Below are 72,089 nucleotides of genomic sequence, written 5' to 3' on the forward strand. Positions count from 1 at the left end.
GTGAAAATACAGGCCCCCACTGAAACGTTTTGCAATAAGCTTCAGGTGAAAATGCATGCACACCTCCACATTGATAAAAAAACTTGCTTAGTGAGTCTACCGATAAGGTCCGCTGATTTCATCCAAGATATCTTGTAGCCCGAAAGCTTGAATTTATGAATTCATCCATTATCAGACCAATACTGAGGAGGAGCTGTTGCATGAAGATAAATTGTTTGTTTCGTTTGTTGTAGGTACGAGTTTGGCTCCGCCTTGTTCGTGGGGTGGGGTGCTGCCTCTCTCTCCATGCTGGGTGGGGGCTTCCTGTGTTGCCACTGCCATGGATCTGGCTCCAAGTCCCCCCCACGAAATCCCAAGTCCAGCCAGCCTGCAGCCTCGGGCTACGTGTAGAGGCCCTGCGGTGTTCGGGTTAAGGACGGGACCACTATAGCTTCCGGAAACGTAAAAGAACGGGCCGAATGCAAGAGCGGTTGCTTCGAAGGGTTGTAGTAGTTTGTGGCATTTTATAACAAACCTCTGTACAAATAAAACCATTTCGATGACTATGAAGTCATGGTGACATGTTCTGTTTGAATTGTGACTGAATAGATGTTAGTTTGTCCAGTGTATGAGTATGTGTGCGTTTTGTGCACATGTATGAACGTGTATGGATGTTTATCACAAAAAATAACAGCTAGAACAGACAATAACAATCACTTTATATTTTAAACCAAAGTATGACGTTAATATAGCAGAATGGGTTAGATGAAAGCATAAACTGTAAAGTTTACCTTTAAATATTAGTTTTCTTTCCTAGTCTTCATAGTGTTTTCATTTCACTGGCTTTTCTGATGTTCTAACAGCGCTTTGTATAGCTGTTGCTGCGTTGCCAACCTGTTCTTTAAGACTCATTTATCATTCACAGGAAAGCATCCTTTTAGTCGAGAGTATAAATTGTTTTTAAATGTGACATGTTAAAGTGCCAAGGTCCCGATTTGAATGGTTTGAATGAATATGTCGACATAAGTGTTTTATTTATAAAATTGTGTGTATAATTTGGGTTTATATACATGAGTGATATCAACCAAACGGTAATATAAACTGAAATTGAAATTGAACATTGCAGATTTTGGTTCATAAATGCTGCAGTTTCTAACTAGGGCAACAAGGTTTTAAACGTTTTCTGTGCTGTAGCCTGAAAAAGGTAAATTGTCACAAGCAGAAATTCTCGGGGAAGTTACTCTGACTTGTATGTTGTTACTTTTCTTAAACAAATAAACTGGAAAAACACTATAATTTCTCCAAAGATGAGCACTGGTGTTGAATCCTTCCATTTGTGCAAGTAATTTGAAATACGGCATCAGGCTTTGATTTTTTTTGATTATATAACTTTTGCTTCGTGTGAAAAATGCATCGGTGGTATTTTGTTTATATAGCGAGTTTAGACACTTGAATGTGTTTTTTTGTGTGAGTGTTTACTATTACTGGGTTTTATAACACTTTCTAAGATTGCTGTTTAAAAATCAGACCTCTGACATATATTTAAACATGTTTTTAGTGGAACGGCCAAGTGTTAAAAATAGTTGCTGTCATACGTTGTTTTTCACCGCTACCCAGCTGAAAAAAAAAAAATCTGTGAGATCATGGACCACAAACTCATCCTGTCTTCAGTGTTTTCGTTTATAAGGTTGCTCAACAATGTAGGCACTGTTATGAAGTTATTTTTAGTCATAGAAAAAGTTTCTAGGATGGCATACTGTGGGTTCTCAGCATTTTAACTGGCTAACAACAACCAGGTAGCTTGGTCGTAGTTGGCTGTAAGGTGTCATTAGTGCCACTGATTCCCCCCGTTGTTTGCTGGTGCCTGTCTGGATGGTGTAAGACTGGGTGGGATGGTCAACATGGTCATGTGACACAGAGGTGGGAGGAAGGAATAGAGACTTTTTTCATGGATGGATGTGGCCATGGGTTTAAGGAAGGTGGGGGGGGGGGGAGAGAGAACACAAGATAGTTGTTATAGGAGAAGTGCAGGGAAAACATAAGAATATATGAGATCTGCAGGGATGCAGAAGGGCTGTAACAGCGTATATGATCATCCATCACCCAGGAAGAAGACGGTCGTACGATGATTAGGGAGAAGAAGCAGGTCGTCTGAAAGCGATTTGCTTCTCACTTGGCTTCCACTTCCCCAGACTCATCTTCATAAAAGTTCCGGATAAAATAAAACACTTAAGTTTCTCGTCTGCTGTGCCGCAGAGGAAGGAAATACGATGGTTGTAAGAGTTTCCTTATTTGCACCGTATCATACAAGTGACACAATGAGGGCAGTAACCCCAACCATAAAGGACCTGGCTTTCCCTGTGTTTTCTACATGAGTTTGTGTAGCAAAAATAATGACGATAAAAATCATGAGAAGAAGAATTTTAAAAAATCATTTATTAAGAGCCAGTCAGCAGGGTTATGGGTTTAAGGAATTCTGAGTCATATAGTTTGTGATGTTTCCTAGGATGCAGCCAGTTAAATTCATGTATCATCTAACACGCATTATGGAATCTCAGGGCACTCTGTAAATCTACCAAGGCAGCAAGGTGAGGCCTGGCTTATCCCATATGCTTTGGCCCATTCAGTGCTCACAGGAAGCGATAAAGTACGCTACAATGATTATGTGGATAGGTGTGTGCATGGTTAGATCAGTCAGAAGAAAAGTGCTGTTGAGAGACAAATTTTTCTTTATCTTTGTTCATTTGGCCTTAGTGATGTCACAGGTCATTTAAAAACTGATTGAAAAATATGTGGCTGACTGTAGTGTGATTTTATCACCAAGTGAATTATGTCCGATTTTATGCTAGCCCACCCACACTATGATCTCTGACTGTGTTATTGCTATATGTGTTTGTTAAAATCTGTATGATAATTACTTCAGTGGATTTATCTTTGGAATGAAAACATTCTAACCGTTACAGTATCAGACAGGCAGTTTGGAGTTTGAGGTGACATGTACCTTCCTTTACTGACCATTAACTTCTCCCTATGATATTTATTGTGATAACAATACAAAGATGCCCGGCTTGCTCTCCTACAAGACATGCATTCTGTGTAGAGGTGACAGCAAAGCTTTGGGTCAGAGGTTTAGGCTCAGTCGTTTATCACACCGCTGCCGCAGTATTGGGGCCCTAAGGACTTGCTCAGTGGTCCAGTATTGATGAGATCATTCTGTCGACCATAATCAGCTGAAGGCCTGCAGTCATTTGTCTTTCACGATATTTGCGCCGTATGCATTTTTGGAGTAAAAAGACATTTGTGATTTATTTTCTTTCAGCTCATATAAAGCCCAGTAAAGCTGCTATTAGTTGAATTAAAATATCCCTCCATCCATTAACCCTGATCCGAGAGGTAAAAGGCAACATTGCTAACCACTGCACCACCCCAAAATACGGTGCTGTTTAGTATTTTAACTAAAATCTTAAACCAGAAGTAGTCAGTTTTCTGCAATAAATGAATTTCCCACTTGAGATTATTGTGATCGACAGTTCATGTCAGTGAACATGTCGTGAGATCATACAGTTAATACATTTTGGAAGGACAGGCATCTCAGTGTAATGAATAGCTGAGCAGCTTCTAGGGTGTAGACCTGCCCCAGCCTTGTGCCCAGGAAAATTATACCTCCACCATAAGCCCCGTAATCATGGTGGGAACAATAGCACAATGAATGGTGAGGCAAGCCTTGTGAAAGCAATCCCCCATGCTCCCATCTCGAATTTGTGAAGGATATTAGATGAGCAAAGGATGTTCTCTTTGCAATTCGAACCATCTCACACATAGACGTTTGTCAGCCAGCAGATTTATCGGAAGGCATTTCTGGCACATGTCATCTATTGTGGGGGGGGCGGGGGGGGGTCATGGGAGATCGTTTCAAAGAGTGATAGGGACTCCAGTCAAACTCATCAGACACTTGATCTGTGAGAGAAAAAAAGGAATGGAGAGAAGGTTCTAGAGTAGGGTTGGGCAACCATACCCGCAAAGGGCCGGAGTGTGTGCAGGTCTTTGGGATAAGCTTTAGGTCAGCTGTTCAAACCCAGGTGTGAGGGTTTGTCAATCAGTCCTCTAATTAGTAATCTAAGTAGGGAGTTTAAGGGAAAACCCGAACACACAGCAGCCCTTTCTGGGTAAGACTGCCCACCCCTGTTCTAGAGAGTGGTTGATGCCTGGCCCAATAGGGTAAGTGATCTCAGTTCAGTGAGAGGAGGTACCCAGGTGTTGACCTGACTTAGACTATAATGGGTTGTACCAATTCAGAGATTTGAATCTGAGAGACCTGCAAAGACTTGTATATTGGTATCGGTCAGACATGCCAGTGCATCATGATACCAAGACATTTTAAACAATGGCAGATTTCTCTTAATCGACACCGAATAGCCTACTGGAAAAAATCAGAAGTTCCAGAAAAAAATCGCTCATATTTGTTCGGAATTAAACAGGGTTTACAGGCAAGCTTTACAGTTAAAATGCTATTTTTATGCTGTTGTTTCACTTGACAAAGCAGTAGGAAACTAAGCGTACATTGTTTTAAAGATAACTGTAGAACCTACGCAAGATCCGGGTATAATGTAGTAGAGTTTAGGCGGACGTAGACTTAGAATGTTGCATACAGGTTTTGCATACTAAAGTGTTGTTTTATTGTGAAAAGATAAACGTTACAAATTTCGAGTGCTTACGGGGAGGAATTTAGCCTAATTTTCCTTGTTTCGAACAAGATATTTTACGCTCTGTTAGACCTGCGTTTCTTCCGTGCGTTTTAGAAATCAAGGATCCCTCTTCCCATATTGCTTCTAAGGAAACCTATTCCAACATTGTTAATGTGAAAATTACTGTTGATATAGTCTACTCTTTATTGTCCGATAAGGATGCTAGTAAAACTTAATCTTATCATCCCGCCTATTCATTTTCTGCCCAGGTGACTACAACTGACTCACGTCTAGTTTATTTTTTAAATGGAAAGACACAACAAAAACGACTGTTAATATGTGAAAATACATTTTTTAAAAACGTCTTGTTTAATTGTCTAATTCTTAAAAGTCGTCCCACTGCATGTAACAAGTTCGTGGTCAATTTCTAGCGTACTCTGTCTCCCTCTAGTGTCAAAAAAGATAATTACGCCATTTCAGTGACGATTTATTTTGGTACTGTGGTTTATTGTGTAATATGTGGATTTGCGCTCAGTTTAAATTCGCACTAAATCCAACAACACTCATATTTTCTCATTTGTTTTTGTTGATTTTTTTTTGTTAGCGTTGGTTACACTGATAAATTATAATTTATTCAACCTTTACTTATAAATTATCTATAGACTGGGTCTGTGAAAAATATATTTAGTGATTCGAAAGTTTAATTTAATATTCGTTAGGGTTAACTCCGTTGAGTTCCGATTTATTAAGGATAAACCTGATGAAAGTAAATTGCCTATATGGGAAAGCCTACGATTAGATTTTTCTGGAACTTTTCCAAGCTGGCATTTCTGTCACTTACGGTCGGTCTCGGCGATCAGCCTGTTTACTCTTGACTTGTAATGCTGTGATGTTTACGAACTGCTTCTGTCAAGTACAACTATCAGATAAGATGGATATTAGTTCATCTCCAAGTGCACTTTTCGTCCTAACATCAACGCTTTTTCAGTTGTTTTTGCTCTCGCCGGTTCTTCCTTTGCTGGAGCCATTTGACCGACTATACCAAGACGGGACTGATGCGTTTTACAGAAATGACTTTAAAAACGCGGTGCATTATATAGAGAAAGCTCTGCACAGTTACCGTGAACTGCGCCGAACTAAAATTCACTGCAGGCTGCTGTGCCTGGACCAACATCCCTTGGAAGCCGCGCTTTCGGACTTCCAGTTCTTCGGGTCGGCGATGCGAAGGGCGTCCTGCTTAAATAAGTGCATGCAAGAGAGAGTCGGTCCCCAGTCTGTGCACAAAGTCAGCGAAGAAGTAACACAAGAATTTCGCAGACGAACTCCGCACAAATTTCTGCAAATAGCATGCAATAAGGTAAGATATTCCCAGCGCAACGAAAGCAGAATCCATACAGATGTAAAAATTTCTCACACATTCATATGGTGTTCATGTAAGAATGCTAGCTCACCCCTAGAATATTTAAATGAATTTTAGTTAAAATTAGAAAACAACTAGGTTTACCCTGTTAAATTGATTAAGTTTTGCATACTTTATTTAATCAGAGAAATGTATCACTATCAACATTGCAGTAAAATATTCGTCGTAATCCCCGTTGCAATCAACAACTGAATCCCTTCGTAAACTATTGTGTAACGGTGGCCACAAGACCTTGTTTCTCCCAAACCAGCTTTATTCTGTGAAATATTGTTTGGAATGCTGAGCACTTGACTGGGAGTTTTTCTTTTTTTTCCAAATGTACAAAACAAGGGGAAACTGTGTATTTTTGGCTGTGGTCCGTGCAGCTCCTTGATCTCATTGTCTGTCAATTAATTACTTCCGTTTGATTTACAATCATTCTAAATTCTACTGGGAGTTCGTGCTGTTATAAACGTTTATAAACTTATTGTGTAATACTAAAATGCTTAATATTATAATAGATTAATCCCCGTGCTGAAATTCTCCTTTCACTTGCTCCACTTCCATCTTGCTCTGCTTGAGACACACAGTAGGTGAGAACAGGCTGGGGGGGGTTACAGTGAAGGGGCAGCCATGTTGTGACCCCCAGAGAGCTGGGGGTTAAGGGCCTTGCTAAAGCACCCACTGATTGTGACAGTTCTGCTGAGGTGGGACTCAAACCGGTGACCTTCTGATCGCAGAGGATATACCCACTGAGCTGCATGCTGCCTCTATTATCATACTTGTTATGTGCAGAATAACGTTTTTTTCCAAGAGAAATCCTTAATAGGCCCCTCAAGACCGCCTGCGATATTGGAGTCACCATACCCTCTCAAGCTTATACCAGTAAGGACAAAGGAATGACCCACTGGCAAGAGGTTAAAATAATTATTATTGCTCCTTAAAACAATGCCAGTCACTGCATTTCTCACAGTAATTTTATATATCTGCCTACTGCAGCAGTACACCTGCTCCTTCAAGCAGCAACCAATCAAATGGCAGTAGCCCAGTGCAGTGAATGTGAAAGTGAATGAAAGTTGCCCGTCTTTGATGTCCCAAGAACTTTTTTTCGATAACCTGATTACAAAATCTTACCGAAGGGTACCCACCCGACTGCGGAAACTGACGAGGTACATACCTCCCCCCTTACCACCCCCCCCCACCCGCCAGCAAAACGTACCGCTCAGCCACGCCCCCTATGCCAGCGCCTGCCCTTCGAAAACTTCATGCACATCACCGGCCAAGAGCTTCAGTCCACCAATTGCTGGAATGAGGAAAATATGACTTTGGCTGAGAGAGGGTGCAGGGCCACCAAAAACTGGCCAGTTTAGTTGAACTGGTGAATCCTTATTTCTACTGTGAGATACAGATGGTAGGGTTTGAGTTTGGCATAAATTGCATGAATCCATGGTCCAGACCGGCCTTGTATCAGCTGTTCCCGCTGTTGGTGGTGTGATGACATGGGTGGGGCCAGGGACGGATTATGGGTTGTGTGGGCCCCTGGGCAAAACGTTCACGAGGGCCCCCCCAGCACCACCACCACAACCACCATAATTCAAGGGCCCTTGGCAGCCAAACACCCTCCCTATAGGGTCAGGGACCCTTGTAGGCAGAGGATCAAAGAACGTAGGCCCTCTAAAATAGACAAATGAAAATACATTGTTGATAAGCGCTGCAAATTGTTTTGGGCTAGGGGCCCCACGGACCCCCTGCACCCCAAGGGCCCCTGGGCAGCGGACCCGCTGGCCCGGTCCGTAATTCGTCCCTGGGTGGGGCACACGTCAACCCCTTAATACCCCTCGTGTCAAAGAAGCTTCATGAATATGAGAATGAATTCTGTCTCCTCATTCACCAGATCAGAATCTAACAGAGAGACTTTGCAATGTGGTGGACTGGGAGATGCATGGCTTGGATGTAGTGCTGACAAATCTGCAGCAAGTTTGTAATGAAATCATATCAACATGGACCAGAATAAGTAAGGAATTTCTGCAACACTTGGATTACAAGTTGGGTCCTTAAAACAAGGAATATAGGGTGTTCTTCGAGAAAAAGGCTGGATACCTAGTAATATAAGGGAGTGTACTCAACAAAAGTTTTAGGCAGTCAAAGAAAATAGTTAAAGTAATTTATCTGGGTAGAAAGTTTATTTTTGCTCAGAAAACATGCAAATGAGTTACACAAAAAAAACAAGAATTTCTTCTGTTTTACAAAAAGTTACTGATATCTTGTTGGATGGCTAGAAGAATCTCACTTCAGTTCCCAAACCTCTCCTCAGGGCCCCTCAGCCATTCCTGTATTCATTAAATTTCTCCTCCAGCTAATTAAGAGAATTAGTTAAATAATTGTGAGGTGTTGATTAGCCAAAACGGATATGCTAGTGGTTGAGTCAAGAAATAGGTGGCTAGATTGATTGGTTGCTGCAAATTATTGGAACAACTTTTGGAATATCTGTCAATGAAGCCTGATGTAATGTGAGCGAGAACGCATGATATTTTAGAGAAGATTAGTAAATATGAGGCATAACTTTAAGTCAGTGGGTTGCTGAAGATTTGCAGAGAGATGGTGAGCTCCTGGAGGTAAATTGCATCATCCTACAAAAATGAAAACTTCCTGTTTCATCTTTCAGCCCCTGGGCTCATGTTCGCTAAGTTTTACACTCTTTCTCTGTTTGGGGTGTGTGTGTGTGTGTGTGTTTGTAACTGGCCTCCCTCCTTTGTATTCCGCCGACCACTTTCAGCGCCATGAAACCATTTATCCTTGTTTGACACTTCAGGGTCTGTCATTAATATGCTCTCCAAAATGGAGGCTGAAACTCTTTTGTGCAGATCTGCCGGGAACATCAGCATTATTTTTTTTCTGACTTTGGAAATGCATACCGGCCTGTGGGTATGCTTTTAGTAACAAAACTCCTAGAACTAAAGATCTGTGCTATTTCAGGAGTTTCTTTAAGTATTTCACAGGTTTAGGATGGAGAGAGGGAGGCGAGGGAGTCAGGCATGGGGGATTCTTCAGAAACCCTCTGATTTCTGCCAGTCAGTCATTTCAATACCACAGGCAAAGCATTTTCATTAAATTGGAAGGAAGTATTGCTTGTTGGTTTATGCAATTATATTCAACTATATTTCTCACATCAGCCCAATCATGTTGTCTCTGGCTGTGCTGCAGATACCCACCGAGGTACATTTCTTGGCTGTGGGCTGTAGACATAAGGTACACACTGAACGTGGATGGATGGATGGATGGATGCATGGGTGAATTGATAAAATGGTGCGATAAAGTCTATTGATAAAAAATAATAATAACTTCATTGTCACTCTCCTTTTCCTGATTTGGGTCAGTTTTTTGGTAAAATATGTGTGAACTGGTTGTTTATTGGAGACAATGGTATTTTAATCCTGACACATCTGAAGCACATTCACAGAATATCATAATCTGTCAACGTGGTTAAATACTATGCTATTAGAATGTTTCCATGGCAGAAAATGGGAGTAAATATTCCTTGGAGAAACATTCTTTGATAAATCGCTCTCTGATAGTGCAGTTGTTTCTAGAAATGAACGCCAGAGTGCTTAGGCACGAACTAGGTCTGCCTGTCGAGAAATGTAAGATCCAGCTGGTTGTTTCGAAAGAATGTCTGATTAACGTCGATCGCCTGTTCCTCGAAATGTCCGTACCTGCCGGGGTGTGTCCAGTTCCGCAATAAACACAACGGCCGGCAGCCAGAGATCTGTTGACTTTTGTGCGCCTTAAATTTCACTTCACTCCCGCTGGCAGGTCGCTGCTTGCCTTAATGTTTTTCCTTTCATTTTGACACGGTGAGCATTTATAAATATCTATTGTGGAGTGATGCAATCACAGTGCAACCTGCATGTTTATATTGCACATTCTTAGAAGAGGATGCTGCCTGAATACACGTTTTCTCAGGATTTATGGCGTTTATTCAAGAGCTTGGCACACCTGAGTAAAGGAACATCCTTTTGACGTTTTGATAGGAAAGAATAACAGGCAAACTAAGGGCACGTCTATGTAACACATCAAGTACATTGGTTTTAACTTGTATATTTAAGTTCTATCCTAAAACCGTAGGCGCTTTATAAACAGTATCCCTTCTTCCAAAGGTGGAGTAGCTCTATATTGAGGCCCTGGAAGACCCCTGAACTGCTCACATTCTCAGGGCAATCCTGTGGAGAAGCCTCTTTTTGACTGCTTGTACTCATGACAGTCATTACAAAGGTTGTGTGATACTGCTTATATTTATTTCAACCCAATACTAAGTAATGATTAAATTTGCTGGGTGGGGGTGCTGGCAGATTGATGGTGTCTAGGCCCTGAAATGAAAATCTTCGCCTCTCTCTCTCTCCCCTTATGGGTGATCCTGACTGCTAGTGCTGTAGTTCATATCCTGCTCCCTGTGACAAAATAAATGAAATTTATCACGCAAAAACAAAATTTGTATCTTTTGCGTCTGAATCAATTCTGAAAATGAAACATTCCGAATGAAAGAATCTATATTTTGGTATCCACACGTCCTTGGTCATTACCCATAACTCATGACTATCGCTGAGGGTTAAGGATAGAGAATGAACTATAAATGACTTTGTCTGATGACTTTGTCAACAGTTTTGTGTGGAACAGTCATGCTGTGTTTCTCTGTAAGCTGAGAGAGGAGAACAAGGCAGCCGCAGCAGAATCTTGTGTCCATTCAAACCTGGAACATGTGGAAGAAGTGCAGAACCCCAAGCAGGACCAGCACTTTGAAACTGGGAGCGAGGCTCAGTATCACCAGGTAAACAGAGATCACTTACAGCTGCTTGTTACTGCTTATTTGCTCCGATGTTTATTAAGCCTAATGCCACCTACAGAATTTATACATCAAATGTCAGTTGGCATGTTCTGTCATGTTATTCCCCCCACGCACCGCTTGCTGTGGAGAAAGGTTGTATGATCGAGTCATTACCCAGCTGCCTCAGTGTGGTCATATGGTTTGTAGTGGCTGGACCCAAGTTTTCTGGCATATGACGATATCTGAGAAGCCACACTTTCTGCAGGCTTTACAGCCACATCAGAATTAGCGAGCAATTCACACCTGAAACACAGGAGAACATTTTCAATCCAGACATCAGCTTCCCAAACTCGATTTACAAGGCGAGGTAAGGTGAAGATCAGCACGCTCTCGGACTTATTAGCATTTTCAGATCTTTTATCATAATGGCTCTCTCTCCCCTTCTGGAGCATGTCTTCCTGGTTGGAGTGGAGCACTACAGAAAGGGAGACCATGAGGAGGCCGTCAGACACTTTGAGCGCGCCCTGGTGGAGTACTACAAGGCGGACATGGAGTGCAGGGTGCTGTGTGAGGACCAGCAGAACTTCGGAGAGCAAACATCCTCCGCCTTCTGGAACAACGTCTACCAGCTCATCTCTGGTATGCTGATAAGCACCAAAAATGTCGCCTTTTATCTAAACCAGAAACCCCATCCAAGCCTCCTCTCCAGAATGCTCTAGTTTTCAGTTAATCTCACACTCATGCCTTGCAAATTGGGTCAACAATGGGGTCAACAAGTTCCCCTTGGGTGGAACCCTTGGTGTCCTTCATCAACAGTATTGTTGTGACTTCAGTGCATTGGTACTTCTGGATCATGGTGCGTTACATATTGGAGCCTTACATATGGATCTAATAAGCGCTACAAGACAACTATTCTCCACTGTGATTTAAGATTTGTCAATTTGATTTTTGAGGAAGTGAGCTTCTCTTGAGCATCCAGGAATCTGAGATGTCTGTATAACGGTCTGCATTTTATTATTTAGCCTGAAAACTTTTTTGAAATGCACTTATCTACCCTACAGGGTCATAAAACTATTTCTTAAATATTATCTTAAATAATTCTTGAACGTTTCTGCTTCAGTCTTCTTTGCCGATTGTGGATGAGAACATGCGTGAGCCATTCACTGCCTCGAGTATTAGATGGTATCTCTGAACTTTGCTCATTGCTTCACTGGCCGTGGCGTTACCCTTACACTAAAGTTCTGGAATCTTCATCCGTTTATTAACCTTATCTTGTCCTTGGCAGTTCATGATAACAGATATTAAGTGTCATATGTATACAGATTAATATTCATTCAGGTTTAGGCTGGTGGGGGAAAAGGCCCAAGAACAATGGAAAGGATACAAAAACTGATTATTTGTATGAAAAGCATCCAACTAGCTCATCTCCCCTGAGTACCCCAGCATTATAATAGGCAGACGGCTACATGCAGGTGTTCTTTTGCTGTGAGTGATGTGTTCATGTGTCCCTGTTCAGATTACTTTGTCCAGGTGCTGCACTGTAAACATGAATGTGTCCGAGAGTTGGCCACACGCCCGGGTCACCGCGTCCCCATGCAGAGCTACCTGCCGCTGCTCTACGACCACCTGCAGTTTTCTTACTTCAAAGGTAAATCACCCGGCCCACTCTGTAGTTTAATAAGATCAGGATAGACCAGGAGTCTATTTTTCCTGGGAGGGGGGGCAAATTCCTTCAGCCAGAGTACACTGGACAGAGAATGTTGACCTGGTGGGAGGATCCAGAATGATAAAATGTGCCATCCGTGAGGGGGGGTAATCGTTCCCATGGCCTGGATTGCTTCTCGGTCCGCTTGGAGTCTTATATATATGCAGTGGCTGGCCAACCAAATGCATAGGAGAGAAAACACATTAAATAATTAAAACGTATTGCAATAAACTCAACAGGACAGTAACAAAAAGTAAATCTACAGCTAACTCAATATTAACTAAACTGTCTAAAATTGAAAACATCCAAATAATCAATTTCTAAAACCCCACGACCCCCCGTACTCAAAAGTGTGGTACAGTCCAGTTTCCTATAATGTTGCTGAGTCAGCTTTACTCCATCTGTAGCCTTTACCCATGAGCAGAGGTGGATATTTCAGGTCCAGAAAGTAAAAATCCAGACCAGTCAACCAACCAGTTGAATACTCTGTCACTTTATACTCAGCTGGTTGGTTGAAGCGGAATCCTGGTCTGGACTTTTACTGTCTGGACCTGAAATATCCAGCTCTGTCCATGAGTAAGATTTAACAAAAAGGTAACCAAAAATAATAAACCATTTAATTAATACCATCGCAAAAAGAGTCTCAATGTATCTGCTTCATTTAGAAACGAATGCAAAATGTAATGCAAAGTGTAATAAAGTAAATACTAACTAACGTAACCTAATGTTTTAATTAATGGAATGTTGCAAATTAAGCATAACTGTTATGGATTGCGGGTCTCAGACCGGGAAAATGGGAACAGGACTCCAAAAATCAGGTGAATTCGGGATTTTAATCGGAGCGGAAACAAGCAGGACAATACAATAACAACACAACGTTAATGAGCGGACTGGGGAATACTCAAGCGCAGGCTGAAATACGCTGGACTAATCAACAACAACGAGAAACAGCTGGTAACACGGGGATTCCACATGAGGTTAACGAGGGGGCGTGGCACTCAGGAGGAGCAGCGCGATCGGGACGCGACAATAACTGAAGGAGATAATAGGTGACGGAATCACAAACTGGGTAAGGAAGGTGAGCATTGGTTTGATGGCTGTGTGTCTGGCAGGGTAGCCATCTCAGCCCTTCTGCACCTCCAGGAGCACAGTGCTGCGGTGGGTTGGCAGAATGACGGAGGCTTGTGAAGCAGTAAAAACACTGAGCTGATGGTTCTCACAGCGATGCGTGCCAAACGCCATCCTACAGGCCTTCCGTCCCAAGCACCGCACAATGAGCCACTTCAGAATGTTGCTCCCTTGTAAATAATAGCATGTGTTTTGTAGGGCGCTTTTATGGGAATATTTTCCATTGTTTGTAAAAGATGGTCGGGTGATGACATGTGAAAGCATGGCTCTGTGAATCTGGAGGGATGCATATCCAGCATTTGTAAATCACCTCTGAAAATGGCCTTTTTATACACTGTATTTAGCCTCGTAAATCTGCCAAATAGATATTCATGGGTAATTTTTTGTTTTATCAGGGACATGGAAACGTGTATATTTCCTGCACATATTTTATTTTGCCAAAACACGAGAGGGCATGAGATGTTTATCAGGTACGACATGAAAAGATTATTATTTCAAAGTCTCCATCAGTAATGTGGTATTGTGGAGTCGCGTTGTAGCAATTTAGGTTCTCTAAACCACATCATGGCACCATTAGCTATGAGTGGGAAGGAAGTAAATAAAGATTAATGCATGCAACTCAGTGATAATGCCAACTAACTACAGAGTAAACCTGACAGATCAGTGTTACTGTGTACCCTGTGTAAATGTGTCTGTGGATAGCATAGAAACACTAATCTGAACTAATGCTTTGAGAGAATGGTGCAAGCTTTTTAAATAATTAGTAAATGTGTTATTAGGAAACAGTGACCTTTATTAATAATATGACTGCACACATCCAGTATTATTGTATTTCCCAGAGCTCTTGGGAATCCTTGTGAGTCGCTGTGAACGGAATGTGCTTCATCAGCCGTCACCTCAATGTCGCTCTTCCTCCTCCTTTTCATTTTCAGTTGCTACAGCATTTAGGGTGATAATATCTATACACGCAGCAGAAACATTCCAGTCCCACCTTAATAGTTGTTCTATTGAGGTGACATGTTTCTCCGAAGTCTAGAGTTGGACAGCGTTCAAGGAGAAGAATATGGCGTGTGACCTTTTTTGTATAAGCCCACCCCACTATGGGGTTTGGGAATCATGCTGACCTGCATGGAATTAATTCATGAATCCATCATCTGACCATTCTGGTCAGAGTCACGGAGGGCCTGAAGTCTATCCAGAGCAGCATAAGGCCCAAGGCTGGGGTGTACGCTGGACGGGATGCAAGTGAATGAAATTCATCAATTCCAGATGGACACTGTCCGTTGATTTTGAGGGAACAACCCTAGTTTATTTGGAGCGTTGACAATAGGACCATATTCAAGTGACATTTTCTTGGAACTCGACACAACGGCAAATCAGCACCTATGGAGATCTCTGTCGGGTTGTAAATCGCAGCCCGCCTGGCTATCGAGTAAGACATGTGCTGACAGCAGCACACTCTGCCTCTTCCAGTGGGCAAGATCCAGGACGCCATGGCAAGCGCCCAGGCCTGTTTGCTGTTCCACAAGGGAGAGGGGCACATGGTGGAGAATGTGGCGTTCTACAGGAAGACACTGGGGCATGATTTCAAGCCGCGGAAGGTGAGAGATCAAACGGCGTATTAACAGCAGTTGTGCAAGGTGAAAATATCACCACTACTAAAAGGACCCTCCTTCCTTACTTGAGCGCTTGTTAAGGCTCTCCAGAATAATTCAGAGTGAGACTTTGAAAAATGATGTTTCTTTTAATCAGCAGAAAAGAAGCAAAGGCAACAGAATGTCCCTGTCACCACCCCAAAGTGGTGACACCAACAACAAAAGAAATATCACAGTTTATATACATTTTTTAAGCTTACTTAGAAGCATATCAATACTATGATTGGCTACTTCTCCAAAAAGCAATTCACCTATCAAAAAGCTCATTAACAATGATTGGTTAATACTTCAGGATGTATGCCAATTACAAATGGTTGCTAACTCAAGAGGCACATTACTTATACATAGTTACCTTGGTTACATAGTTGCCATGGTTACCCCCATAGTTACCCTATCCCATAATTATCACATGACCCCCCCCCATATACCTGTCTTATCTCAGCTCACTCTGCACTGTCTGACCTCCTCGTACTTCTTCCCACCCACTGTTCCACCTATTCCCCGGTAGCTAAATCCCGTTGCTGTGTAGTGAAAATTATTCATTTAGACGTAGTGCAAGATTTTATGTTTACTTAGAGAATATTTGCTATGATCACAAAGTAGTGTCTGTCTGTGTGAAAGGCAAGAGTCGCTTAGCAGCCGACCAGGAGGAAGGTCACATGATAAGTACAGAGCTGGTTCTGACCGGTTCTGTTTGGCTGCACACGGAGAAGACAGCAACTGTGAACCTTCATTCTTATCTCATGGAATGATAAACATGAAGCAGAAGTATAAAGAAGCTCTGCAAGAAAATAATTTTGGGCACTTGTGTATGTGGACGCAGTGTCCCGACTTGATGCATCAAATAACCTAATTTAACAACTTTTCTGCTTTCATACCCTGCCTTTGGCTGCTTGTCCACCACAGCTGGTACTGTTATCATATGCATGTCATATGTTCCTGCATGCAAGATCCCCTGCATCAGCACATTGCAGTACATGATCAATAGCATGGCTTCCTCCTTTTGAGGCAAACACCTTCAGATTAACTGTGGTCCCCTTTCTCGTAAGTGCTGTGCCTCTCTAAACCTCAGCCAGTTATTCTTGTCTCAGCAAACTCCGGACTGAACCACACGTTTCCTGTTTTTTTTCGGTTTTGCTGGTAATACCCAGCCACCTGTGACTGAACTCAGAGTAAGCGTAGAGACGCAAAACCCACTCCACCTTGGACCTTGCAGCAAAGCAGTACATGGGGGGGTTGGGGGTGCAGATTTGGTGATAAGTATGTAGCAGGTAACTGGGTCTTCATTTATGGCAGAGAGCCCACTGTCAGTTTTTCAGCAGAATCACATGGATGGATTTTCCCACCATACAAAAGGTGGTTCTGTTCTTTTGGTTTCATACAAATATGTATTAAACACCAGAGACTTAAAACTTCTGATTGGTCCCGCCTTCTCTAGTTGCTTGGACCCACCTCCTCTACAATCTGATTGGCTATCTCTCTGAACGAATCATTTTTTTTTTCATTCTGTCCTTAGAAGGTTTTTGTGTGAGTAAAACTCCCATGAACCCTTAGCTGTCTCCTGGAGCTTTGCCCCAGCACAGGCTTGAAGCTGCCCTGGGGAAGACAGTCCTGGCTCTGGGTTGGAGCAGTTAGCGGTTACCAGCCGCATCTTGTTAGCCTCCCTCGCATGTGTTTTCCAGGCTGACCGTAAGGAGCCTGTTGTTGCTGTCCGCTCATTTGGTGCTGAATGGCGACTGTTGGTGCGTGGCAGATTCGCAGCCGCTTGCCGTATCACAGTGGCTAGTAAAAGTATAAATCAGTGTCTTCCTGTCCATTCCTCCCAGCTCCCGGTAGATCAAAAACGTGGACTGTCCGTGAGTCCTCGAAGACCATGTTGGGAAACAGTGATTGGAGTATTAGTGAAGAGACTTTTTCATTATTGTTAGTTTCGCTCAGATTTGTATCAGACATATGTCAGACATATATCTGCCACAAGTCTCCTTGGTTATAGACCCAGGTTATTGTCCTTGCAAAAAATAATTATATATCTGACTGGGTTTGGAACCTATCCTATTCTGTAGGGACAAGCAGCATTCTAGTGAATACATATAAAATTATTCCAGAACTTGGAAGTAAAACACTTGGAACATGATGACCGTTTACCAGATGTGCACCTGGAAGTAATTTGGCTATTTCAGGAACAATGTCAAAATTCCTCAACAACTTGAACATCCGTAAGTTTGCTGATGCCCAGTGGAAAAAGCTTTCCTTGTGACTGGTAAGAGGAATAATGCGGCCTTGGATCACCATACTGTTCCACAGGAGGCAGAGTGGTACTTCAGGCGGCATGAGATGGAGCGAACGCTGTTCCTGGTGGAGAGTGAGACTCGGGGAGCCGAGATCAGACCAGAGGTGAGTGAAATCAGACCCCAGCCTTTTCTCCGCAGCTGCTGGCGTTGAACGTGGTCACCGCTCAACCAGGATTTCCATCTCCGGTGGCCGAAAAAGTGAACGCTAATAACCACAGAGGTGGCTTTACAGATATTCCAGATGCATGACCACGACAGAACATGCTCGTTTAGTGACGCACATTTTTACATGCATGTCGTCATAAGGCGTGTTACATGTTAAAGAATTAGTAGGTTAAAAAGAAACGACAAAGTCACAGGAAAGGTGGAAATTGCTTCCTGAGAAGAAAGTGCTCCTGCAAACAGTTCTTATGAAATCACAAATGCCAAAGTGCAGCTGCTAGTGACTGGGGGTGAGCAAAAGTGATCCAATTGTTACATGCAGGGTATTGACAGCAGACTATTGTAGACCAACTGTCTTTGCTCCTCGTCACGGCAGGTCATGTATTCCTTAGCTGACTGAGACTCGGGAGTGAGCGCAGGAAATAGTGGCAAGGATTGTTTTTGATTAATCATTATGTTCTACAGAAGTCGAGTCATTTAAGTGCAGTGCGAAAAGGGTCTGGTCCAATTAACTACTGAGGTGAAGCAAAAAATGAGAGGCAGTCAATGACAAAACAAGGATGCGACAGCTGTTTGTAGCTAAATGTAACGATTGCCTGGCAACACAGACTATTTTACGCACTAGCAGTTCTGCAACCATCTACCCCCTTCAGCTGCAAGAGAGACTCTGCTTCAAAAACTGTCCATTTCAATCCCTGGCATAAGTGGGTGGAGTATTTTGCCAAACAGCAGTTTTATAATGATGAGACGACAATGGTGGTGGAATCATTTTATCTCAAGGATACATCGAAGCAAGTGCTTTTAAAACTGTAAACACGAATTAGTACTTTCTGTTCCACTCCACGGCTGCCAGTGTGGGGGGGGGGGGGGGTGAGCTTGTCCATGTGTTTTTTTTCCCCCCAAAAGTAACAGAAGATTCTGCACCAGTTGGGGATATTTTAGGAGAGTGTTTATTGAGCCAGACATGAAAGTGATATAGTAGCCCACTGTCAGGGTAATGAAGACATTGGCCAGCCTTTCTGTATTATTCACAGGCATCTTGGCCATATTCCACAGATGAAAAGAAGCCGATTTTTCAGATGCATTTTCTAATGTAAACAAATCTCTATTATGCATGTTGCAAGGTCCGTAATCAAAGAATTCACGTCAGGGCAGAAAGTCCGTGGTCCGAGAAAGTCACAGTGGTTTTATTGTTGTATGACCAAACAAAACACAAATTGCAAGACACTCTGAAGCAAATATCCTCCCTCGTACTGCCAGCTTTTTGGTCTCTGTGTGTCTTGGAGAGAAGGCGGCCGGGATCAGGTAAGATTTCGGGCTTGGGGCTGCTGACCGTACGAGGGAGCAGAATGAGAAGGGGACTCCAGTGTGCATGGTCAGGGAGAAACCCAGAACCAGGGCACAGAAAAAGAGAGACAGAGGAGGAATACAAAGTCCAAAAGCAACATGACAGTACTCAGTACTTAGTACTCATTACTCGTGTGTATTGATCCTGGGACTTGTAATTGGATTAAGTCTCAGGCGACACTGGTTTAAAACAGAATGTATGTTGGAGTAGTTGTATTTTGTCAGATTAGTTCTCTCTGACTGGAGTGGAACAGAAGGAAGTTCTGGATAATCCAGTCTTCAAAGCTTCACCCTGAGGTTAGAGTTAGGCGGTTTGAACATAGGAATGACAGTTACTGCTATGTTTGAGAATGATATTCTTAAGGGGCAGAACTTATAAAGAGCAGAGCAGTGGGCCCAGCACTGGCCATGTGGCTCTGACCTGTATTTGACCTCAGAATCTTTTGATAATTCATTGTCAGTCACCGAATATTTAAATAAATCTTCTCCTAAGTGGTTAGGTAACAACAGCTCCCCCTTGTGTACCCTTTTAACATTCTTGACAGAACACTGCACATTGCACCTGTTATCTTTATCGTTTTGTTAGGGAAACAGTCAAGCAATTAATGGTCAGTTAGTGTTTGCATTTAGAAGAGAGTTGGAGTTTTTCCAACTTTTTGACACTTTTTAATGGTGGTTATACTTATTTTTTTAACTAAAGCCTGGTGCTGGATTGTGCATAGCAAAAAAAGTATATAATTTAATTACAATTTATGTAAAAACCTGTGAATGTTGATCATAGTTTTGTGAATATGACATTTTTTTGGCGTGGGGGGGCACATAATATTTTGCAGGAAATCAATTGATCTAATGAGTAATATTAGCAGTTAAAACAATGACATTTTAACTTTTTTAAAATTTAAATGATATTACTATAACATATAATGTTTTTTACATGTGGGAAATATCTTCCAACTTTCCTAAGTGATATATTCACAGTCTGAATATTTCTTCTTTTTAGAATTACTGGCACCAACCTCTCAGATCAAAGGACATCGACAGGTTAAGTCTCATTTAGTCAGCATGAAATGACGCTTAAATAATAACCAAACTGCTGAACTTTAATTGTTAAGGGGCAGCTTCTGTCTTTTGATGGAGTGAAACCTTACTACTCACTTTTTTGGGGTATCCGTACTAGGAGTATAAAGAGGTTGTGATTTAAAAATTAAATCACAATATTAAAAATATTGGTAACACTTTCTATGAATGTCATGTCTATGAGAATCTATCAACACATTCATAACACATTACGTTACATTCATAAAGCATTATTAATATGGCTATAATTGGTTATAAAAAGACATAACACATTATAGCCATGTTAATTATGCATTATGAATGCTTTATGAAGTTCTCATCTATAATTCCCTATAGATACCTTTGTAATGTGGTATAAAGCATCCTTGATGGTTATGTCCACCATTATAATGCATTATGAAGATATCCATAGTGCATTATAAATGAGAGCTTCATTGGAGCTTATGAAGTATTATAATCAACATTATAATGCCTTATGATTGTCAATAGAAGATGCTGTAATGTTTTATTAATTCTTATACAATGCATTATGAAGGCATCTATCATGCATTATAGATAACTTTAAATTGTTCCAAATGTGTTGCGTGTACAGGGTCCCCTTGGGCCCCAGTAGAACTACAGATTACCCGTCTGTGTCAGTAGAGATGGACACCAGCTTGGACCAGGACTACAGGCTGACAGAGGGTGGGTCCTTTCTGGAAAAACTCCAGAAAGATGTTCAGCTTTTGTGCTGCACGATGGTAGTGTCACCAGCCAGACTCTGCAGGGGCCAGATATCTAACTGAAAAGCCTTCAGCTTTTATATCCTAGTGTCACAATGCATGAAGTCCCAATAGATAAAGGTCTGTTTTCTGTTATAGGCGTTCCCAACCTTTTGGTGACTGCGAACCAATTTATGTTGTAAAATATTTCATGTAGCAAACTTGTGGACAGGGGAGGAGGGGTCAAAATGAGTGATTGTTAAGGATCGTAAAAAAGGAGTGGGTTTGGAAATATCTAGAATTTATTTTTGTAAATTAACCAACTCCGCTCAAAACTCACACAGTGTAATAGACACTGTAGATATGTGGCGTTCGGCGGGCCAGGGGTTAGGATTTTGGGAATCCGTAGTCTATTGGACAAGTAGGGGGTCAGCAGGTGGCCATTATGCAATGAAACGTATGACTCCCCCCATATCTGCATCCTGGATGGGGTGAAATTCCATAAATTGGTCAGATTGAGCAACCTGACCTTTGGGATTTTGGGTTCTCCGCAGGTGGGCCGCTGCTCTATGATCATATTCAGCTGGTGCAGAACTCCAAGGGGCTGAACGGCCCCCAGAGGGTCCTGCTGGACAACGTCATCTCAGGGGAGGAATGCAGGGAGCTGAGGGACATGGCCACCGTGAGCCTCTGTTACAATGTGTCCTACACTTACGCCGCATTTTTATTCAGTCCTTTTTTATGAAATAATCCATTGTTTGTAGTTAACAAGGCAATTTTTCACGTAAAAGTAACGTAAAAGGATGCGAGATCAGTGCCAGGATTCCTTCGTAAGCACACAACGTGAAGCAGAATTAAAAGGTGCTTATCTGCATGGGCCACTGAAGGTGGCTGCCTGTTGATGATCTGACAGGTTGTCTGCACAGCCGGTGATGGGTACAATGGTGAGCCATCGCCCCACACTCCAAATGAGAAGTTTGAGGGTTCGACAATTCTGAAAGCTTTGCGGGTGAGTACAACTGGTTACAGGTCAAAGTTGAGGTCTGAGACTCAAAGTGGTAAGTTAGTGGTTGAGGTGCTTGACTTGACTTACTGTAAGGTCAATGTCTCAGGACTGCTGTTAATCTTTTGAATACCTCTTTTGCATTTTTGCATTTTATACACAATGTGCTCACAGAAAATCTTGCTTAAGTCACTAAAAATATTGTAAATGTACTGGTTTATAGAAAATCATTACTTTATTCATTGGTTTACAACACACACACACACACACATACATATATATGTATATATATATATATATATATATATATATATATATATATATATATATGTATATATATATATATATATATGTATATATATATATATATATATATAATCACTTTAGAAACAATCGGTTTTAAATGAAAAATTAATATGGAATTTAAAAATTCATGGACAAGCAGCCTCACTAGGTGTTTTTTTAATCAGTAACACCTCTGCGATAACACAAAACATTTGTGTTTAGTGTCCATTTCGAAGGCAGTGACTACGATTGCAATAAATAACAGAAAGACAAAAACAACTGAATGAATCTGTCAAAAAATGACACTTAATAAAGTGGAAATGTTTGGGCAAAAGATTTGTGCAGTGATGTTAGACATTGATTGTCAATGGACTTTTGTTATGAAACCAATACATTTCCAACATTTTTACAGAATTAAGGAAGCATCCCAAAGCTTTCTGTGAGCACTGTAACTGTAGGGATTCAGGTTCAATCTCCTCGGTGCCTCTGGGAAATAAAGTTAGCTCGTCGTCCTCCAGGCAGGTCAGATTGCTGGCTTCTTTCCTTCTTAATGTTCTACTGCAATAACCGCTAGCAGTAGGACACCACATGGCCACTAATGGAATTGAATTAGCTCTTTGCCAAGTTTGGCTCATCTCCCCGTGTAAAGCGTAATGAAGGCAGACGGACGTATTTGAGGGAGACAAACTGGAAAATGCTTGATTTAGGACAAAATGGGAGGGAATCCCATTACACAGTATAACTGATTTGATTGTTAAATAATTCTTATTTCAGTTTGCTGATGAGGGGAGGATCCGGTGGAGAAATGTCCGCCTCTTTTACGACGTGAGCGAGAAAGTCAGGCGGATTGTAGAGTCGTACTTCATGCTCAACTCCACACTGCACTTCTCATACACCCACCTGGTGTGTAGGACCGCCCTTTCAGGTAACCTTTTGCCCACCTCCCCCGAGGGCACTGGGACAGTTTTCTTCCTTATGATGGAGTGATTTAATAACCAGGAGTGCACGAACCTGGTACACAAGTACGCATTCACCGTATACAGGGATAAGCAGCGTAATTTCTTGTCGTAGCAGTGCAAATGCGTATTTATCTTAGAAATTCTCGTACATTTTAACCTTTATGTGGCTAATTTGTACTTCTTTTGTGCTATGAAGGCGAAAATGCACAGTGATTTCTCGTCATAACGGCGTGAATGCACATAAAATAAGTACGCATTTGCACTGCCATGACAAGAAAATGCCAGGTTAATCACTTCATATGGTGAATGCGTACTTGCATACCAGTTACATACAGCCCTGTTAATAACTAATTAAATTAAAAGTGACATTTAACTATTTCACCACCAAATACTAGCAAGCCAGTATAACATCTTTATAAGTATCTAAGCAGCAAATACATGTCAAACACATGTTAGGTTGCCAGACACATTACCGTCTCTCACATTTGGCTTCAGTGATGTACTGGTGACTTATCTGGGTCCACCTTAAATCACAGACCACCAGCACCGCCGAGAAGATATGAGCCATGCAGTCCATGTGGACAACTGCATCCTGGATTCCAAAGCCAATATGTGTCTGAAGGTGCCACCCGCTTACACCTTCCGAGACTACAGGTACAGTATCAGCATCTCTTAAGTTCTTATGCTGCTACATTTAAATCTTTGCCGGTAACTACAAGCCCCTTGGGATTCGTCCCAGTTAGAAAAACCTTAGAGCTCATCTGTTTAAGAATGGCTGGCATATTCTCATGCCTGCAGGGCTGTGGGTTTGTTTCCAGCTGTGTGTGTGTGTGTGTGTGTGTGTGTGTGTGTGTGTGGAGTTTGCATGTCTCCCCCAAGTTATGAGTGTTAGTTGGATGGCTGTTTTCAGAACTAGAATCGTTTACAAATACTACACAAGTCTAAGTAGCTACATATATAAACGATCAGTGTCTGCGGTTTTGTCGCAGCAGTACAACAGCAGTTCTCGTGCGTGAGGCTAAATTGTTGCTGCTTCGAGAACTATTACCTGTAAGGATGTCTTACCTTTTCAGTGCATTGCTGTATCTAAACGGAGACTTTGAAGGCGGCGAGTTCATATTTACAGAAATGGACGGTGAAAGTATTACGGTAAGTGATTAAAGACTGTGGATCTGTCATGTGACCTGCCGTACACTAAAATTGTCAAAATAGTGAACATTTGTAACTGCTGCCTTTGAATCCTTCAAATTTACTGCACACTGTTTCCCTGTACTGTACCTTTATGAAGGATGTTTGAGCTGCCAGTTATAGTCATGTGCCACTGGTACACAGGCTACTGTCAAGCCTAATTGCGGCCGCATGCTGGGGTTCTCGTCTGGGGCGGAGAACCCACACGGAGTGCACGCAGTGACGAAGGGGCAGAGGTGTGCTGTGGGCATGTGGTTTACTCTGGATCCGCTTCACAGGGAGCAGGTGAGTCATATGTACTGGAATTCAGAATGATCATTATTATGGCGAGATGCTGTTACAGTGCTCTCTTAAATGTTCTAAAATGGCTTAGCATTTTACAATGTTGTGAGCATTTACAGTGTTGCGAAAAAATATGTGGTTGCTAAGAATTTTACGCTTACAGGAAACCTCTACAGTATCACTAATATCTGTAATATCGGTCTGGTAGATGGGGAACTGCAGACGGTCCACGTTTTTGCTCCCTTCCAGCTCCCTACCAGACAATTCACACTTTTGCTCCCCGGGAGGCTGGGAGGGAGCAAAAACTGTGGACTGTCTGGGGGTTCCCAAGGACCGGGTTGGGAAACACTGGTTTATCTGATACTTTGAATTTTCTCACTTGTTTGATATGTCTTGTATTGGATTGTTTTTTTGTAGGGTATGTTAAAGGCTGGGGAAAGGATCCAGTTGTTAGTTAATGAAGATCAATCAGCATCGGAGGTAAATTTAAACAGCAGAGTAGAGCTGTAGTGGATATAATTTATTTTTGAATGTCTCGCTTAATGACGTTTAATGAATGTGAGGGTATTTTACAGGACTGAGTACACTGTATGGTGCGTGTACTGCTGTCATATTCCATGACATTAATGCCACATACATGCTGCTAAACACATTGAGGCGTGCGGTCCCGCACGCTAGGGCGAGGTCACACGCCTTCTGTGCCTCACCAGTCACCAGATATAAACACCACAGAACATTTCTGGAACATCTCCTTCATCCCTCGAAGAATCAAAGGCTTTTCTTGGGTTTCTTCACATCTGCCGTCATCTCACCATGAACAGTTCATGACCTTTAAAGAGCATTTCAAGAAAAAATAAAGCTGTTTTGAAGACATAACGTGGCCCTGTCCATGTCGTCGATATTAATAAATGGTTTGGTGTTTACACTATTTTATTCGCCCCGTGTATAATTAGTATCTGAATTAGTATATATTAATTAGCGCAGAAATCCTATAGAGTCCTAGAACAGGGAATGAAACATAGAGTAGAGAAAGTGGTAGAGAAATTTTTATTTTTGTATATTAAAAAAAAATGTTTATACAGCCATTACTTGTATATACAGGACATGATACAAAATTATAAAAAGAAACCAAAATTATATCTGATTACTGGGATATTTCGTTTTCCCTATTTTGCACCATTTTTATTTAGATGCTTTGTTTGGACTGTATGTGATCATTTTTTTTTTTTTATCATTTTAATAACGTAATAATTTAATAGGTTTGGCAGAGTTTTAAAATGGTTTTTATTTGAAATTCAGGACATGATATTGTGAAAAATAAAATGGCATATCACTGAAGAACAGTGTGAAAGCGTTTTCTTACATCAGTTGATGAAGGAAGGCAAACACCAAAGTACCAACGTATAATAACAAGTACGCTTTGTTTTCTCAGAACGTTTTGAAACATTTCTAACGTAAAACATATTGAACACTGTTTGGCTTCAAACACCAAGAATATCAAGACTTAAAAAAAAATGAAATGTTTTTATTAAAATAATATTGTAAACCCTTTTCCATTTAGAACGTCTTATACAAAAACTAATATACAGTTATCTTTGTGTAATATAATCAGCCAGAGGGCAAAAGATGCCGTAGGAAACTTTAAATATATACAGCGTTTGTTTTTGTGGTCTTGGTCCTGTAGACCATTTTGTGTGCAGTTCTGCCTCAGCTGATTTCATTTCGTTGGCCATGTTTGAAGTAATTGTATCATTTAGTGGGTCTTGTGCTACATTATTCAAGGGAATGCGCCTCACAGAAAACACTCATAAACGTTTTTTGAAGGACCAATAGCTATTAAAGGTCTAGAATTGGATGGGTGGATTGAAACTGGCATGTCTACTTGGGCCTCAGAACCCAGTACATCATGGGAAAGTATGTGAGTTCCATCACCCCCAAGCTGCACCAGCACTGGGATGCACTGGGTCGTCATGCGATCAAGAAGGCAGCCCTTGAAACCCACTGAAACACTGAAACCTTTTTCGGAAATGATCTTTCTGGTGACAGAATGACACAATTGCTGCGATGCTTTAAAATCCCCATTGTGTTTAACAGGAGAAAATGCCAGATCAATGCTGACTTTGTACATTTAGAACAACTCGGACACACAAGGCAGCATAACACTGGGAATGTTCCGTTACATTACAGACATACATTGAAAATCCATACAATCGCAACCGGCTGACAGCAGCCCTAGAATACATGTTGAGTCTCTACGAAATGGAAAAAAAAAACTACTAAGCCTCACAGTCCCAACAACAGAAAGTTTGTTCAGTCACTGAACAGTGATGCACAGGATAACTGACACAGGAAGTCCAGCCTTTCTTAAGTGCTCAGGACAGATGTAACCAGACATGTTACTTTGAAGCACCTTTTATCTGTTTAACTGTATAGTTTGTCAACAAAATAAGGCATTTCAAAGGCAGCTAAGTGCATCTCTCCAGTGATATTTTTTTCTGTAAATTGGAAATGAGAAGAGTGAAGCTTTTTAAAGATTTTTTTTTTTTTTTGGGGGGGCGGGGTGGGGGGGGTGAAATGATCACATGAGGGGTGAGGGGAGGGGCTCTCACTCGCCCTCCTCTTTGATGCGTTGCTTGCTGCGGCGGGTGTCCGTGTCAAAGGGGAAGTCGCTCCAGTCGTCGCGCGGCGGGATGGAGATGGTGTGCCTCAGCGTGAAGCGCACTGCGTCGATGACACGCTCGCCCCGAGCCTCTCCAGAGGCCACGCCCACCGCCGCGGACGATGGGGCCGAGGAGGAGGAGACCGGCCGCAGGATTTGCAGTGGGGACGGGAATTCAGATGCCTGCCGATGGTCCAGGATGCCCTTCCAGATGACGTGCTGGAACTCGGCGGGGATTTTCAGCCGAGAGAGATCCTACGCACACACAGCACACAGCACATTAGGCTTCGGCTACGCGCTGTTCCCCGCGCTGGACGGCGGCCATCACATCTCTGTCCTGCCAGTGTTGGCCGTGAGATGGGCAGGGCCTCACCTCCATGGCGTAGTTCTCGATCTGATAGATGTTAGTCAGGCCCTGTGCCGTGAAATATTCCAGGCAGGAGGAACAGCCCAGCCTCACCAGGAAGCTGCAGGCGTCACAAAAATAACCCACAATCAACCACCTTTGTTTATCTCAATCACACTTCTGATTAAAGAATAGACCATGCAACAAAGTAATAACTATTAATTTAAAATTTTTAATTATAACATAGTACAACTGAAATACCCTAAAGCAGTTGCTGACTTTGATCTTTATCAAATCACACAGCAGATGATAAAGGGATTAGTACTTATGAACAAAAGGTTCAAGGCTTATTGCTGTAAATTAAGTGAATTAATTACTTAAGTCAGGAATTTACCGAAAATAGTCAGCTTTGAGAGCTTTGCGATTCTCTGCTGTATTGTAAGTTTAACACAGATTGTTCCGGTAGAAAATATAGATTTACGTTCGTTTTTAAAATAAAACAGCCACTGTCTGGAAAGTGACAGACGCATTTTTCATAAATGAGGAAGGCAGGTGATATATGAAATATGATGAGCTGAATGATATGTTAGAAGCAAATCCAATTAGTGGGTGAATATCGGCTCACAGGAAATCTGAGCAGTAATCAGGTGATGGCACAAGAGGACAGGGTCCGTTACCTGGAGATGCTGGTGTCGATGGGATATGGTGGGGGTGGCGTGCAGTGGGAGGCGGTCACCATTGGCAGCTGAGGCTGCATGACGTGGGTGGGGCTCAGGGCACTCATGTCTGGGCCCATGGGGAGATGTGTGCCCATGATGGGGGATACTGCAGACAGGAAAAGAAACCAAGGCCATGATCAGAACGAGTGGGACGTCCCTCTTCCATACAGCAAACCAAGGCTCATGACAAAACAAGCAAAGGAACCTCGAGGACCAGCTGGTCAGAAACACCAGTGCAAGAGTGCAAAGGGCCTCAAAATAAGAAAATACACTGTTTAGTGAACTTCTTTCAGTGTTAAGTTCTGGCAGGTGAAGCCTGACACTCAACGCATGTGTTAGCTAATGTGTCAGACTATATATGTGTTACCTAATGGCCTGCTCATCTCAGAGTGAGATTGTGAGAATGACTGTTACAGCAGGGTGAGTGAGTACAGCCCCCAGTCCCAGTCACCTCACTGTGGGACACTCAGCTATTGTCCATTACGGAATTCATTACTCAGTACAAAGAATGTCCGTCTTTATTGAAATGTGAAAAGTGAGTCATTTGTGAAAGACAAATAGTACTGCATTTCCTGTAGTGACATCAACTGATTTGTGTCCAATGAGAGCATTTCTTTGGAGCATAACCCTGCACACGCTGCATCCCATTGGTTTGGGTCGAGAAGCCGTGGAAGGGGCTCTCAGGAAGGGGCAAATGGGTGGTGGGGGGGGGGTCAGAATTGGATACTTACTGTCGGTGAGCCCCCCAGGCATGCTTGATGGCGTGAGGGAGCCCCGCGGCTGGTGATTGATGAGCTGACTGACGGAGGGGAGCTTGTTCACCTTGCCATGGGGGGGGGAGTTGGATGGGAACGTCGGCTGGGGGGGCATGGAGTTCCTGGACCAGATGGGAGGGATGGAGGTGCCGGTTACTTCCCTCGGTAGACAGAGGGCAGCGGATGAACTGATTACACGAACAGGCAAACCAAGCCCATTGGCGTCATACAGCCCCAGTGGGAAGGCAACTTCCCGCATGTGGCATCTCTATGAAGTTGCTACAAATTATTATTATTTTTACTATTACTATTATTACAGTGCAGAGTTACAGTGTTATGACAATGACAAGAATGACAACAATGCTAATTATAATAACAACAACAACATAAAGGATAAGGAGCCGAATAATGATGTAGCAGATGACCAGAAATGTACAAATTAACAACCAAAAAGTATAAGACCTCACGCTATAAGTAAAGTGAGCTCATTAGCCAAGGAGCACAGGCCTGATAAAATAAATGAAGCCGTTTGCTGGATTTGTGATTTCTCTAGTGAATTATGAGCTTAACTCATTGACTCCAATCCCATAAATTTTCAAGGGGTCAGACTAATGGTTATGCTGTAATAAAAGCAAAAGCTTTGCACCGTTTTTCAAATCTCATCAAAATTGTTATGCAGTATCATTATTATCGGTACTATTAGTGAGATTAAAATTGACAAGTCTCACTTGATTTTTTTTTCTCCCAGTGTTAGAACATAAGGACGTAAGTTCTTACCATCCTATCATACATTTGATTTCTGAGGTTTTGGGGAGTGTGTTTCACTGCACTTGGCTTACTGGCAGAGAAAGAAACGTGTCTTTTTGCGTAGACGAACACAGCAGGTTTTTGGATGTGCCAGACTACATACATATATAGTTATACGTAAGCCTAAAATGAATTGTTCAAATTTACTGGACATACTGAAACTCCTGATATGCCCTGGTGTATGTACAAACGCAGTCGTAAACTGCGTGAAAAGCTAACCATAAGTTTCTCAAAAATTCAAGCGAAAAATAGGTCATCTGACCGCAACCTAGAAGTCAATCGACTCATTCATTCGATCATTTGCTTCAGTGTCACACCTACCGCGGGTATCAGGTACAGTATATATTTACTCTGTTTACCTTAAAGGATTTCTCTTTCAGTTTAGAAAACCGGTGTAACGAGAATCAAACACAATCAGACAAATGTTGTTCCCTAAGCATCTTTCTGCATGCTTTGCTGCATATACGTATATATTTGATGCATAATAATATCGTTCATTAACAAGATACGATCTTTCATCGATTAAATCGGTGTTACCGTCTTATTAGAAAGTTAACGCGCAATGCCGTCAATCACCAGAGGATGTCAGTATTTCACAAAAATTGAGCCTCTGTACTATCTAAATCTGACCTTGATTTAAAAATCTGTATTTTAAGGGAACGTCTTTTTCGTAATTTTTTAACTGGCCAACACGAAGATACCAATGAGTTTTCTCACAAAAGAGCTGCTTTCAGTTTGTCGGAACATGTTTACCAGCTGGCACGAGTCAACAGGGTTCGCTGCAAAGATCGAGCGGATTCCTTTTAAGGTTTAAGCAATAAATTATGAAGACGGAAGGGGGTGCAAGTAGACGCTGATACTACACCCCGCTCTGGCACAATGGACTGGGGAGCGGAGATTTTAATTAAAGAATCGGACTGTAGAAACAGGTGTCGAACCAGCGAGAAATCTGACAAAGCACAAAGACACTCTCGCTCCCAAACCTACGCTGCCCATTTGGCTCGCTACTCAAACCGCGAGTGTGAGATCGCTCTAAGAGCTTAGGTACTCATAAATTCTCACCCAGTCATTTCTACAAGCCATGTAACACCTTGGACTGAGTGTTGCAGTCAGGGAGATACTGAGCCAAGATCAAGGCATCTCCACAGTTGACTAAAACAGAGGAGTTTTACGGGGGAAATAAGTTAGAAAAGGAAAAACTGGAGTGGAGATCTTGGAAAATGTTGAATTCATGTCAGCAGATGTCTGCAATCTTTTTGTGTGTGTCTGTGTGAAAGAATGACCGTGAGCAATAATTGTCAGACCACAACGATGTCATTTAAAGGTTCTGTTCTCTTCTTAAGAACCTCCCTACTTTACCTCCTTGGGCAACGAAGTGAGAGTTAGACGCAGCTTGTATGAGTGACATGGGCTTGGTAAACATTGTATAACTTGTTGTTTTTGCTCCATAAAGCTGTGAGTCTGTGCGGTCTGCCATGCCGTTTCAGATCAACACATAACTGAAAGGTCAACAGGGAGCAAAATTGGGGAAAAATGAAAATGAAATCTGCACGCCAGGCCAGACATCTTTTCTGTTATGATTAACTTCTCCTCTGAAACTATTGTTTATACAAGGTCAAAAACATGGGGCTTTCATCCTGACATGGCTCATCTCCAAACCAATCCTTTGTAACATACATCCCTGCTAAGGTGAGTTCTCTGAACTTCAGGTCATGCAGGTTAGATAGCGCTGAATTGAGAGGCATTATATGTTTCACGGCTACAGCTGTCAACCTTCAGGCTACTGTGAGGTATCAAGGTGGTCAAAAAAGTATGTTCACTTTTCCCAGACAGAGACCAGTCAACTAAAATCCCAATCAGAGGCAACCAATCAGACAGGCCAGAATATTACCATGTGACATGGCTGACTCTTGGCAGATCGTCTTCAAGAGGTAACCAATCAGACTGCCCAGAATATTACCATGTGACATGGCTGACTCTTGGCAGATTGTCTTCAAGAGGTAACCAATCAGACTGCCCAGAATATTACCATGTGACATGGCTGACTCTTGGCAGATTGTCTTCAAGAGGTAACCAATCAGACTGCCCAGAATATTACCATGTGACATGGCTGACTCTTGGCAGATTGCCTTCAAAAATATGCTGAATACTCACTGTTTCTGGATGAGATTCTGCTGCTGCTGCCTATATGCCTCAATAGTCTGTTGGGGCACAAACTGCATCAACTCCAGGGACTCCTTAATTTTCACCAGAAATTCATAGATCTCACGGCCTTTAATCTAAAAAGAGAGAGGGAGACAGAAAACAACCAAAAGGTGGTATCAATGATATGCAAAGTTCCAAATATCAATCTTGAACTAGTTGTTGATCTTGGTGACATTACGGTAATGTGTATTTGTACAGTCCCGGGGTACGTGGAGAATGGTGAGGGAGACGGTAGCTGCAGACTCACCGCCAGGCAGAATGTCTCCTCATCTGTGGCTCTTCGTTTCTTAATGGAAGGCAACTGGATGTTGTGTGAGGCCTTGTGGTATGCTGAAGGCAAGCAGTGAGCATGCTCAGTAAGGACCAAGGGTCTCCACATCCCCCCCAGCCCAACCCGCCTCCTGACGGTTCTTACCCTCGCCGCTCTTTGTCCCGTCCGTCACGTGCTGCTTGCGGATACTGTCCTCGTCCGCCTTGCGGTCCCGTCCAGGGCAGGCGCAGATCCGGGCCTCGAAGCACCTGCGGCCCAGCACCTGTCCACTAGGGGGAGCAGTGCGAACATTAGACACCGATGCCAGCAGGTGGTGCCGAGTATGTAGAACAAGACTGATGAATTAGGTCTAGCTCAGCTTCTGATATTACTGCCTGATAAACAAAGTCACAATAGTACCATGAATCTTGTATTTTTTTTTGTGCATATTAACCTGTGTTACACTGTCAATAAACTTCGTAATATTACTGAGATATATTGCTTATTATTATTTAGCATATCTTAAAATATATTTAAATATAAATAAATGTATATCCTATAAAATATTATATTATATATATATATATATATATATATATATATATATACACACACACAAAATATGAAAATTAAAACATACATTTCATTTATTTATAGCATTACTGTCACAGGTATGAGATGGTTGTCATCTGCTCTCCACTCTCCAAGAAGGCAGGATAACAAGTTGTTGCAAACATCTGTATTACTGTGTACCTCAGAATTACATGTCATGTGTCAGTGTGTTTGCTTGGGTGATGGGTATTACTTACTCTCTGGTCTCCAGGGTAACGATAATGAGGATGGGCCTCCGGTTCATGCCGCCCACGCAGCTGGAGTTACACATGAAGTTATATAGGATGGTCGTAAACTCGGTCCCCACCTGTGGGGAAAGGCAGCAGAATGGACAACGGAGGGTTAATGTGATGGTGCGGTAGTTAAGAGCAAAGCTATAGTACGGGATGGACGACTCATCTGAAGAGTCAGTCACTCAAGGCGCAGAGACTGATCTCATAGGCTCTAGGTTTGCTGTTTAAAATGACTATGAAGGCCTGGGCCGTAGTCAACACAAATAGTATGATTAAAACAGCCAAGTGATTCGGAGTTTGTCTGCAGTCAAAAAAGCTGAACCCAGGTCTAATTCCAGCAATGGAAACTGGGCGGGGCCAGGCCGCATGACAGGCTGGGTGTTGATGGCCGAGGCAGAGCGTGTGTGTCTGGGTTGGTCGAAGGAGGGCGCTGACATCCTGCAGGTGTGTCAGGTCTTACCTGGGGCGGCTCGTAAGGGACCCAGACACTCTGGCGGCCTGTGATGGAGTCCTCGACGTACTGGGCATGGCTGTTTCCCTCCACTCGAATCAGGTGACTGGGGGGAGCCATTTGACCTGGAAGAGCAATAATTACAGCACTATTTAACTGCAAATCACAGAATAATAAAACAAATGTATCTACTGGATATAAGTCAGTTCTGTGTAGTAGTTGGGGGCATTGCTTTGACTGGTTTAGTCGGATTTAATCCCCCTAAGAACCCCCCCCCCCTCAAATAAATGTACACTAATTAGTTTATATAGTGCGTTCTCCTTCATGTTCATTAAAATCAGCCCCCCTTTTCATACACCTCAAGTAACGCTCCTGGTGACAGTAATGAATAAACTGACCGCCCTCATTGGTAAGAGTGGGGGGGTGTGGCCCGGCTCACCATCGTTAAACTCGCGGCTCAGCTCGTGGTTGGGACAGCGCTTCACCACCTCGGTCACATGTTCTGCCTTTTTGTAGACCGGCATGGCGCGGATGATAGCGCCCTGGGGCGGAGCGGTCAGTACTTTGATCTGGATGGGGCAGGTCTTGGCGATCTGGCAGTACAGCTTCTTCAGCTCTGTGGAGTACTGTGGGGGGGGGGGGGGGGGGCAGGGTTATAGTGACATGTATGACCTCCAAAACCTGTAGAACCTTCAGGCCCAACACCCAATTCCTGGGACTGGGATGAAGCTGTTGGACAATAAGTACTCTAGGCCAGTGTTTCCCAATCTAGTCCTCAAGGACCCACAGACAGTCTATGTCTTTGCTTCCTGGGAGGGAGCTGAGAGGGAGCAAAAACGTGGACTGCTGTGGGTCCCCGAGGACTTGGTTGGGAAACATTGCTCTAAGCTACTTACCGCCCCACAGATACAAAGTGGAAATTCCCATGGTGCCTTGGGGCAAATAACAAATAATAATACATTGGCGAAATGAGGACGACTTCTTGGAACTTACAACAGCAGGAAATATGCTTCTTAATTTATGGGGTTGTCTGAGGAGAAGCCTGAGGAATTTTCCGCAACTTTGCTACAACAAACGTGGCCACGCTCCTGAACTTGGAGTGAGGTAAGGGACCATTTGGCAGGGAGGTAGATGACATGGATGTCTCAAAGTCAAAGAAGTTCCAAGAAACGCTTTCACAGAAAGGAGATGACAACAGGAAGTTTACCAGCCAAAGATTTGTTTTTTTTTGTCAGTCAGAGGCTGGGCTGGGCTCACTGCTGAGGAATGTGTAAAGACAGAGTTAGATGGAGGCAGATCCCGCTCATCAGATCCCTACCTAGCTACGTGCTGTCACCTGGAGACCATTTAAAAGCCCCCACTCCCAAACAAACTGTCTACAGGGTTTAAAATTGGCGCCACACCAGAATAAAAAAATGTGATACAGACAGGTGTTACTCCTGGGACCGATTGGTGGGTTCGCTGCATTCCAGGTGCCACCTGGAACTGAAGGAGTTAAGGCTCAGCCTGTGATTATAGCCCGCTCAAAACTGAGTCACCTTTGAAAGCTGTTGTGTTGGAAGGTGTTTAGTCTCATCAGACTGGGCAGGACTTACAAGAAATGTACATTTAATGCTGTCATGACGCCATCCCCCCCCCCCCCCGCCCCCTCCCTAATATCTTGTCCTTTTACTGAAGAGGTGACATGATCCAAATTATCTCTAAAAAAAAAAACACACGATGAGTAAGAGCTCAAAAAAATTATTTTAACAATGACGGAAAATAACACCTGACAGAATCACGGCTGATTGGTTGGTTGGAAGTCTTGCATGGGTTGTGCATAAACTAACAGGATATGGACAAAGCTCCCTGGGTCACTGCTGCATGACTGACAGATGCGGGCATCATCCTGACACAGACCTATGACGTCACACCTTAGTGCTACAGACAGGCTGATTCACACAATGCGGTCCCTTTTGCCCATGCAAGGTGTGAGGCAATGCTGATTCTCACTGAGCCACTGCACCATGCAGATAATCCTTTTGGCTGTTTTAATGAAGTCTTTTTGCATGGCATGGGTGTGGTGACAGGTATCAGAGGACTTGAAGGAGAGCACCTCGCAGCACAGAGCATCAGCACTTGGAGGAGGACCCTCACGAGCGATAGTGAGAGCATGCAAGCCACGTGGACACTACTGTACCACACCTGATATCATCGTCTGGGCCCAACTGATCAACACCAGTATTTACACTTTCACAATCCCGCCAAATGTCCACCAAGGCCAACTAGCAGTCGCAGTGAGGATGTTTGAACGGTCAGCACAGTCAAACCTAATCGAGAGCGACCTGAAAAGTGGTGCTTTTAAGAGTAATATTTTGCTCATTAAAAGCTAAGAGGCAAAATGAAAAACATCTTCAAAACAAATACATAAAACAGCATTCGTTGCCTAAAGGCAGTTCTTTTTCTAAAGAACAAGGGAACATTAAATTCCATTTCTATAAATTTTTTGATATAACTTTTGATAAGTGTTCCAGGAAAGCAGACCAATCCTGACTTGTACCTGAACCGAGTTACAGCATTTCACAACCTTGGCAGGGATGTTTCAACCCCACAGCCGCACCCACCGCACAACCTTTACGAAATTCTTTACCAGAACACCTGTACTTTTCCTAGAAGATTTTATTCATTATAGAACTTACCAGGAGCAAAGGCAATAGAGAAAACAAGCTATTTTATAATGGTTTTGGAAAAAAAATGAAGTTCAAAAAAATGTCTATTACCAGGAAGTGTAGGATGCTTTCAAAGTAGAACTATACTCGTTTGACAACTTGCAGAATGATTGCACGCTTGGAAAAGAAGACGCTCAGATTTCCCGTTTTGATAACATCCCTCTTTCCACATTAATCTTGTCATTATCACAACAAGTTTCATTGCAAAATATGGTGGCCTAATGGACAGTTTTTTAATCTTGCGATTTGATGCACCTCTGTTTGACATGCATCTCATGTGGGTAAAGAAGCCTGGGGATGTATGTGTGTGCGTGTGTGTGTCTGTCTGTGTGTGTATGTTGATTAGGTTTATATTACATCATGGCGAACCATATGTCACCCACGATATCATAAAAACCTGCTATTTTGACGTTGTGGGGATCATTTTTCAGGTCCCCACAAAGATCTGTGAATACAATGAAAAAACGAAAAGTCTCGTATTTTGTTTAGTCACTTATGGTTTAGATTAGGGCTGGGTAGGGATTAAGGTTGTCATGTTGGGATTCCATATAGAAATAAATGGACGGTCCCCAAAAAGATATAAGTACAGGTCTGTGTTTGTGTGTGTGTGTGTGTGTGTGTGTGAGTGTGTACGTATTCCAGAAAACCACTATTGCCCAGGGGGCAGATTTTGCCCAGCGTTGGTTAGAGTCCGGTGTGATGTGTCAGCCACAAGCAGTCGGTGTACTTCACATCGATCAGGCAAAGTGTGTCAACATCCGTCTTTATCGTAACAGGAATGAGACCAAAGAGCATGCAAACGCCCATCCACCATGACTGGGCGATGGCGAGATTAGCCAGCCGAACACCCATCGCCAACACACACAGCGGACTGCTCGCTGGCCCCTCGGCACTGTCCGCTGACGGAATCTAGGCCAACATATGATTAAACAGTCTTGCCTAAAAACTGGTGATCAAAAAATTGTGGTGGGGCGTGGGGGGAGATTAACGAGGGTAGGACAGAGGTGGGGGAGCGGGGCATGAAAAGCAGAATCACGATAATTGAGAAAAGTGGATTGGTTAAACAGCCAGCGTACTGCTTTTACTTTACCCTCGGGGGCTAAACAACCTTCAACGCTCTCTGTGACCAGATGGCAGGAATATCTGAGGCTGCAGGACAGGCTCAGTAAGGCAGTATTTCTGCCTTAAGGGCTTGCCTTTAACTCTTAAAGACACAGCGTGCTATCGACAGCCACGGGCGCCGCATAAGATGGGATACCCAGCGGGAGAAAAAGAATGCCTGTATACAAACACCCCTCCAAAGGCTAATTCATTACGATTTAATACCCTTTAATATTCAGGTATTTTAAAGGGACTTTTATGAGCAAATTTTTTTTTTTTTGCAATTTGTAGAAAGAAGACAGAACCGGTTTGATCCGGTGGCACTGTCGTGAGCCTCCGTGTCCCTCGACTCCGCCCACATCCCCTCCCCACCTGTGCACCGTGTTTTTGCTTCTCGGACGTGGGTGGTAGCAGTCTGGTCCCAAAGTCGCGCTACGTGCACCAGACCCCAGACCAGAGATAAGTACTATTATTTACATCCCAGTGCATGGTGCATTATTGTGTATCAGATAGGATGGGGAGGGTGCAGACAAGGCCTCTGTTCTCTCCACATGACCTGTTAGATTCCACTGGGTCAGTCGGGGGGGGGGGGGGGGAGAGAATTCTGCTGGGGGGAGGGGGGTAATTGCAATTGTACCATGGAGGCGTCTTTGGGCCATGTTCCAGCTTAAGCTTGCTACCAATTACCCCCCCCCCCCCCCCCGCCCACACCACCCCTCCCAACCTTTGCAAGCCAAATCGAACAAACATATCAATGTAAACACACACACTCACAGACACACACACAAACACACACTGTTACTCCTGCCAGATCACCATCCCAGCCCTGGAGACATAGACTCTGAGTACACACACGCACATCTAAAGCCCTCCATCAGCGGGGGATGGGGAGCGGGGGGGGTGGGGGGAGGCAGCGGGGGTTGAAAGGATGACGCAAGAGATTTGGAAACTCTTGGGAAGTTTCCAGACATAATCACATTGCAATGATCGCTCACGGGTGGGTGAGCAGCCAATAGCTTCCTTTCTTACTCAATTTCCCCTTAACATATAAACTTTTTTGGGAATAAGCCTGAGTATACAAATAAAATATATAACAGAAACATTGGTCAACCTCACACATTTCATTTTTGAATCAGTAAACTCTTTGGCTGCTAGACCTGAAGGATATGTAAAGAGTTTATGTTACTTAAACAGAAGTGCTCCTAGTTAAACTCTGTTTTTAGCTCTGTGTTCTGGAAGAGATCCAGCTGTTGTCTTATGGTCACTGCATGGTCTGCAGAGGTCCTACTGCTTTCATTAGCGGAGTATTTACCTGCCATTAGGTCACTGCTATGCACACGTGTCCCACATCAACCTGCGACACCGGCAGTGAAAAGGAACCTAGACCCCCGATTGCCGCCCCTTTGCGATTTCAGCTCTCCCCCAAACTCTGCTCCCTTGTCCTCAACACTCCGCATTCAGAGTTCCCAATTTACAGCAGCCATTTGGATCAGCACTGAGTCACCTCTGTTGATGCAGGATTATTGTTTCACTGATGAAGGACGTCATTCACAGTACATTATAGTACATTATAGTACATGGTGTTTTCCTTGACAAAACAAGACACGAGGGCATGAGAGTAAACAGCTAAACACAGAAATCCTTCCCATCCATAATACAGTGCCTGTAATGTACATTTCCGCTTCCCGAGAGACCTGCTTACCATTTGCCCATAAATCAGTCATAGTATCAGAATCCACAAATGCTACAAATTATAGTTACAAGAGAGGAACTTATAATGAGAATAGGCTATTTCGTAATGATCATTGTCTCTCCAGATCAATCTCATCATAAACCATCTGCATTTACTCCTGTCGGCCCTGAAGACGAACAAACCACTATTCTGATGCCACAGCTGTTAGGGATGGTGTGAGAAAGCAGAGGATGTTAAGGGAAGCATCAACAGCAACCAGCAACCGCAGATGACTGCCTCTCTCTGAACCTCACACAGATAACACCCATCAAGGAAGAAATGTCACATCTGCACACATTTACACTCGAGTTTAGCAAACGCGTTTATCCAACGCAACAGAGAGTTGAGAAAGCAAGGTCAGCCACCTTTGGGAGTTAAGGATTCAAGGGCCCAGTGGGGAAATCAGTCTGCAGACCATGGGATTTGAACCAACGACCTTCTGATAATGGGTACAGAGCCTAACACTGCAGTAACACACATTACCCCAAATATATACATATATACACACAAGCCTTGCTGTAACACTCACAGATACGGACATGCGTGCACAAACACACACGCACACGCATGCATACATGCGCGTGTGCAGAGAACATCGGTTTCCCTTGCTGTTCCTAGAGAAGCTCTGCTGGAGGCGTGTCCTGACAGGCTTGTCTTTGACCAAGCACATTTAGCGCCTCTGGTCCTGTGCTATTCATACCTTGCAAGTTCTGTCATGCCTTTAGCTTCACCCTCACCCTGTTTAATCTGACAAAAAAAAAAAAAAAAAACTTAACTCCCTGCAGGAAGCAAATACACCTGCATCATACCACTTTAACAAACCCTAATTTCATCATTAAAATTAACCGATTCTTAAGAGCGAGAGAGAAACAGGGATTTACTATAATGCTTAATTTTCTGCAATGCACCAGCACACTTTCAAAGTTGAACCAGAGGACGTTTGGTTTGATGTAAGTTTAAGGGAGAGGAGAGAGAGAGAGAGAGAGAGAGAGAGAGAGAGAGCGTGGGTCAGAAGGATAGACGGGGCGTGTTCATCACCCACGGGGCACAGATCTAACCAGCGGGACAGCCAAAACACAAAGGGAACACAGTGAGTCAACATGAGGTCAAGAGGCCGCTGAACCAGCCAGCCGGAAGGTTCCGACCTCACATATGACTGGCAGACACAGGCTAAGCTATTGATGGTGACTGGGTGAACCGGGGGGGTCAAGCGACTCCTCTGTCCTGCAAACAGGGCCACGCTGCCTGTGTCATGGGAGGGGGGGGGGGGGTGTTACTTCCTCATCTTCAGTGTGCATTGACATTTGGCACAAGAGACATTTCTTTTTTGTTTGTTTCCCAGTCATTGGTTTGTAGTCTGTGATTAAAATATCAGATTCAGGAATGTAATCCTGAATCCTGCAGACAGCCTGTGGGAGGGGGCTTTGTATGGCCCGGATGAGCTTCTCCATGCTTCTGAACAGCTGCCACAAGCAAACTCAACTCTTTTCCTTTGTTAAAATGATTTATTCCCTCAGTTATTTGCATATGAAAGTATTTGCACTGCAGTGATCTATTTGTCACCGGTGTCTAGCTGATCCGAGGGCTGTGGTCAATGGAAAAACTTTACAGGTAACTGAAGCAAAATACGATTAGCCTCTAGGCAACATAAATAATCAGCGTAAAAGTAATTACAGACCACGCTGGGGCCTGCCTGACCCCACTACTGTCAAAAAGAGAAAAACAGCTGTTCTGAGAATGTCCTTTCTGTCGTGCCAGTGTTACACTATGGTACAAAAAAAGTCAAGCAACAAAACCTGCCTAAGATCTGTCCTTTTCAGAAGCAGTACCCAAGGTGCATCTCACTATCCATAAATCCTTTCATGCGCAGCTTTTCACCCCTACTTTCTCACAACGGGACAAGCCAGAACAGGCAACCCGTCGAAAAAAAACGTCTTGGCGTCCTCGCAAGCGTCGCGGGATGGTGTTCAGATGTTCCGGGACAAGCTGTGTCTTGCCGCTTCGCCAAAACGCCCGTCCCTGCACGTCTGATCCACCCTCCTTTGCCCCGAGCCGGGAACGCGACGCGCAGCCCGTCGAGTTTAACCCGTTCGCCGCGGACGGCGAAGGCTGGTTTACAAAGGGCAGAGGGTCAGGTGCGCTGGCCGCTCACCTTTAAAGGCCACTGTTGCAAGTCTTGTTGATGCAGGGTTTGATCCCCCCCCCCCCCCCCGCCCCAAACAAAAAAAAAAATCCATCTGCAGTCAAACAGAAGCAGTGTTTTCATCGCACGTTGCATAACGTCAAACAAAATGACCCATTTTAGCATCGCTTAGTGTCCCTCTCTTTGACAATAAACCGGTTTACAAACGGCAGCCTTTACAGTATCTCCACATTCAGAAAACAACATCGGAAAAGTAACGTTATCATGGAATTTAAAAACACTAATTCTGCTTTTGTTACTCCACAAATAGAAGGATAAGGTGTGTCCCCAGTCACCGCCCCCCCTCGCCCCCCCCCCCCCCCCCCCCCCCACCTGCCTGTATCATACTCAGGAAGAGGTTAGGGTGTGGGTAGAGCGTTAGTCATCCCCAGACAGCCGCCAGAATGACTTTCCAATAATTCCAGCAGAAGATCTACAAGCTGCTTTCTTTGCTCATAATTCCAGTGGTTGTGATGTCATCAGACATGTGACCTCACCACCAACACTGTGGTCAGTCTCCATAGAACTACAGGAGCTGTTCTGCCCAGTTTAAGACACGGGACGAGGTCTCAGCTCTATTTATAACCACTCCTGCAAGGTTTGATTTACACCCAGTAATGACAAAACCCACTTATTAAAGCAACAACAGCTTTTCAAGTACTTAAGTCATGGACGATTTTGGCTGCAATGATTGGACTTAAGGTGCATGTTGCCTTGAATTTAGCCTCAAAATGATGCTGCTTGCAGTTTCCCAAAAGGCTCGCATCACCTAGGCGTGGGATCCCTCAAATCCGCCGCAATTAAGCCTTTTCCACTACACTGCAATGCACATCAGCATACATAAGAAGCAAGTCTCATTCACATTAGGGATCCCACAGGATCCGATTCTAATAGTGTAAATGAGTCCTCTTATAACTAATTCGCCTCACGTTTAGCAGTTTTTCACAACGAAATATGTTTTGAGTTGATTTATTCCAGTTACACAAACACTTCACACAAACCAGTCACATTTAAACAAGGGAATGTCAAGCCAGAGCTACATTAGCATGCAGCGGTAAATAAAATGGACGTGTGGCGCGGGAACAGGGATGCATGGAGAATATTATTCTGCTGTCCTGCTAAGGGATGATCTTCCGAAAGAGGGATTCTTCTGGAGGTGAGGTGGATGGAGGGAGAGCGTCTGAAGATCACGCCCCACGGAGCTGGCAGTGACTCTGCAACTGGCGCTTTCCTCTCCTTCTGAATTTGAATGTAGAAGAACGAGGGATCGACTGTGGGAACGTGGCAAACGTCAGGCTCCCACACTAGCTGTAGCCAGTCACTGCAGTGCTGTCTCCCAGGTCCTACCAGTCTGGTTTTTTTCTCTTGAAGTCACACCATTTTACCGTTTGGATTCGGGCAACACGCCCATTAGGTCTTTCCGTACCCGTGACTGCCAGATCAGAGGCTGATTAATGGCTGAAACAGCTTATTTTCCGTAAAAAAAAAGCCAGAATTATTCGCAAATTAACTACGACCACGTTCTCGTCCACCTACACTGTCTGTTTGTGAAGCAAGGCACGTGTGGAGAATTGGTTTGGTTTCAGCATTGCTTAGCTGGGCAGAGCGCAAAGATGGTCATATTTCGGAATGAAATTAATCGAATCTGCAAGCTGTGTTTTGCTTTGTGTGTATTCGGGTCGCTTCCAAGAAGCTGACACGATTCCCATCTGCTTCTGCGTACTCCAGCTTGCGTCAGGAGACTACAGGAGCCGGTAGGGAGTGCTGTCTCTTCATTTTCCTTCCTTCCCGGCGTGGACGGGCTGAGCCGTTCCCCTCTCTGCCCTGAAATGCATCCGTCGAGCGAGCACAGTGCAAACCAGTCACGCGGCGCCATGGAAGCGATGTCTCAGGTCCGCTCCCTGCCCCGTGGTGAGAGAACTGGCTCCATGCGATCCAGCGCGCAAAGCAGAAGGACGGGAATACGACGAATGCGGCGGCGAGCTCAGCCACCGTTGCCGCATTTGAACTCGGCTCCGTCACGTGAAAATTGCTGCAAATTCAAGATGGCAGCTAGAGCAGGGAAAACCCACCCTTCTGCTACACTGCTCAGCCTTCGCTGAACTCCGTATGAGTCACAGTGCAGCTCAGTCAGCGACATCGCGAAAAATTCTGGGCTTTCTGACAAAATACCATTATTATACATCATTTTTATAATGACACGTATTCAGGGGCCCATTTAAAGTGCTGGGGGGCCAGAATCTGCCAGGATATCCTTGTTCCTACTGCACATCTGACTGCAACCCAGGAAGTACGTCTGATTATGATAAACAAGTGATCCTCATGTAAGCTAAGTTGTGCGCAGGTCTGCAGGGGGTCCAAAGGAAATAAGCCATCAATTGCACTTCCTGCCAGACGGCATTTTCCACATATCTGGTCAGCGATAGCTTGCCGTAGGAGGCCCATACAAATTTCTTGGCTGCTGGAGCCACATAATTCCAACCCCCCCCACCACCACCACCACCACCACCCTGACTTGAAGGGAAAATTACGTAAAACAATACAATAAACAATACAATTCAATAAAAGGCCTGATCTCATCCAGCTCCGTTTGGTGTGAAACTTCACACACGGGACGTGAGCGGTACGCTTAGGGATAGAGGCGCACCAAGCGAAAGAAGCAGCTCAGAGAGAAGCGACACGGCCACGGAGATGGAGGTACAGCAGTATGCTGCTAGCATTACAACATGATAGCCAAGTTTTGCAGCTACGCTCCTGCAGTGCATGACAAAAGAAGCTGTGTTACTGCACAAGAGCTTGCAGTTGCCGCCCAGAGTTTACCCAATATCATTTGGGCCTTCCCAGAACGGCAAGAACCAGGAAGACCTGCCCATAGCAGCCCCAGACTACTGACTCACTCGCTTGGTTCTGCTCCAGGCTAGAGACTCACCTCGGTTCCAGAACCAGAGTACTGCTTGACCCTAGCGTTACACATAACCTCATTGTGTGCGGCTGTGTACAAAGTATGTTCCCAGTTAAATGTTCACTGCCTTGTTTGTTTAGTATTATTATGACATGTTGCCCCAGTCGTGACAGAATGAATAAGTGCATTAGTGTAAGATTAAGGAGCAAACAATGTTCTCCAACTGTTGTCTTGTCTTTCTGCATTCGTTATGCGCAGCAGGGACATCATCAAGTAGGTGTATCAAGCAAAGCAATCAGACTTAAGCGTATGTGCAGTTGCAAAAAAGCTTCAGCTTTGGATGTTTTGCAGTAATTAAAGCTTGGGATGATTGCACAAAGCACTAGTTCAGAAGAGCTGAAAGGTTTCCCCCCGTCGTGGCTCTTACCGTCCACGTGGCAGACTTGGCGGTGCTGGACTGCTGGAAGGAGACGTCGAAATTGTGGGGGCCGGCATAGTCGGTGTTGGAGGGGATGGCGGGTGATGGAGACAGTGTCTCGAAGGTGGAGCTGGGCTGGGCATAGGGCGAAGGGGCGGCCACGCCGCTCTGGGTGTGCTCGTTGTTGTATGGGCTGGTAGATGAAGACCTACTGGTTGGAATCTGCTGGTCCATGCTATTCAGAAGGCTCAGACTGGTGTATGTCGTCTGGACAAACAGGAGAGAGACACATCGATGGTGAGAACCTTAAAAAGTGAAGTAAGCATCAAAAAGGCTCCTTTTAACCCCCCCACCATTTCCTTGAGCTGACTTACGGAACAATAATTTGAAATTTCAAGGGGAGGACATGCCACAACCATAACTTGACATTCGGGGGGATGATTAAACACTAAAGCATGGGGTTTGAAGCCGCAGTTCACAGCTGACAACCACACTTTAGTCCTTTTTTTCCATAATCATAACCATTATAATCATTCATGCGTTTGACATTGCGAGCTGCATGGGACTGACTGCGAATGTGTTTCGAATTTTGGGGAGCTTTTCATTGGCTTCCCATAATGCAGATGGCGGCATTCGTTTCCAGGGGAATCGTGGACGACTGTCCCAAAGCTCTGGGATGTCTGCAGTTCCCCCTGAACACCACCCTGACGGCATTGTACAGTTTACTCAAAAAAGAGGAACGTTCTTCCCCTTTCCGTAACACTGCCCATAATGCAATTCCTTATCTTAAATAAACCATGGGTTTCCTCATGGAACATTAGAATCATTATTATTAAGTAATTTATTAAGTGATCCAGTTGTTTTTTTTTTAATGTAATGAAAGAGAGGTTAATCCATCACAATGATAACAATACACATGACCTTTCAGCAAACCTGCTAATTAAATCAGTCTTTCTCTGAATGCAGGTAAGACAGAAAGGGCTGCAGGCTTGACGCCGGGAGCTTGTGTCAGACCCTTGGTTAGTTAGTCCAGGCATTATTGGTGACTGTTAATGGAGCCTGTCTCAATTATAAGAGCACATTTCTGAGCTGGCAGCCTTAGCCTTGTGGCTCTTTAAGGCTGTTAATCTCTTTAGGACCCTTTTCTTGTCTCAGATGTGATGGACTGCAGCTGTCCGTTCCACACCCTCTGGGCAGGTATTGCTTAAATCAGCTGAAGTCCAACAATCTCTCTCTCTCTCTCTCTCATACACACACACACACACACACACACACACACACACACAGGTTTGTAATACTGTCTTTGTGGGGACTCTCCATTCATTTCAATGGAGAAATCTCAAATCCCAACATGACGACCTTAAGCCCTACCCAGCGCTAACCTTAACCATAAGTAACCAAAGCAAATATGAGACTTTTGGAATCTGTAGTTTTTTGACTGCGTTCACAGATTTTTATTGACATTATCCTTGCAGGGACAGAAAAAATGTCCCCATAAGGTAAAAAGTTGTAGGTTTTTATCACATTGTGGGGAAATCTGGTCCCCACAATGTAACAATTACAAAAACACATGCACGAACACACACACACACACACACACATACAAGTTTGTAACTGTATCTTTGTGGGGACTCTCCAAACAAAATATGAGACATTTGGAATTTTTTGTTTTTTTCATTCACAGGTCTTTGTGGGGACCTGAAAAATGGTTCCCACAATGTCAAAATAACAGGTATGTGTCACATTATGGGGGACATTCGGTCCCCACAATGTAATATAAACATAATCCACCCACAGACACACACACCAACTTGTTTACCATTACGGGAACATTGACTCTCAGTCTAACGCAACACGCGCCTCCATTTCTCAAGAAAACATCTCTCCTGCAGACACACAGACTAAAACCCCCCAAACTGCCTGATCTGGAGAGAGCTTTCTACTGATCCCCCCACTCCCTTTCCTTGCTGCCCCCTCCCAGCTCTTCACAGACAGACAGCTCCTCCCACCCACCCCCCCCCCCCCCCAGACGATAAGGGTCAGTGTTCATGTAGGATGGGAGGGCAGCCCTGCTGGCCGACACCCAAGGTGCTCCATCGGGAAGCTGAGCTGCACACAATGGACAGGAATAGAAGGTGAGTGTCGTGTGTGTTCTGTGCTGAATGAGGCGCTCACACAAAGGCCGGGGCCACTTACAAACCTCCCCGCAGCCCCCTCCAGCCAAGCGGCCCTTCTAAACACACAAGCACCCCCCCCCCCCCCCCCCAAAGACAGACACCTACAATAGAACAATTAGGTCGTGGTAGAGCCCTGTAGCTCTACAATTCTCTTCTAACATGGCCACCTGTGGGTTGTACCTGCAGTAATCCTCAGGGATGCGTCACAGTGTTTGTCTGGTGCCTTATGAAGGGAGTTTATAGCTTATTTATTTCATGTGCTGTATATATTAGTCACATTGTTGTTTGTTTCAATAGGACAAGTAACTATTTTAGCAAACTAAGGTTGAATGAGGGCCAGTCTCAGTGCTGTAGTCTGTTATGTTAAGTCATCTTCCATGTTCAGAAAGAGACGATGCATCTAAATGCAAAAGAACAAACAATATGTTTTGTATAAAATTGTTAATATTCTGCAAAATATGGTAAATTATTCCTTTTTGCAATGCAATGGCAATAAGCAAACTAATGACTCACTTTTGACTGATCCCTCAGTGCTGTGAACTTAAGGAAGATCACATGTTTGTTACCATAGAGACGCCACATCTGATTTTTTTCTGATTGGCCGCTATCAAACGCTGTGAACAATAAGACAAGGTGCAGCATCCAGTGTATCATTCAGCCCCCCCCCTCCACCCCTCCCCACCCCACCCCGAGGGCATAGTTTGCCATCTACTGAAATCTGTAGTAAGTACATTAGCCACTGATAACGGAAGGATGTACCACCAGCAGGGGGCGTGCCTGAGGCTGTCGGGGCTTGGAACATGGTAATACCTGGCTGGCTGAATGTTCAAAAGCATCCACTGTCAGGAAAGGGTCATCAAACAGATAAATAAGCAAATAATGGATAATATCTTATATATGCTTCAATAGACAAGCTTGCAGAAGATCTTTGTAAATTTCCCGAAGACCCATGAGCAGAATTCTTCAAACCAAATGTTCACATTTAATGTTCAGACTGGCGATCGGCTGCCCAAACCAGCCATCTCGGGATTCTTCTTTGCTTTCAGCCATAATGACATATTCTTTCCAGTGAAATTTCCAGCTTCTTGCCTTTTAGCCAATGAGCCCGAGGCTGTCATACCGCACGGCAAACGCACATAAATCTCTCTCGGTGGCTGATAGGTCACAAACCCAACCACCTCTTAAGTGCGGGAGTTACAGGAATAAATCAAAGTGTGTGATACAGCGGCCATCAGCATTTATGCAGGGTAGGAAAGCTGACCACTCTAAAAATTGTACATTTCTTTCTAATACACTTGTGCTTTCGGGATAATGTACAAGCGATATTGCCAATTCTGAGTCTATTGTTGTCAAAGAATGATCAATAGCAGGAATCCGTGCTGCAGTCACTGGGGAATTGCCATTGCATAATACATATCTAAACACCAACAGTACCAAAGAGTCTCTATTGCTAATTGTTCCAAGCTTGGGGAAACTAGCCTCAACTAAAGAAAAAGGCAAGAATACAAATCAATGAAAAAAGAAAAAGATCTTCACTTGTTTCCTGAAATATTTCTACAACAATGAGTGGCCGTCAAGCGCTCAAAAACGTGAAGACTCACATTTGATCAGGCATTATGTCAAATGGGTAGACTAATTAATTACATGCAATAGCACAGACACTTGAACTCATAAAATCATCATTTAATATTTTTAACTAAATGGATGTATGTATTGTTTACGTAGCACGACGTCAAGATAACAGAAGTTCGAGTGATTTAAACAATGATAAAATTTACTGTGTACCATAAGTAAATGTTTTACCCCAAGTAATACTAAAGAAAAAATAATTTGAAATGAGCTACATAAGGCTGGATTAAACTTATTTTCTATGATCGAATCCATCATAACAGCAGGAAAAAACATGGATGACCATCTCAGGGTTGATGCATGATAAACATCTGCCATCTCTAGAAGATAATCATATACGTCTCTCTCACAAAGCAGTTACGGGGCAGATGGGAAGCCTTGCCCTGCAGGGTAGAATAGTTGTGATTCTTGGATCTTTCTCCAGTGACCTGGGAGCCAGCAGAAAGCTCGTCTGAGTGAAAGCCGTGTGGCCAAAAGGCAGAAAGTGCCCTCTGCTAGCCGAGGGTCAATCTGTACCCGGTACCTGCTGAAAAGGCAAAAGCACCTGATTTTTATCTCCGTGTGAAGACCCAGTCGAAGCAGTTAAAGGCCGTCACTAAACAATCCGAGCAATTATGGAAGGAGAAATGGGGGGGCGAGGAAGGAGTGGTCACTTTGAAACTTAACGTTCATTCAGTGATGCCACCAAGCGTTCGTTTTTCCTGTGTCTCCCACTGCACCGCAAACAAAAATTACGAGCGTCAAATGAACAATGCAAACTATCGTTTTTCCAGAGGCCCCTCTTCTGAAACCCGGTGCTAAATCCAGGTAAAGTTTGTTTCCCTCCGTGCCTCCGCGACTCACCGCAAGAAAAAAATCACTGATAACAGCGTCGCCCCATCTTAACGAGACAGTGGAGCCAGTAGCAATTAAAACCCGGAGCAGGAAACAAAACAGCAGTGATTTTAGCCGTCAGCTATTTCAGACCAGGGTTTGGATTTCCCTCTGGGGTTTTCCCTGTCAACAATATGGCACTATTTACCTACTGAGATTCTAACCAGCATGGAATACGCAATATACAAAAATAACACTATCTAGCACAGGACACTTAATCTGAATCTATTTTTGTGGTTGAATTTGGAACTACACTACTTGTTTCTCATAAATGAGTATTGTGGTGCAAAAAAATCTAATGTATAATTACATCTGTGTACATGATTATACAAAATGGGAACAAACCACTCATAGCACATAAGACGAGTGAAAAGGGTTATAAGCCCAAATGTCTATGTTTCAGAGAAAATGACTAAGTCAAAGGGTCATTTTTAATCTTGTGTTTCACTCTTTTTACTATTTAGGGCACATGAAGGCTCAACAGATAAAGGCCAAAAATTACAAATTGAACTATAACCATCTGTACTAACATTTATATTGATAAAACAGATCACAGATTCAAGCAAACGAGGAATGGATTGACCAGTCATTGGTGTGATAATGCAGAACTACATTATCATTGTGCACAGTTCAAAAGGAGGTGCTTAAAACGTAGCATGGTAAGTATATCAGTAAGCAAAGGCCTAACTATTCTTTTAAAACAATTGAATAATGTTCTATATGAACTTTTCCCTCAAAGTCATGCATGCAACGTCAATGCTATCTTGGCTGTTGAGGAACTTCCTTAAAACATTCCGGATGAGCATCAATAAAGGTTTTTTGGTGCAGTATTTAAGTAAATCTAATTAACTCTAACTGTTGTTAAGTTAGATAGAAATGCTGTTGCAAATTTATGGTTCTGATATCGAAATATAATGCAATTCTACAGCGAGATACGAGAGCCGTAATAATTTAGCAAGAATCTCACTCTCTTTATTGAAAAGGCACAATATGTGTTAGTATATGACGTACAGGAGGTATAACATGGGGAGAGAGTAATGACCTGCAGGGCAGTACATGGACGCTTTAACATGGGAGTCTTCATCTGATCACAAGCAGACACATTCACCCTGGGGGCCCGGATTGTTACAGCTCTTATCTTTGCTGTTTGTTGTTGGCATTTGTGATTCGGAGCCCTGGCTCCCTTCTGCTGGACACTAATGACAGGAGTTCAGGTGGGGTGGGGGGCTGGGGGGGGGGGGGTGGGTGTCGTAAACATCAACCACCTGTCCAGAAGGTGCACCCTCTCACATTAGCATCGAGGCGGTCTCCGTCTAGATGATCATGCTAATAGAACGCCGCATATATTCTCAAACACGCCTGGCTGCCTTTGTCCCGAAATTTTCTTTACTATTCCGGTTTCAGCGCGGGACAGTCTTGGGGCACGCGCCGACGTAAAAGATCGTTGTCCCTTTGCTTCGGTTAAAGACCACTACCCTGCAGTGGAAATTACGGAGCACTGAATGCGAAAATGTCTACTAGCATGCATCCGCGCTAACTAGCATAGCATTGATGGCTACCGATATATCTATGCACATCATACAGGGGGTCCCTAGATCCAGGGTCAAGGGACCTTGGACTGTGGGCCCCTGTAGGACTCCGTAGGCCCTTACAAGCCCTTACCTCATTGTAGGGTGCTGGAGCGGCCGTCTCCATGTACAGCATGTTGGCGCTGAAGTTGAACAGTGCAGCTGCCGTGTGCTTTGCTGACTCCAGGGTTTCCTCGCCTCACGTTCCCCCACTCTGCTGGGACTGTAGTCTGCAGATGTAAACGGGACAGGCGGGCTCTCTATAGAACTGTGGGGGGTAGGGGGTGGAGTGGCAGCTATATACTGGGATTTAAGAAAAGGGGCGGGGCCATCTAGCTACCTGTCCAATCCCTGCACCTGTCCACACCCTACTCAGAGAAGCCAACACTGTCTTCACGTCCTCCTGCAAGAGTGGCTTAACCCTAGCCAGCAGCATAGAAAAGCATATAAGGCTGTGCGTGGAGACAGCGTGCATGTGGCACCCCTATATGCTAAACTCGAAACAAGAGATGTTATCGACAGTTCTGCATTCATCAGAATGCTGGATGACCTCAGCTGCGTCCAAAAAGATTAGGCACCACAAGTGATTGACTGAGTTATTGACTCTTGTACCATAGGGCCTCGAGATGCAGTAAGATATTTCGAACCAAAAAGAAAATGAAGAATTTTTTTTTTACCTTTATCTCGAACCGTTTCTTCTCAGTCTACTTGTAGCTTAGAGACACTGTGGGGGAAATGTTTTAAAATCCATTAAAACAATTCTTTACAGTGCAAAATGTTTCTGTATTCTATTCACCGCTTAGAGGGTTGTGAAAACATGAACATAAATGGTATTAGTTACTCCTGAATGTCGCCTATGGGGTACATGAGATGCATATCACAAAGGTGTTTTTCAGTAGAATTCTCTCAGAGGTGAACGCTGCATTTTCATCATCCACTGTAAAAATCCAGGAGTGAAACCTCACTTTGAGTTTACCTTGGTTTTTAATGTATGTTACACACCTTGGAGTAAATTACAGTGACCTCTCATCAATATGTATCTCCCTGAATCTCTCCATTATAGCAGAGGTTCGCAGAGATGGACATCAGTTCCTGTTAGAAGAAGGTACTGGCCAATAGTAAAGCTGAATGTACATCACCTTTAGTCAGAAAAATAATGTAAACTCAACAAGCTCTTTAACAATATTAATCAGCTGGACTTGAGTCTTCAGTAACTCAGCAAAACCTGCATTACTTATGCAGATAAGAGCATCAACAGCATTTGTCAACAGTTATCAAATTTATTTGAAAGCATCATTGATACAGTGTATTGTGTCATGTATATTGTATAAAATGCTGCGTCATTGGTCCTGTTTTGAGAATCCACAGCTACAGCCGTCCCCAGGGAATAATACTGATGTTAAAAAAAGCTTTTTTTTTTTTTTTTTTGGAGGTGACCACCTGAAACGTTAAACTGCCCCCACCCTGCGCCCCTCTCACTGAAAATCGCACTCTCCTCTACTGACCTTTGACCCAAGTTCCCAGAGCACTGAGGTCTATAGGATCGCAGTGACCCAAACCTGTCAGCCAGCCTCAGGCCACCCTGACACAGGCTTGTGGGGGGAGGTGGTGGGGGGGGGGGGGGGGTCACACAAAAAGTAAACAACCATTAATCCCCCCGCCCACCCCAACAGCCAGGGCACTGCAATCACCGGCTGCAGTTCAGGACACTTAACCTATTTTCTACACAAATGTTTACTTACTGGGCCTTAAAGCAGAGTTATATGTGTCCAAATGGGTCGTGGACAGTGAGTTCTAGAGCAGTAGCTTGATAAAAAACAATGACATATTTGCATAGAATTTTTTTGCAGTCTTCACCTTAACTATTTCCCATTTATTTCTTAGTCTGCCTTTGGCACTGAAGACTATTATTACTGCTCCTGTTTTTGTCGTTGGGTTAATGTTTCTGATTATCTGATTATCAGCATGACCTGACTTTCATATTAAACACTGGACATAATCTTATACATTCACGTGCCTCATGCAAAACTAAAATCAAGGTTACCTTGTTACAATTAAAAATAAATTTCTCATCATATTACTTTACGTGCTGGAGCATCACAAACCCAGATGCGCATCTATAAAGGAGAAAATAAGCTAAAAAAAAATGACACAGACTTTTCAAAAAGAGCTCAGACTGTCTCCTCAGAATGGCAAACACAGCATTACATGGGTATTGTGCATCCTTATCGTCTTCTGCTCTCTCGCCACAACCCCTTTTAGGATGCTCCGTTTCTGTAGAGTGTAATCATAGGGCTGAGAGTTGGGGGATAATCCATTTCTCCCGCTTCTGCCCCAAGGCCACACCGACCGAGCTTTAACACCCCCACCCCCTCAACTTCAGCTTTCCCCAGCCACACCCAGGCCCCCGCTCAGGCTCCTTTGCCCCCATGGAGCATTTGCCGCTCACCTGTCTAGGGCCAGTCTTACATCCGCTCAGAAGGCTTGTGGACCCACTCGCACATTCCGCTCCCCGTGCGTCTAACCTTTTTTTTTTGCGGGGTAACTGGGTTTTAAGAAGGCTTACGAGCTGCAGCCACTAAATCCATGGTGCTTTTCTGCGAGGCGCATGCTTTGTGGTGTTTAAAACAACATGGTCACGTTAGTCAAGAGGTGGGAACAGTGTTTATATTTTGACTCTTGCGTTCTGTGTTGGGGGCCGTTGCTTTGCTTATAAATAAAGAAATGATTAAATTTATTAAATTACTTAGATCCTGGTGTACTTAAGCTGGTTAGGTTTGCAGGTTCGAGCTGCACAAGTGAAAATTCACAAGACCTTGCAGACACTGTGCAAACTGGATTTTATCAACTCAGGAGACAGGACCCCTACTGGTGCAACCTGGTCAACTCAGAAGTAAGAGCAGACACCTTATGACAATGTTTTGTGGCGTTTACACAGACTCCATGCAACTGCAACACAGCATGGAAAAACAAGATGTTTGGAGACAAAGACACAAGTTATATAAATAAGTACTGATAATAAATATAGTAAACTTGATTGAGCTTAGCTAGAGTTATTTGTACAGTGTGATTTTACCGACCTCAAAATGAATACAGATACTTTATAGCGAATTCACCAAAAAACAGCAAGACTGACCCTCACCCTTAAGGGGCTGGGATTGGCACTTTCTAAAGGGGTTAGCCACCGTAGGTGGAAAACAAAGTTAAAAAATGTCCAAACAAGGAAACGTAAACTGATCCTCTGTCATTGCAGTATTTCCTGGGTTCTTGTTTTTGTTCAGTCAAGTTATTTTTAATTGGTTACTGTCCTTAATCATACTGGCACGGGTCCAGTGTCATGAGGCAGCAGTATTACCTGTTTGTACACCAGACATTGCATTCTGCAGGCCTCTTAAACAGTCACCAAATGTGACTTTGCAGCATCTACCTCAGGCAACACAACTGCTGCAGCAGGGAATACACTTCTTCTTTGACCCGAAAGGTACCTTGCACAGATGACCCCCCCCCCACCCCCACCCCCGCCATGTGCAAGACAGCTTGACCTCAGTAACGGTCAAAGGTCCTGGTGAGCAGAGCTTTAGTATAGGAGCCTTAGGTAACACCAGCCACATCTGAAAGAGGGCCAATCAACACTCCTGACCCATAAATAGCAGAGATACAGATCTGACATGAAGAGAGAGCTGGACTTGCTTATGACTGCTAAACTAACTACGCAGATGGAGGTGTGGACCGATCTTGCAAGAAAGCTGAAGAAGCTGTTTACAGTAGCATTTTATAACAAAGACAGTTACAGGAACCAGTCCAAATCATCAAGTATAGCTGGAGATGATTATAATACAGGATAAGCATGTATGTCAAGACCTGTTTGACTTGTTACACACTAAACACAATCCTATATATATTGAGGAGGTTTTTATATTAATAATGATGACAGAGACAGTGGCTCCCAAGAAATGAACATGCTCCATTGTCCTTATGGTTGTGGAGAACAAGACTGCCCCTTTCCTTTAGAGTGCATGCATGGAATTTGTGACTAACGGTCACCGTCATCCACCTTGTTGGCACATAAGGCCATTGATGCATTTGGATTTTTGTTTAAAAAGTTGACATTCGTCGTCACCCTGTTTGCTTATGCACGGCGACTTGCCTTCCACTCACCGTCTCACGTCGATGGAATGCAGACACGCCTTCGCAAAGCGTCACCCCCCCCACGCCATGTCTATTAGCCAGCAATAATTGCAATAATTAATAAACAATTTGTAATCAATATGGTTATTTACATAATAGGTATTTCTTAGTCAGCGGCTATAATGCTGCAGTTAACTCAGATTTCCAGGCTTCACTGGAGGAGATACGTACACAGGTTTGCTCTCGCACATGGAGAGCGAGTACTGGAAGGCCTCTGATTCATAGATAGATTCATATACAGGAAGCACCTCAATACCTCTCCGCAAACCGCAATTTGCAATGGCAGCTTATAGGTATTGAATTGGATGCTATTAGCATGTAGCTCTGCTTCCTAGGAAGCGATCCACTTTTCTAGCCCCCCCACCCCTCCATGGAAGAGCACCACCCCTGGTCAAACAAGTCCAACCACAGACCTGAGTGAGTGAGACGTGACTGATGCCAAAGGCCAAGGGGGCCAAACCATACCTGAAGTCTTTCACACCACAGAATCTGTCGTCTGTTTTGCTTTCAGGGTTCCCTGGTTTCGGTCGCCCTCAGCAAGGCCTGGTGGGATATCGTGTGACAGGCTGCTGACGCGTGGGACCTGCCCTCAGCTAGACTCTGTCCGCACTGACAGACGTGAGCCGGGCCGGGGGGGGGTAGACATCCGTCTATCCACCTGCGCAGGACTGACGCGATGCTAGCTACCTGTCACCAACGTGCAGAACCTGTTACTGGACTCTTTAAAAGCCTTCCTCACTTGAGAGGTCTGATGCACAGGGCAGGTATCAACTGACACTTTGGAAAAGTGTAGGAATTTCATTGATGCTGCCTTAGTGATGTGCCTGTCTCCTTCTTCATGAATGACCTTCAAGACTGCAACTCACGTGAAGCTAGACATCCACCGACTGTTGATGGATTTGTAGTTACAGAGCTACCAGATGTTGTGACCAGATGGTTTACGGTTTATAGTATCATGCAAAGGTGTTAGGCAACAGAAAATGTTTTAAACTATTTATCTGGGTATTAAGTGTATATTTGTTCAAGAAAAATTAACGGTGATGCATTAGAATATAAGTCAATGAACGCAATAAAAAATAACACTAATTTCTTCTGTTCTCCAAAAGGTTACTGATACGATGTTGGACAGCTAGAAGAACATCACTTTGGTTCACAAAACTCTCCTCAGGGGCACCTCAGCTAAACTATAGCATTTTAGTAACTTTCCCACTCTGTCCCAAAGACATATAAAACAGACACGCCCACATAGATGCATAACATGCAGGAAGATATGTACGCAGATTTGTATGTGCATATGCTGTATATGTCAAGGACAACTTTCAGACGTATGTAATAAACAGTTTGTTAAGAGAGAAGGGGACAGGGCACACACCTGTTTTGTGACTGGCTTGCTCCAGGTGAACTGTTTTATTGGACATCCAGAACATCCTGTATTGATCCTTGAAGACCCTGCCCCTCCCTTTAAGACCTGCAATGATTTAAAGCCCCTCCCTTTAAGACCTGCAATGATTTAAAGGAAATAATTGCCAGGTAGAAGCAGCCACAGCAGTACAGAAGTGGGGCATGAATAACATCTCCGTCCCTCACTTAAAGTATGGTCACAATTCATCTTTCTGTTAGTCACCTTATGATCCTTTTCATGTGTTTTTCGTTCAGTGAGTTCTGAGAAAACAGGAGATGCATTTCCCTGGCACGCTGGCTGACGTTTCCCAAAACACTCAGCGTCTAAGATCAAGGCTTTCCATTGAAGATCACGCCTGTGACGACATTCCAGCCGAACTTGAAGAAGAAAAGCAGTTTCGAAAAGATAGGGGCTGTAAGGGTTCCATTTTTTTGCACCAGAACAAACAACCCAGGCAATTAAAAAAAAAAATGCGGGAAAAAAAGATTCAGTCAAGCATTATTCATTGCTGAAATGAAGAAAAATTAAAACCAAATCAAAATGGCTTTTGTTCCGCCTCATAAAAATTTATTTTGCGCTTGCTTAAGGCTAACTGGTGGGGATGAAGGGAAACCTTTATTTTTTTTTTTGATCTGACGATTTACAGGAAATTCCACAGATGGGTGGAGCTCCTCCTCTCCTTTGACTGTCAGTACAATAGGTGCAGAACTAACTTAATAAACAGCTATCAACAGAGCTCTGCAGCGCTCGAATGAAAGATCACATGGAGCACTCATACGTTTCAAGGTTCATATAGGGTGCAGGAAAAGACAAATTAATACTTAATAACTCTTCACTTCCACAGTATTAAACATTTGTCCTTTACATTAACTATCTATTATTTTTTGGCATTATTTGTTGCTTAATTTTTCCACATATGTTTTGACAAAGAAAACAGGACAGCTAGAAATTAGAGGTGAAAACTGTAATGAATGATCAACTCTTTAAAAAAAATGCAATAGATAAATTACTTTTTAATAAATTGTGGAATTCGGCTATTGTCTCACACCTCCAGGGTGTGGGTCTTATCTTACATCCAGTTTGGGGCTACATTGCTTTACATACATCCCAGAATAGTCTCTGGATCATTATGACTGGCAGGAGCTGCAAGTAAGCATTTTATTGTAAATTGCACTGTAGCACCATAACATTACATGTGATATCTGAGCCTCAGATCCTACACAGTAAGTGACATTTGTGTGTCAATCATTCATGTCATGAACATAGATGTGGGTATGGATGGTAGGGACATGCACCTATCAATATTGAGGGAGTATTGTGTGTGTTTAGGGAGACGGGGGGGGGGGGGGGGCAGTCCCTGGTAGAGGTGGAGATTTCAGGTCCAGGGAGTACAAATCCACACCAAGATTTTGTTTCAACCAACCAGTTCAGTACTGTGTCACTGTGACTCTTTATACTCAACTGGTTGGTTGAAACAAAATCTTGGTCTAGATTTGTACTCTCTGGACCTGAAATCTCGAGCAATGTTGAAACCAAACCTACACACTTGCATGTACTAACACTGGCCTGGAGACTCATAATTATCACCGAGACAGTAACAAAAAGCATCCGGACACCCATGTTACTGATTGTTCAGCAAGGACGTTCCATCGACAGACCCCAAACTTAGGCTTGAAACCAGCACAGAGCTCCAGCCTGGAAATTGGGTGAAAGAATGAAAGGAAGATCTCCGGAGTGGTTCACTCTCTCTGGAACCTCCAGCAGATAGGGGGGGATCAGCTGTTTGGGGGCCCCAATCGCTGCACGGTCACATTCCTTCGCGTTATTCCAACCCGCCCCTTAAAATCCGCCCACCAAAGAAAGGAGACACTCACTGAAAGATGTGTGGAGAAACTTCCACGGGGGGGGGGGGGGGGGCAGGTGCTGTGCTAAATTGATGCCCCGCAGCTAGAAAAAGGGGAAAAAAAAAACATTCGGGGAAGGTGATTTGGGTCAAACGTAAACTCTTCACAATAGCAACATCTCCCCCCATGGCAGCTATAAAAACGGGGCACACCTACATCATCCCTGGGAGGGGTTTGGGCGTGACGGGGAGCACAAGCAGTGCTCTTTGCGGTCTTTTATCAAAGGATGTGTCTGAGGGCGTAACGATGGTTAGCCTCTCCCCAGCTGCCAGCTAAGGCCCACACTGGAGCTGACAGCCATCTCAGCAACCCCCCCTACTCCCCCACACCACCAAAACCTCCACGTGCCTCAGTAGGGGTGGGGCAGGTTTGCCTCGGGGCTGAGAGGGGGCAGTTAGGGCAAGACCAGAAGCATTAATCACCAGATGAAGCAGATAGAAGGTGCCTCCCCCCACAGCCAATCAACCCTCACTCCCCTGAGGGGGTTGCTCAGCGCCCCCTGTTGGCTAGCACGCATGGTGTGCGGGGGGCACATTAGGAAGGTGTGTCTGCATTCTTTCAGCATGAAATTGGCAGCCAGTCCACGCCCGGATTCTCAGAATCGAGGAAGCGGTGGGCAGGATGCATCGTCAGCGCGGACGCAGAGACCTCGATGGCACCAGCACAACATCTGTGCACATCAGCCCCGAAAATGTGGTCAGATAGATAGAACTTCCAGGGCTGAGGAAGCAGCAAATCACTTTCCGTCCAGGAAAGTGAAAAGAAATGTGACATACATTGCTAAGGATTTATTACTAAGGCAATTCATACTAAACATGTTTAATATAACATAGATTACTAAATACACATGAAAAACTTAAATGTACATATGTTTATAATAATCATATAATTAATTTATCTCACAACCCCACCACTAACCCAGCAGCCCCAAGAAAGACCGCTAAGTATGACATAAAAAGTTTATATGATTCCCAGGTGGCAGATAAACAGTAGCCATAACCCTAGATAAGAGGCAGAGGATGAATGAATGAATGAATGAATGAATGAATGAAATGCTCACTTTTGTAAGAAACTGAACTTCCCTGACCAATGCCGTAAAATGCACAAGAATAAAGAGGCAATATTACACACCAGAGAGAAAAAATGAAATCAGTGAATAAACTTACCTTAAAGTGACCCACCTTCTTGGTTATCTCCAGTGTGAAAGGCAGCTTTGATAAGCGGTAATACTCCTTTCCAAACAGTATAAGCAATGCGATACAATCCTGAGCGCCGCTGCCAATCCTGTATATATTTCCAATTTTGATTCTGTAGCAGCATCGGCCTTTAGCCGACAGCCCAAATCTGTGAGAGAACGATGCCAGTCACACATGTACCCCTGGCCAAAACAGAGGGAAACTCCACACGACGACACCACTGCCACCGCATGCATTGTGGTTGGGGATTTACCCCCGCCTGCAGCGAGGCCAGGAAACTCCCCCGGCCGTACCAAATTATCAGAGAAATACCAGCAGAGATTTATCTATTTATTTACTTTGAAACTCCAAAGTGTTGATTAGCACCTATGAAGGAGGTAGAAATGAACAGCCCTGGTGGAGGACAGGGGCCATTTCCCGCGTGAAACACCACACTATTTTCAGCCTATATAGGAAGTGACACAAAAATCTCAGAGCGGCATCGTGAGGTATACGGAGGTTGATGGAGATTTCTGTGATTGAACATCTGCTCTAAGACACTGCGAAAGCTCACAGCCAGATGTGCGGATGAGGAGGCTTTAGCTGATCCGCGGCTTCATCAGATCCTTGCTGCTAAATACCTGCTCGGCATTACCGCAGGTCAATGGCGTAGCAGAGAGTTTGTGATTGGAGGGTGGGGTGGTGAGCGGCTCAGTGAGCTAAGCCTCTGCGCCTACGATCAGAAGATCACTGGTTGAGCCCCCACTGCTGCAGAACAGTCACACGTCGGTGGGCCCTCGAGCAAGGCCCCTAACCCCCAGCTCCTGGGGTGCTGCGTGTTGGCTGATCCTGCGCTGCCGTCACCCACCCACCCACCAAAGCTATGGAGAGCAAGATAGGGTCAGTGAAAAGAAGCATTCCAATGTGGCAAATGGCAAAAAAGCACGTTAGTTTAATAATTCAAAGGTCTTTTAATTAGGGGGGGTGAATGAAGGCAAATTAAATATTGGGGGGGTACATGTCCACCCCATTCTCCCTGGTTCCTATGCCCTTGCCTCAGGCTGCCCCTCCCCAGGCACATCCATTGCTGATTGAGCACCATTTCCCAACAGCGCCACCTGGAGATGTGCTTCAGACATGGAGGGTACAAATCTAACAGCATACCTACTGATTAACCCCCCTCCGCCCCTGCCACTGCTGCCTAAGAGTGGGCATTTCCCTGTGGGTAACAAAACAGAAGCTAGGAAGGACAGGGTACTGGGGAAGGGGGAGGAGCTTGCAAAAGGTGGTGCATCTGGAATTCCCCTCCGCTCTCCTGCAGCACATACTGACACCTGATGCTCTAGTGACTCCAGTGAAGCGTCCCAGTCAGGCAGAGCAAGACCTGTGCGTATTATTTAATCATTACATCCACAAGAACAGACTTAGACACCTCAAAATGCATCATGTATCATACAGTTTATAGTAGATTATAATTTAAACTTTAAAACTTTTAAAAAAGGAGTTATTGGCAAAGTCCTCCCCCTGACTGCCAGGGGCGCTGTAAAGGGGGGGTAAACGATGACGATTCTCGGGGCCCATGACTGAGAGGGGGCCCAGAGAAGCCCCCAATAAACTGTGTTGGGGGCCCTGTCAAGATTCTTTTCATGGGGCCCAAAATTCTTAGCAGCGCCCCTGCTGACTGCCCACCAGTGGTATGAGCCGGCCAGGGGGGGGTGTGGTGGTTGGTGTGGAACGCCTGAATTGCAGTACGACAGGGCGCTGCCAAGCCTCTCAGGTGAAGGGGGGGGGGATCCGTCATCACTTGGTGCAGCCAGCACCATCCCGCCGCGTCTTCGCTTGGCGCGGCTCGTAGCATCGGGAACCCAACCCGCCGCTCATCGCTCCCCTGCGCTGCCTGTTGCACAATATCTAGGCGAAAGGTCAGAGACGGCTTGGGACTGAGGAGTTACTTTTCATATTCATGCGTGCAAACAGGCCTGATTGAAAAGCAAGAAACTGAACTGCACAATTTCCCAGTGTGCATGAGTAATTACCCTTAGTGCCACCTACTTGCAGTACCTTGAATTTAATGCTTTCAGATGCAGGTTAAAGATCCATGAAGAAGTTGTTTTTTTGATGTTTTCTTTTAGCCTTTCCTTAGATGCACCTCAGAGGTGAGATACATCTATGATAAAGGGATCGGTCTAAACTTAAAGGGATATGCAGTATATATAAAGTATATGAAGCAGAGGTCAACATATGTAAGGGTTATCGGCCTCCCATCTCATACAGCTGATAATAGAGGGTTTTAAGGATTCTGGAGCCCAGGGCTGGACTGGGATTACAAATGGCCGACCACACGTATACACCCATGCTTAATATCGCTGAACTGGGGCAAAATCCCAGCTAACGCTCAATGGCCCACTGGGAAAATGCCCAATATACCAGATGCCTAGTCCAGGGGTATCCCAGGAATCGGAGGATTGATGTTTCAGGGACTCCCCATGCCTGCGTTCCCACCCACCTCTCCCTCCTACTTCTGCTGCAGTAGCCATATTTGCCGGAGCTTACATACTGCACTCACCTAACTGTTTGCACTGCCTCTAGTCTCCCCTACCTTGGCTAATGAGCTTTTTATTTCCCCTAACCCTCCTGGGTTGTGCTGCATGGGGACCCAAAAAAATCAAGATATTCTGTCTATCCTGCTGCCTGTGACGCCTCTACTGCCTGTGACGTCCTTCCAGCCTGGCTGCCCTTTGTCACTGTGACGTCTCTCCTTCCGTCCCTGCTGCGGTACCACTGTTCATCCTGCCCTCGGAAGCAGAACCGGCACCTGCCTGCCATCACCTGCCTGCCCCCTGCATTGAGACTTAAAATTTGAAATCTTAAAATTTGGACAATGTGAATTGGACTTGTTCATTTGACTTCCTCTGCCGGCCCCTGGAGGTTGGGCTCCCCCTTTGGGTCTGGTTCCTCCCAAGGTTTCTTCCTTCTAGGAAGTTTTTCCTTGCCACTGTCGCCTCTGGCTTGCTCACTGTAGACTTTGGGCAGGGATGATGTAAAGCACTTTAAGACAATATAATGTTGCGAAAATACACTATACAAATAAAACTTAATGAAGCAGAGGACACCCGGAAGGACACATCAACACAACTGCAACTGCAGGATGCCAATTCCCACAAAAGCAGGAGGAACCCAGAGAACCCAAAGGAAACATGCGGAGATCATCCAAGTTGGGAAGTCACACAAACCCACAACAATGGCAAAATGCCAGACCCTCAGTTCCAAGTGCTGCAGGGAAATGCATGGAGATGGTTTGAAAACAAACATAATATTCAGCCGACAACCCAAATTCACTACGGTGTCAATGCGTAGGGATGCTTCAGCAGACCAGGCTCATAATGCAAAAGAGGTCGGAGAGCAGGGAAAATTTCAGAATTACGTTTGAAAATACAACTTAACAGCCACATGCATATTGAAACTTCACGCCTTCACGTTCTCCCAGAATGCACCTTGGTTTTTATGATGTAAGCAAAAAAAAAAAAATTTATAAAGAAAGAGAAAGCAGGATTGTTCATGGGGGGACTTTTAAAAAGCAATTCCTCCTCCACAACAGCCCTCTCCTCTGATTTGTTACTCGCCTACGTGCCACGGAGCCTGCGAGTTATTCTCAAGACGTCTGCCCACATGCCGGCCAATACTGGTAACATCCAAACTACCAATAACATACCATTCTTTATTTTACCACTGTCCCTGTGCTGGCTGCTAAGTCCAGCAACTATAAATATGCAAAAACACCAGCGCCTTTAGCACGGAGTTTGTTACAATAAAACCCAAATGGAAGCTTATCCAGTCAACACACATAACTGAGGAGCCTTTGCACCATTTTTATATTTAAACCATAATTTAATACCATGTAAGACAAATGTTCTAGTGGAGTTGATGGCCAGCAGTCCCCTTTGTACTTTAAAACAATAATAATGACATGGTTAATCAACAAATAGAGGTCTGCAAAATTTCATTAATCTACCAAAAAAATACATAAATAAATTATATATATATATATATATATATATATAATATATATATATTTTATTGGTCTTGTACATTTTTCACTTTTTTTTTCCATTAATTTCATTCTTTTTCGTTAATTTTATACCATGTGGGCTAGATTTATATAAAGGGCTAACAAAGGTGAAATTAAAGACTATGTTACACTAGACTATGAAAATCTGAAAATAAAGTTTGACATACGCATAGCCCGGTTATCCAGAAACCAACACTTGTATTTAAATTATTTTATTTTATTTTTTTTTTTTGCATGAGCAGTGCATGACTGTACCCACAAGCCGTTGTCACCAAATCATAATCAGTTTGTCAAACATCAGTGGAACTATTTTTTTTTTTAATAACTGCTAGAACAATTGGCCTTGAGACAAAAGAATGTAATTTCCAGCACTAGGATTCTTTGCCCCTTGTTTTTCTCACAGTCATCCCGGGCCTCACCTTGGCTGTGGCATTTCCCACTCATGGGAATATTAATGTTGCCTGTGGCTGTCATTCGCAACAATAATCCATCCAGTCTGACAGGATTTACTAAGAACTGTTGCTGGGCCCAAAATGACATGGATCACAGCACGAGAGTTAAGGTCATGAAGGGTGGAAAAATAAGTAGCAGAATGATCTTCTGGCATAACGATGCCAGGTTTTATTCGACGCTCTCTGACTGGAACGCCACCCTCCTCCGCAGCCAATCCTGAGATGCATTACAGGAAAGGTTCAGCAAAACCCCAGCGAAATGCCAGGACATTATGAAGCACCCACACAATCGCTTAGCAATGGATATTCATATTCAATTAATCAAACCCATATTTTTGTGATAGGGGAGGCGACTATAAACCATAAAGACCCCCCAAGTAAAATGGCTAGAAGCAGCAAACTTCCCTGCACCCAGATTTAGGCCTTGGGATTCTCAAGCCAGAAGTTTACGCAACACGGTGACTAAAAGAAAAGTTCTGGTTCAAACACGTTATTCTGGATTTTTTGTTTTTCTTTTTTTTTTTTTGCTTCTTTCTTCGGGGTATGAAATCTCTTCATAAACAAGAGCAGACATTCTTAGTAAACATTTACTATGAAAACACACCTACTGCCACACGCTTGCAACAAAACCCGATGAATGTTTTCATTTCCATACTGTTTTTCGATAAAAGAAAATGGACGCTCGGCCTGTTATTTTAACGCTGCCTTTATTTTCACAAGTTTCTCCTTCGTGTGAGTTACTGAGCATTTTTTTAACAGATACCGTCGCGAAAAAAATGGATTTCAGTCTTCGGACTCACCGTGTTGACATTAAGTAGGACTGGAAAATAAAAGTGATGAGCAATAGCAGAAGACTGCCAACCCTGAAGAGAGTTTCATGGGCAGGCTTAACAGTCATTTCATCAGGTGAATGGAGGATCATTAAAATAATTAGAGGACAACTGAGCAAATAAATCCTTAAATCCAATTAACTTTTGAATGCAGGCGAACAACTGGAGGAATCAGACAATCCAGGCACACATGTAGGAATTTACTAAAATGATAAAATTCTAAAATAAAGGTTATATGACAAAGTAAATGGAGACAAATGCATTTAGACTGTGATGTATATATAGACAGATAAAAGTATTCTACTGATTGGTGATTATTTTAAATTGTATAAACAGTCTGGAATCAGGTTATATGAGAAGATTTTAAATCAGAACAAAATGTCTATGAGTAATTTAGCCGACTTTTAAAAACATTGTTGGTTCATCAATAATTAATGATTATTTTTTAATATTATTTATTTTCCCGATTCCTATTAGTTATATTAATTTAATTTGTTATAGTGACACATCAGAAACCGTGGGACGGTCTATAGATGTGTGTTTCGTTACTTGTTCCTACCTGGACCTGCGATATTGGGTAAATCCTCCGCTGGCCAGTAAGATGACTTTCCTAATGAGTCAGGCATAACCACAGACAAACCCTAGAGGTACTGCCTAGCCCAGATGGCCTGGGTAACGTCACGTTTCCCTTGATTAATTCGCATGCCGAGAAAACCACCTTGATAAACGGCCCGCTAAACGGTCGCTCTTGGTTTGTTCAAACGGCAGAATTTACTTTGAAATTCATAGCAAGAAAATCACAACAGAGCATCACATCAAACAAATGATTTCTAAATGAGAAAAAAAAATATGCATGTTTCGGCATTCACGTTTATAGATACATATCACCCTCCGTCTTCAACATAGTACTGTCTTCACATTATATACTTTGTGTACGTTGTTCTATCTGATGCAGTCTAGCCTTAGTGCCTGCTATTACTGGCACGATGGCCAATCAGAAGCAGTCCAGAGGACTTAAACTCCCCAAATGAACTATGCTATAGGTGGTCCACCACAACACAGCTCCTTATCAGAGTCAGCCAGTGCGAGGACCTAGACTGAAGCCACCCAATGTGGCCTGCAGGACCTAGACTGCACCTGGACCAGCTGACTCACTCTGGAGACACCCCCACCCCAACAGTAAAAACACATTTAAGCCGGCGTGTTTTGTTATTTCAGATCTGATCCAGCCTTTCAGGAGTTTGGCAGCCGAGGGTCGAACAAGGTTCCCTTAAACCTTAGTAGTGAATATCGTTTGACAGGTCTAATCATCAGGTCCGGGCGAGATATGCCACGCTCAATGCCCTTGGGCAGCGTTTCTTATTTGAGGCTGGCAAGAGTGCTTCAGGCTTCAAGAGCTCGAAGGGAGGGCTCATTCCTGCACATAGTTCTCGCACCGAGTGCCGCTCATGCATTGCGACACACCTAAATGTGTCACAGGAATCACTGCGGGGCCTGATTTATCGCGCCTGCAGTAACAGTGTCCGTGTGCAACGCCAGCAGACCATCGCATGTCGCTTCTCTGGACATGGCTCATGGAGAACAACCTGTCTTTTGAGTTTTGTCACATGTGTTCTGAGGAACAGAGCTACAGTTGCAGGGTAGGGCATCGGGGGTGGGGGGGGGGGGGGGGGAGGACAAACAGAAGTGAAATACAAGAGAAAAGAGAAGAAGAAGGACAAAAACAACACCAAGTGAAAACCCTAAGTAGCAGCTCGTCGTGCGTTGCCAGGGGATGCAGCCATCTTGGAAAATCACCCTGCGTTTCTGCTGTGACGTGCTGCGCTCTCTGAAACGTTAGGCCTGTTTATCACAAAGCAGGGCCGTGGGGTGATCTTTATAAGGAAACGTAGCCGACAGCACCTCTCCAGCAACCAGAGATGCATCTCCAAGTTCTCAGCAACAGCACACACAAACAAACTCAAAGTGTGAAACTTTGAAAAATATTACACTTACTCAAGTTGTTTATTATAATAGTTTTTCCATGTGCAGGGAAACATTTCATATATATTTGAATTATTCTAATAAAAATGATTTTCTATGTACGAAACAAAGGAAATCAAGGCTGGAAGACGTTGATACTTAAAAATTTAATAACGACTGCAGAGGGTTCATAGAACACCATTTTGTCAGGGTCTTTATGCTTCTTGTCGGTTAAAAAACATGCTTTATTTTTAATGTTTAATGTTCTTTTTATACTGATGTTTCCTGTTAACACATTCTCGGAGTCAGGCAACCAAGCACTCCATGACACATCATACTGAGGATAATTGTGTACGTGACAAAACTTTGATTTGATCCGATAATGGACTTCCAAAATTTCTCATCCTCGCAGCTACAGGGATCTCTTAAACCCCCCGATCTCCGAAGCCAAAGCGATGATGGCCTGATTCCAGCCCACTTACACAACGCTGCTTTTTAATTTTGCCTGTCAGTCAAGTTTTTGTGTTTATAACGCGACTTTATTGCCAGAGTCACACAGCACAACTATCTTCTAGTTACGCTCCGTCTCAGTTGAGAATGTACTTTAATCAGTCTTTTTCTCACTTTTACACGCTTTTGTTGTAAACAATAATATGTATATATAGACACTTAAGCTTATACTCCCCAAGAAAGTTCTTTCCCACACCTTACCATGCCTGTATCCTCGGGATACAAAGAATGTTTCCTGAAAAAAAAATTAGCTGTGACAGCTGCCTCCTAAGGCTAATATGAAAAAAAGAATTTACTGTCTCATTCAGTTTCAATCATTTCATAATGTGATTAAAAAAAAAAAAAGATGCCCTTTAAAGTCAATTTACGCTTGAGGAAGCTGGACCGAAGAGGAAGCTGTGTGGCTTTAAGGGGCTTCGGTGGCAGGGTAGAGAGGCCAAGGCGTGGAGAAGTTCCACTTGATTTACACAGACGCGCCAAGCCGCAGATCGTCACAAGTGCGCTAACAGGGCGGGCAAACCAGTCCAGACAGGCCAGGCAACGATGGGTTTGTGTGCGCCCTAAAGCGATTCCAACCCAGAGTCATAATTATGACATCATGCATGTAGGTTCACACAGTGGCTGCAATATACCACAGTATGACAGCATGCCCTGCAAAACAAAAAAACTCATGTATTTACAGCTATTCTGAGCTACAGTCTAAAACTGGCTATATTTTCCTATTGTAGTGCCATTACTAAGTCTTGGTCATGGGGATGACAGTCTAGTTTTGCTTGCTGTTGGAAATGACGCACCGATTTGCTTGGTCAATCCATTAAGAAATGTCTTATGGCTACACTTGATCATACTCAATTGGACAACATCTAATAGCATCATAGTTTAATATGACCTCACAGAATCAACTTTATTAAGCTGATTCGATCAACTGTTCATTTATCAGAAAATCCATGTGATAAACACACGAGTCACAATTACGTCTGTAGGTTTAAGAGCCAGAAAACATGCAATGAGGACAAAATTCCTCCAAAAATTACCCCAAATTTAAAAAAAAAAAAAGTAAAGAAATGTACAGACAGGTTAGATCTTAATCAGCGATGAGTCACCAGCTTAATTATGCATCATTAATTATATATTCACTTCAGGATTTGCTGAAAGGGGACTACTTTTAGCTATTTGGTCTGACACAGCTTTTTACTGATGTTACTCACCACACCACAGCACATTTAGAAAAACACCCAGGGGCTGAACCGACAGTTGGATTTGCAATGCGCAAGTGGCAGGTTAATGCCGCCGTTAGTAAGGATGAAAAGCACGGCGTCAGACGCAGGGAGTGTGTGTGTCCTGCCTTGCCTCGAAACACTGAAAATCATTCAGGCTTATGCTCATACACCAGCTCTAGGAGCAGAAGTAGATCTCGCTCTCCCTCGTCATTCTGCTGCAGCGGGCCGTGGGCCAACATGGAAGATTAGGCTCGACTGGCTGCCACAGCCCATGCTCCACATTATGCCAATAGGCAAATTTGCCCCCCCTCCCCCCACACACACCTACTATGGTGAACGCCTTCTGTGATTGCCCAATCCCACATCCAACCACCCTGAGCAGCACTTAAGTGTTTTACATGGAGACAAGGGCTTTGGGGGAAGATAGGGAGGGACGCAGCTGGTTTGGGGGGGGGGTGGGGGGGCAAGGGGGTGTTTAACCACGCACTGACAAAAAAGAGGGGAGTTCAATGAGAAAAAAAGGTTGCTGCTAGGTGTGGCCAAGCTGTGTGCATGTGTCAGTTCTAGATCATTCTGTACAAGGGAGGAAGAGATTGCAAAAGCATTAAAGGAAACAAGAATTTCACAAAATGCATATATTTATTTCCTTTAATACAGGATACCTTACAAAGTAGCTCTAATTGGTATTTTAAAGGCTCATTTTACTGTTCGGGTAAATAACCGGGTTATTTTGACTTATTAACTGCGATTTCAGACAAATGTTTTTCGGAAAACTAGTTGAACTGGTTATCACAACGATTTCTTCATCTTAAGATGTGTCATCCTCGCTGTGGCCATCAAAGCTGACAAACAGGAACTAACAGTGCAAACCGTAGCTTCACAAACTGTCACGAGCGCGTAAGAGATTAATGCCATCAGCGGCAGAAAAATATCATCGCCAGTGTCACTGAATAGCCGCGAGAAAATGTCAGTAACAAAATGTACATTATGCATCACCTTTACCAGATATGAAATGTCGCTTTTAAATGAAAAAAAATCACATAAATATTTATACTGGACTAACTTAAGGAAATAAAAACTTTTTAAACAAGTTCAAAAGTCATGTGTAAAAATGACATACAGCGCCCCCTGGTGTTGGTTGGATGACTGTGGATTTTCCCATAGCTACCTGTATACGTCACAGAAATGTGACGCAGTGTCTTGCCGGAGACGGGGACTAAGTGCATTGTTCTACATTAGTCAATGTTCGTTTTCTAGGTCGGGGGGGAAAATCAGAAAAACAGGCAGTAGTTGTAAAGTACTAGTGAATCACATTCTAGCTTGACTGACATTTGAAGTGTTAAAAAGTAGTGGTGTGATAAACAAAAGTTATAAAAAGTTTATCTGTGATAAGGAATATGCGCGTGCAAAAACAAAGAAGAAAAGGGTAATCTCGCATCGTACTTCCTGATCAAACGTACATACCGGTGAAACCGTGAAAGCTCAAAATTGCATTCTTAGAAACATGTGGTCCTTCTATAATTTAATAAATATCTCTTAATTAATAATCAGCATAACTGGCTCAAGATGAAATGTGACGGACATTGGTGAAGTTAGATTTGCATTGCTTACACATGCGTGCCACTACTACTTTGGCTCAGTTGCAAGAAATTCATTTATATTTATGTGCTTCCGAATAGTAATAGGCCTATTCTACCAAAGGAAGCTGTTGTGTGCTTTTCGGAACATCACGACATATCTTAAATAGTCTAATTATAGTTTCACTTAAATCTAAAGGAAACTGATATGCATTTTTATTTAAAAGTATGCGAATCATATTCTAATTGTACCGTGTCTCGGAACAGGAACAGCTGGTAACAGATCGTGTGATTATGGAAGCGGCGGTCATTACGAAACCATGTCCGTATGAATCACCGAGCTACAGAGTCCGTGTTTTCCGGGAGAGCTTCAGTTCCGCTCCACACAGGTGTGCTTTGGGTGATTAATCTTTTCATGGAAAACATTACCTAGGCATTGCACAAACCTCATCCTCTTTTCGGTTCTGTAGAGAGAGACAGTAGCGTTCTGGGTACAGGAGGAAGTATCTGCCACTCATGACCTCGTAACCGATGGAAACGCTGACGAGTTCCAGAAATGGTCGTCGTTTGGGATGATCGCACTCTGCTAGAAATACTTATTGTCATCCTTCCTTCCTTTCTTCCTTCCGCCTATCTTCCCACCCTTTATATAAATATGTTAGATAAAACAAACAAACTAAAAAATATATACACAGAGGTTTACTGAGCTTGACAAACTGGGATTTTGAAAACCAACCTCTGCTGATTATATAAGTTACTGACTGTTTGGGGGGCAAACCCATCCATCCATTTTCTGTAATCGTTTGTCCTATTCAGGGTATTGGTAGGTTCAGAGCCTAACCTGGGATGGAGCTGCAATGGGGGGCTTTATAGTGAGTAATATAATACTTTTTCAAATGTGATTTTGGCAAAAAATCAGGACATGCGACAGTATGTAGTTACAGTGCTGTTTGAATGATTTTAAGTCAATGCAAATGTAAACAAAATAAATAGGCAAAATAATACTATGTTGCACTTTTTTCAGCCAATACCTGTCATTGTAACATAGCTCTCTGATTGGCTGGCATGCTGCCTCGTACCCTGCACTTCCTGGCATGGGTTCAGATACAGAAAATGGAGGGATAGATGGATTTAACGTCACTTGAAGTAACGTGGAACAGCAGGTGTTCTACATTAAACCTGTCCATGATCGCCGTCCAACAGCATTGAGGCCCAGTAGCACGATGCTGTCATAAAGGCCACTGGCTTATTCTACGATCGAAGCAAAGGATTAACAAAACCAAGCTAAAGCAAGCCAATTCTGACGGAAATGATCCAAACCTGATGAGGCTGAGCTAAAGTGGGCCAGACCACGCAAAACCAAAGTTGGACAAAATTAACTTAAGACTACACATCCTACACTGTAATAATAAAAAAAACCTTAGATTTGTCACTGGAGTTGTATCCTAGCTTTAGACAAATGTACCTTTTAATCTAATTTAAGGCACAGAAATGTTGTTTGTACCCAGGGGGAACAAAACTAGCAAGGCGATACCCTTATTTCTCACAGTGCTATTTACTATGCTATTTTATTCATATTCTAAAACAATTTAGTGTGCAAGGATATGAAACTTAAATAAAACACCACATAAGCTATTGTACTTCCTTTGTTAGATCACATTTATTTGACTGGGTGTCCCTTAAAAGCTGTGAATGAAAGGATCGTATTCATTCCCGAGCATTCTAGAGCTCCCTCCCACTGCACTTTCTGTGGCAAGCCACTCAGCACGCTGCTTGTGAATACTCTCTTTCAGTCCAGAAGGTTT

General features: G+C 43.6%; 3 protein-coding genes across 6 annotated transcripts in view; 2 read left to right on the forward strand and 1 right to left on the reverse strand.

Annotated features, from left to right (window-relative positions):
• The window catches only part of cldn1 (claudin 1), a 3,396-nt gene extending 2,111 nt beyond the window's left edge, over positions 1–1,285 (forward strand). The window contains exon 4 of the mRNA XM_048989929.1: positions 234–1,285. Within this exon, the coding sequence (XP_048845886.1) occupies positions 234–390 (157 nt within the window). The 3' untranslated portion in view covers positions 391–1,285. The remainder of the gene's footprint in view (positions 1–233) is intronic.
• A 3,024-nt stretch (positions 1,286–4,309) lies between these two features.
• On the forward strand, positions 4,310–26,009 carry p3h2 (prolyl 3-hydroxylase 2). Of its 2 annotated transcripts, XM_048988502.1 has the most exons (16): positions 4,310–6,021; positions 10,760–10,888; positions 11,335–11,524; positions 12,402–12,533; positions 14,114–14,188; positions 15,192–15,319; positions 17,678–17,767; positions 20,174–20,214; positions 20,843–20,934; positions 21,506–21,633; positions 21,865–21,960; positions 23,014–23,164; positions 23,735–23,852; positions 24,272–24,347; positions 24,531–24,671; positions 25,086–26,009. In XM_048988502.1, the coding sequence occupies exons 1-16, from the start codon at positions 5,554–5,556 to the stop codon at positions 25,176–25,178; spliced, it is 2,148 nt and encodes a 715-aa protein (XP_048844459.1). In that variant the 5' UTR covers positions 4,310–5,553; the 3' UTR covers positions 25,179–26,009. The 2 variants fall into 2 exon arrangements, with proteins under 2 accessions (XP_048844459.1, XP_048844460.1); XM_048988503.1 differs by lacking the exon at positions 14,114–14,188.
• LOC125716335 (tumor protein 63-like) lies at positions 25,702–51,284 on the reverse strand. 3 transcript variants are annotated; one of them, XM_048988504.1, is made up of 12 exons: positions 51,090–51,284; positions 44,758–45,015; positions 34,145–34,331; positions 33,715–33,830; positions 33,219–33,328; positions 32,575–32,699; positions 32,407–32,489; positions 32,109–32,233; positions 29,124–29,308; positions 28,351–28,498; positions 27,701–27,794; positions 25,702–27,582 (listed from the first exon to the last, which is right to left on the reverse strand). In XM_048988504.1, exons 1-12 carry the CDS (start codon positions 51,129–51,131, stop codon positions 27,274–27,276), a joined length of 1,782 nt encoding a protein of 593 aa, XP_048844461.1. In that variant the 5' UTR covers positions 51,132–51,284; the 3' UTR covers positions 25,702–27,273. The 3 variants fall into 3 exon arrangements, with proteins under 3 accessions (XP_048844461.1, XP_048844462.1, XP_048844463.1); XM_048988505.1 differs by having other exon boundaries at positions 29,124–29,269; positions 51,090–51,283; XM_048988506.1 differs by having other exon boundaries at positions 27,444–27,582; positions 29,124–29,303; positions 51,090–51,283.
• Between the last annotated feature and the right edge of the window lie 20,805 nt (positions 51,285–72,089).

The sequence above is a fragment of the Brienomyrus brachyistius genome, chromosome 21 (genome assembly GCF_023856365.1).
Source record: "Brienomyrus brachyistius isolate T26 chromosome 21, BBRACH_0.4, whole genome shotgun sequence".
Classification (NCBI taxonomy): domain Eukaryota; kingdom Metazoa; phylum Chordata; class Actinopteri; order Osteoglossiformes; family Mormyridae; genus Brienomyrus; species Brienomyrus brachyistius.

Coding starts and splice junctions, on each gene's coding strand:
- LOC125716335 (XM_048988504.1), bottom strand. CDS start 51,131: ATGCTGTACATGGAGACGGCCGCTCCAGCACCCTACAATGAG. Junction 45,016..51,089: donor CTCCAGCACCCTACAATGAG/GTAAGGGCTTGT, acceptor CTGTTTGTCCAG/ACGACATACACCAGTCTGAG. Junction 27,795..28,350: donor ATCGACACCAGCATCTCCAG/GTAACGGACCCT, acceptor TGACGCCTGCAG/CTTCCTGGTGAGGCTGGGCT.
- p3h2 (XM_048988502.1), top strand. CDS start 5,554: ATGTTTACGAACTGCTTCTGTCAAGTACAACTATCAGATAAGATGGAT. Junction 21,634..21,864: donor AGCTGAGGGACATGGCCACC/GTGAGCCTCTGT, acceptor ATGATCTGACAG/GTTGTCTGCACAGCCGGTGA. Junction 23,853..24,271: donor TACACCTTCCGAGACTACAG/GTACAGTATCAG, acceptor TTACCTTTTCAG/TGCATTGCTGTATCTAAACG.